At 43.0% G+C, this 72,089-nt stretch overlaps 1 long non-coding RNA gene across 1 annotated transcript; it reads left to right on the plus strand.

The window, feature by feature from the left end:
* The first annotated feature begins 27,900 nt into the window (after positions 1-27,900).
* Positions 27,901-60,290, plus strand: LOC149450061 (uncharacterized). Its single transcript, XR_016315320.1, has 4 exons — positions 27,901-28,193; positions 50,181-50,436; positions 56,246-56,344; positions 59,845-60,290. It is a non-coding gene; the product is annotated as an uncharacterized LOC149450061 (long non-coding RNA).
* The last annotated feature ends 11,799 nt before the right edge of the window (positions 60,291-72,089 follow it).

The raw sequence follows: 72,089 nt of genomic DNA on the forward strand, positions 1-72,089 counted from the left end.
TGAGAGGACAATCTTGGGTATATGTGGATGTTGGACAGTCTACTGCCTCACACCTGAATACCATGGGGCAAGTCTCATTGGCATCTAGTTACAGGAGCATAGCTGGGAGATATAACAGGAAGCAGCTGAACAATGACTTTCATGGAAGGATCATTCAGTGTTCTTTTAATGGAAGCTGCAGATTTAAAGCGGTATTAAACCCAAAACCAAAAATGTGATATATTGCAGTTTACCAATAATTAGATGTGGTGGTTGCATTCGTTTTCTTTTTTTTTTTTTTCCCAGTGTTCCGGCCAGTAAGGCTAGGTTCACACCTATGGAGTTTGCATTTTATCTGTTTCTGCAATGCGTTTTTATACATGCGTTTTTGACGCATTTTTTATGCGTTTTTCTTGTTGCTATGCAGATTTAAAATGCAAAACACATCAAACACTGCAAAAACGCACTACATGCTTTTCTGCAGCTTTTCCATTCAAGTCTATAGAACCAAAAACTTTTTGAATTTAAAAAAGTCCTTGACCTTTTCGTGGAGACGTGAAACTGTCCCATAGGAAATCATGTTAAGTGGACTGTAGTGCATTTCTGCAAAGAGGAAAATGCTTAGGTGTGAACCTAGGGTAACACCTTTCCTGTAATAGAGTCCACTCTGGATGAAGGAGCAACAGAGACAGCTTTGGACAGCAGCATTGTCATTCTAGGGGGAGGGGAGTGTTAGATGTACAGTACTAGCAGATTTAAATGAAGCCAAACCCCAGCTAATACTTTATAAGCAGTTACAGCAACAGTTTTTTCCTTTTAGGATAAAGATTTTATATATATAGTTATATGATCATTGTAAGCACCCCTGTCAGTGGTAAGTGGTTTGGCTCATCCTTGCTACATCTGCCAGATTTACAGGTGAAAATGAAGGAAAGCAGGCCTAAAAAATAAAACAAATGCAACCATCACATCTACGAATTGGTAAGCTGCAATATAATAAATGTTTGCTTTGGGGGTTAATACCACTTTCAGAAGACTGAAAAAAATTTTGAAATGACATTAAAATGTTTAACATTTATGTGACGTTTTAATGACTGTTTAGGTCTACTTTAAAGCCCAACACTGAACAAGTACAAAAATTATCCTTTGCAGAGGAACTATGCCTGCACTGCAAAGGGTTAATTGCTCATTTTGTTTAGGGAAGAGAAGAGTTTTACTTACCTGATCCTCCATTCCCCTGGCAAGCAGTGCTCCCCCTTCACGATCGCGCAGTGAGCTGTTCCACGTCATCCTCACATCTAGCGCATGGCTATGCACCCTGCTCTAGTCTTGGTGACATCAGAACCTTAGACCGGTGGAACATGGGGGTGCAGATGCTGTGGGGACCAGTCTAGCTGCGTGGAGAAGCAAAGGAGCAAGTAAGTAAATCCCCTTTTATTTTTCCCCTAGATATAAACAAGGAATTCACCCTTGCAGTGTCGGCACTGCAAGGGATCATTCTTTATAAGCCTGCAGTTGGGCCTAAATGTAATAGAATATTTCTAGCAATGTCCACTCATTTTTTTACCTACCATCCTTCACATTATTTCTTTTGTCTCTGTACTAGATCCGCCTGTGAAGAGAACAATAATTTTATAAGCCAAACTTTCTGTATTTCCTCCAGATCCGTGCAGTAATCCAGCATGAAACTTTGCCTCTGTACAGGAGATTCCTATAATAAAGACTGGTCACTGCTGCTCTCTTTCCTTGTGCAAAGTGACTGGTCTGGTCTCCACCCCTTCTGTAGTCTTCTGTACAGGAGATTCCTATAATAGAGACTGGTCACTGCTGCTCTCTTTCCTTGTGCAAAGTGACTGGTCTTGTCTCTGCCCCTTCTGTGGTCTTCTGTACAGGAAATTCCTATAATAGAGACTGGTCACTGCTGCTCTTTCCTTGTGCAAATTGACTGGTTTTGTCTCCGCCCCTTCTGTAGTCTTCTGTACAGGAGATTCCTATAATAGAGACTGGTCACTGCTGCTCTCTTTCCTTGTGCAAAGTGACTGGTCTTGTATCCGCCTCTTCTGTAGTCTTCTGTACAGGAGATTCCTATAATAAAGACTGGCCATTGCTGCTCTCTTTCCTTGTGCAAAGTGACTGGTCTGGTCTCCGCCCCTTCTGTAGTCTTCTGTACAGGAGATTCCTATAATAAAGACTGGTCACTGCTGCTCTCTTTTCTTGTGCAAAGTGACTGGTCTTGTATCCGCCTCTTCTGTAGTCTTCTGTACAGGATATTCCTATAATAAAGACTGGCCACTGCTGCTCTCTTTCCTTGTGCAAAATGACTGGTCTTGTCTCCGCCCCTTCTGTAGTCTTCTGTACAGGAGATTCCTATAATAGAGACTGGTCACTGCTGCTCTCTTTCCTTGTGCAAAGTGACTGGTTTTGTATCCGCCTTTTCTGTAGTCTTCTGTACAGGAGATTCCTATAATAAAGACTGGTCACTGCTGCTCTTTCCTTGTGCAAATTGACTGGTCTTGTCTCCGCCCCTTCTGTAGTCTTCTGTACAGGAGATTCCTATAATAAAGACTGGTCACTGCTGCTCTTTCCTTGTGCAAAGTGACTGGTCTTGTCTCCGCCTCTTCTGTAGTCTTCTGTACAGGAGATTCCTATAATAAAGACTGGCCACTGCTGCTCTCTTTCCTTGTGCAAAGTGACTGGTCTTGTCTCCCACCCTTCTGTAGTAGGTGGGGCTTGCTGGGTCCCTCTTAAAGCTCTGCTCTCTGCATAGGCTATGTGCTGCTCAGTGATGATGTCACTTCCACATTTACAAGGCAATAACTTGGTTTGCAAAGGCATTTGGTGCACAAAAATTGGGTTTATATCCTTTCATTACGAAATATATTGAAATCAAATGTTTTGTGTCCAGAGATTAGCTTTAATGTTAAAAAAAATAGGAAAAAGTGAGACATACATCCCCCCCCCTTTCAATTAGTTACCAATTAATTGACTCAGATCACAAATATTGCTAATTGTTCAATCTGTGTTTGCCTATACATGTATCTGTATTTGCTCTTCTTCAATATCATCTATTGGGATTGCAATCAGTTATGCGGCCCAAGCCAGCATTACAATTTGCTCATCGGTATTAACCTTTTCATTACATTAAAGTGGCGGGATTAAAGCAGGTGACATTTCTTCTCTGTTCTTTGCAATGTGCCATCCTAATATTCCAGCACATTCCTGGAAATGACTGTATCTGGTGCAGGCCAGCAGCCAGCTGAGAGCAGCATTTCCTGACCTTTGTGTCTTTGTCTCTAGTTATCTTCTATGCTGATGTCATCCAAACCTTTTACCTGTCATACAGCTCAGAATTGATGGTCCAGTATAGACAGAGCCATCTGCTGTAGCTAGAGGATAGTTAAAATGTTATCTGCTAACCACCAGAGACTCTCGTCTGTACGTCTTCCACCCACAAACGCCCTGCCGCTCCCAGGCACAAAGGAGTTAAATCCAGGGCGTTTCCATCCTGCTGATGCCTGTAGGACTGCAATGCAGAAGAAAAGGCAAATCAGAGCTGCTTACAGCATCCTGGCATCAGATACCAGCCAGGCAGAGGCACTCTGACCACTAGAGAGGGACTAATGGGTGGAGGAGGCGTAGGCGGTTCAAGCTACGGCAAAACTAAATAAATACATCCCGACTTCCAAAGTTTTCTCATTATGCTGTTCTTCTGCAATTACACTGGTGTGGGATCTGTCATCCAGAAAATAAGGCATCCACGGCTTTCTGCATAGCAGGATCTTCTGTCATTTTGAGCACTATTACTCTAATATGCTAAAGCTGAACTCCAGACCAACAGCTATGTGCGCAAATAAGGGTGCTCTTATATTTGTATTTGTATCACCATCCAACCAGTCCTGAGATTTACACAGCTCTGCCACACAGCACTGACTTGTCTGCAGTTCATTAACACCGTAGCCTAGTTTACACTTACAGTCAGGGAAGAGGGGGGGAGTAAAACTAGGCGGTTGAAACACATTGTAACGTCCCTCTCAATGGCCACCTCTTGAACTGCAAAGGCAGCTGTACAAGGTAGGGTTGCCACTTCATCCCTTTAAAACCAAACACATATTAATTACACAGGTTCTGAGGCTAATTTATTGCAGATAAGGCACTAAGTGAGTTTAATTACCACCTTAATTAGCCTCAGAACCTATGTAATTAATATGTGTTTGGTTTATATGATGTGGCAACCCTAGTACAAGGGTATACATGTGACATGGATGCAATGGGTTAAATCTGCCTTAGTATTTACATTGCTGTCCAACCTGTCCTGAGATTTACACATCTCTGCCACACAGAACATCCTTGCCTGCCAGTGCAAAAGAACAGTTTTTTTCTGAGCTGCAGTTCAGTAAGACTTTGGGCTAGTTTACACTTACAGTTGGGGGGCAGAAATCATAGGAGGTTGAGCCAAATTTTCTGGTACAATAATTGTTATTGAAATCAATGAGCAGAGCAAAGAAGCACAAAGACTTAGTTCCCATGAAGTTGAGATGTGCAAATACAATTGCAATAGTAAAGTTTATATTTTAACATATAATGCGATAAACTGGCCAGCCCAACCAACTGGGCCGGGCTAGAATGGAGGACCTAAAATGTCCAGACCAAAACTCAAGGGAGGGGTAAATATTGGGGGAGGGAGGTATAGGGGAAAGGCAGGGAAAGCCCTGAGAGGAGAGGAAAGCAGTGCAAAAGAAGGAAAAGGATTAGAGTCAGGAAAGATGAAAGAGAGCGAAGCCTGCATGTTAGCAAGCAGCAGAGGAACTAGAGGCACCCATGCTAGACAGGGGCAGGGTTGGAAGGGCATATGACCACCAGGGACCCCAGACTTTCAGGAATTTTGAATGGGTGTCATTGAGAATGCTAGCCATTTTTTCATGGACCATAAGGGTTGTCAAAATGCTCTTCACTTCTGCGAACCGGACTGAGGGTTTTTTCCAAGCTCTGGCTATAGCCGGTTGGCAGAAACAAAGAGGTACGTGGCTAATTCCTGCTGATAGGAGAAAAGTCCCGGGATTGGGAAGTGTAGGAGTACTTGTCTGACATCTTTGTGGAAAGGCACCCAGAAGAGGGTCGACAAAAGGCCAAAGACCCTGGACCAAAAGCCCACCAAACGGGGGGCAAGTCCACCAGGTGTGAAATTTATCTCCATGCTTGCCACAGCCCCGAAAGCACTTAGGTTGAGCCCCCCCCCCCCCCCCAATTACCCCCTATTAAGTCGCCATGGCTGCAATGCTTTGCATCACAGCGAGACAAAAATTATCCACAGTGTCGCCTTTGGGGAGCACACAACCATGAGCCAAACGCTAGGCTTGTGATTGTGGTGCATTATTCATTTTTTGACAGCCCATTTGGCTGTGAAAGAACAGGCACTGAGGCATTGCCTCCTGAATGCCTATCAGCTGCTTTAATGCCACGCTGTAGAAAAGTGATCTACCTTGGATTGCTTTTCACAGACATCACAACTGTGAATAAGCCCTTACAGATCTTGTCCCTCCTCCAATCTTTCAAAGGACCATGAAAGGTGAAGCAATACACTAATGAGCTCTTCTCTCAGTACTCTGCTCTTTCCTCCTATCAGCATGCATTGTACATCTCCCCCCAGTTTAAGCTCTGCTGTACAGGAACAGCAAGAAGCTGATACCAAGTCAAAGTCATGTATTTACACAGTTTTCATTAAAGAAAAAACTTATAATGTTGTAGTAATGTATAATGTGTGTCTTTTATATCTGCCCAGAGTTTGGCTTTTAACTGGTACTGAGAGAAACAGGAAGCTGTAATTGCTTGCCTCTCAAAAAGCATTAGTTATAATCTGAACCAATGGCTTCAATGATCTGAATGATCAGACAGATAAGCACATCTGGTATTTTAATTTTACTATGACTTTACTTGCTATGATCAGCATGACTGTTCTCATGTTCTTTCAGAAAGAGAGAGCAGAGAGGTGACCTTATCAGTCTGTTGCTGCATCTGAAGGCCTGGTTCACACCTTTGTGTTTTTTAGTGCTTTTTGCGTTTTGCAGAAACTTACTACAGTCCATTTATATGGTCTCCTATGGGACATGTTCACATCTAGGTGTTTTTAGCTTCTGCATTTTTTTGATAGGGTCAGGAACTTTCTCCTGCAGCAGACTGCAACACGCATAGGTGTGAACCAGGCCTTAGAGTACAATCACAGGCTGAGGGTAGGAAGTTGGCCTAACTGTCATTGCTTAACTGCAGCAGAGAAAAGCTAAGTCATGAGGCTGACTGCTTTCTAGCAGGGTTGTGTAAATTTCATGACTGGCTAAACAGAAATACTAATCCTTTGGCAGGTAAGAAAGTTTCATGTATACTCACTGGCCACTTTATTAGGTACACTTGTTCTGTTGCTTGGTAACACAAACTGCTAATCAGCCAATCACATGCCAGCAACTCAATGCATTCAGGCATCTAGATGTAGTGAAGACGACTTGCTATAGTTCAAAGCGAGCATCAGAATGTGGAAGAAAGGGGATTTAAGTGACTTTGAACATGGCATGGTTGTTGGTGCCTGATGGGCTGGTCTGAGTATTTAAAAAACTGCTGATCTACTGGGATTTTCACGCACAACCATATCTAGGGTTTACAGAGAATGGTCCAAAAAAGAGAAAATATCCAGTGAGTGGCAGTTGTGTGGACGAAAATACCTTGTTGATGTCAGTGGAGAAAGGACATATTGGTTCGAGATGATAGAAAGGCAACAGTAACTCAAATAACCACTTGGTACAACCAAGGTATGCAGATTACCATCTCTGAACACAACATGCCAAACCTTGAAGCAAATGGGCTACAGCAGTAGAAACCACAGTGGGTGCCAGTGTACTCATCGTCTGATGGCTACTTCCCGCAGGATGATGCACCATGTCACAAAGCTCAGATCATCTCAGTCTGGTTTTTTGAACATGACAATGAGTTCACTGTACTCCAATGGCCTCCACAGTCACCAGATCTCAATCCAATAGAACACCTTTGGGATGTGATGGAATGGGAAACTTGCATCACGGATGTGCAGCTGACAAATCAGCAGCAACTGCGTGATGCTATCATGTCAATATGGACCAAAATCTCTGAGAAATGTTTCCAACATCTTTTGTTAAATCTATGCGACAAAAAATGAAGACAGTTCTGAAAGCAAAAGAGGGTCCAACCCAGTAATAGCAAAGTGTATATACAGTATATTTCAACTGTGTATTTAGCGTTTTTTAGCTCTGTTGTTGCAGACCCTTGTCATTCTAAAATGGCTCCTAGCACCCCCCTTAGGAAGGTTTTTTTTTTTCACCAAAAGTTAGAGACCTGATTCAAGGTTCTCAGTTTGGGAAGATGTAGCAAGATGTATTTGCATATCATCTGAAAATTTATACATATCAGTTTACCTATACCCACCACTATGATTGGTTGAATGCTGTAGTGGGGCATCTCTCTCCAGCAGGGGAGGGCCGATGGGTAAACAGGAGAGGTGACCCCATTGGGAAATTCCACTGGAGGTGCTTAATGAACAGAACCTGCAATCTATACTGTTGGGGCAGGTTACACTTCATGAAGGGGTGGCGCTCTTTAACCTTGGGTGCTTATGGACCTTGTGCCAGCAATGCTCCTATTAATTCTGGAATGCCAGAGGGCATCCTACTAAATAGTAAAAGAGGGATAAGGATAAAAATGTCAGAGCCTATAACTTCAAGTAGTCAGACATGGCAGCTTCCATATTTCCATCCTGAGAGGTTCACTTTAGGGGTCTTTCACACTTAACGGGCACATAACGGTAATGCATGACAATGTGTGTGCAAGTTGCATGAGGGAGGCAATGATGTGTTCTTCACCCCCTTAGAGGTCGGACATTGCATGGAAGTGCATGAGGAAGCATTAAGGCAGCAGTCCTCGTCACCTTCTCATGGGCTTCTTTCTCTATAGCACTTTAGGCAAGCAACTTCCTCTTGATTTCTCTCTTTCTTTATAATATGTAGCATTTCTGAGCTGGTGATGCAGAGCATGCACCAGACTTCACCAGCCTCAGATCTAACACCTTCTCTGGTAATCTATATTCTGTTTTCATAGAATTCTGCCCTTCGATATCCTGGGAAGTGGATACTATACTTTTCCTCCTCAAGGCCTCACACCCATGAAACCAAGGCCAGGTCCCTGAGAAGGCGCCATACTGCATCTGGTCTTAGGATGGGGTCCATGCCGCTAGGGAGAAAACCAGAAGTACACTGGTCCCCTCGCTACCAGAGCCCTCCTTCACCCCCAGCAAGTCACCCGCTTCCCTACAGGCTGGCTGCAATTCTCTCTGTACTGATATTTCTGGGCGTCTTCAGCCATCACATCACTGTAGGAGTTAACTTCGCCACAGCTTTATGTACAGAGTTCTTTTGCCCTAACCTAAAGGGTTAATGTGGTCTTTCCCCAATAGTTGTTGTAGTGCACCTTGCATACTGCATACCACTTGTGTGCTCATCAAATAAATTCAGCCAAGCAAACACTTCTCTAAAGGAATTCTTTACTCAAAAAATCTCCTCAGCATACAGAATAATACGTCTCCACCGTTAACACAAGCTGGTGCTGCTCCTGTTGGTCCTGGCACCCTGCCCCATTTTCCATACCTTTGTAATTAGTAGGGTTGCTGTTACAACCCACAAGGCCCCATACAGCCAAACTGACAGGGCCCCCCTCCCAAAAAAAAAAACAGTTTAATATGCTTCATTTATGAATGAACGCAGTGATTGATCAGTACCAATCACTTATTGTGTTCATTCAGGAAAGAAAGAGGCTGGTGAATGTGACATATTTACTGGACCCTTACCCCATTCTCCATCCTGAAGGATCCTATTGTGTACTTGCAACTACCGGTGGGAAGGAGAAGATGGAAGCCGGCAGCATTGTGGGGGTGAGAGCAAACAGATGGGCCTGGGCAGGGCAGCAGGGGGAAATGTATGGTGCACAGAGAGTGCAGCTGGGGGAATTACTGTAACTAATCCCCATTATGGCTCTCTCTGCAGCAGCTGAAAGCCCGTGGTAGGGAGAGGAAAAGAAGACAGCTTTTCAGCTGCTGCAGAAAGAGCTACACTGGGGATCAGTTACAGTAATGCTCCCCCCCCCACCGGTGTGCCCACCACCCTCATGCCCACATCTAATTCATCCAGCTGTCTGGGGCCCCTGCTAGTCTGGGACCCATACAGTATGACTGGTGGTACTTCCTTATTGATGGGCCTTGTAATTAGGGTCAACATAAGAGCAAGTGCCTATGTCCTGGAAACTAAATGGATTCCCAGCAAGGGGCGCTTTCACATGCTAGCAGAGTTCCTCTTTACACTTCCCACAGAAGGACCAATCTCCCCTCTCCCTGAAGCAGACTTCCCCTCTCATTTATGGCCTCCACAGGGGGCAAAATCAACTCATGAACATCAATTAACTCCCTCCCAACCAGGGTGCACCAGCCCTTGCAGACAGTTACAGTACACAACATAAAAGGAAAACATAAAGACCAGGATACAGTGGCATAGCGGACTTTTGTAGGCAGCCACCTACAGACATACCTGCCCTATGTATGGTGCATTGCACTGCCCTTCATTGTGAATGGCACCCCCAACCCACTATACAGTAAAGGGCGATGATGTTGTAGTGTACTGTGTGTTTTGCACATGACCTTTTGCAGTGAAATGCATGGGCAACCTTAACGTAACACATGCTAACACGCAATTTAATGCCTGGTAGCACAAGGGATCAAAGAAGTTTGAATCCAGCTTAAATGTACTGGAAAAAAAACTACAATTGCTGGTCTCTTTTTGAAGTGCCTGTTACCTGGATGTTATCCTGATACAGTGGTTTCGTGGTTTTCCAAGTCACCAACTTGGAATAAGTATGAAGATCAAGAGTTCTGACTTTACTGTGATTTCACTTGCTGCATGCTTTTTCTAGTGTAGTAGCTCAGAAAGTATTAAATCCCTTGCATTACAGCCAAGCAACACACATTCGTACAAGGAAGCCAACAAGCCAACATGGTCTGAAGGTTTTTTTTTTTTACTCAGCACAGGTTTCCAATCATGGATTAATATTTTATATTGAATGTCATAACAGACATTTGCATTGCAGGAAATACATTCAAGCACAGAGCTGAGAAAATTGCCAAATGGTATTCCTCTTTTTACCGTGAAAGCTAATGTAACAAAATTACATAAATATTACATATCTCAGCTTCAGGTGTTGGTACATTTACAAACATGGCACTGTACCGCTTTGTCAAATCCTGTTAATATTGTAATGCTCTAAAAAGACATAAAAAGAAGACTAAATCTGCAAAGGTAGGTTTGCTAGAAAAAGATTGAAGATCTGACGCACGCACGCACGCATGCACACACACACATACACACACACTTGATTCCCTGCAGATTTTTGTATGTTTGCCCACTTACAAAGAAATGAAGGATCTATAATTTTTATCATAGGTGTATTTTAAACAATATAGTCAGAATATCAACTAAAGATCCAGAAAAAACACGATACAGATGTTATCAATTGAGTTGCAGTTCAGTGAGTAAAATAAGTATTTGATCCCCAAGAAAAACACAACTTCCTACTTGGTGGAGAAACCCTTGTTGGCAAACACAGAGGTACGATGTTTCTTGTAGCTGGTTACCAGGTTTGCATCCCAGGAGGGATTTTGGTCCACTCTTCTTTACAGATTTTCTCTAAATTCTTAAGGTTTCTTGACTGTCACTTGGCAACTTGAAGTTTCAGCTCCTGCCATAAATTTTCTATAGGATTAAGGTCTGGAGACTGTCTAGGCCACTTCATGACCTTAATGTTCTTCTTCTTGCCCTGGTGGTATGTTTTGGGTCATTGTTATGCTGGAAGACCCATCCACCACCCATCTTCAGTTTTCTGGCTGAGGGAAGAAGGTTGTCATCCAAGATTTTACAATACATGGCCCTGTCCATTGGCTCCTCAATGCAGCAAAGTCAGCCTGTACCTTTAGCAGAGAAACAGCCCTAAAGCATAATGTTTCCACCTTCATGCCTGACTGTAGGGATGGTGTTCTTAGGGTCATAGTCAGCATTTTTCTTCCTTCAAACACAGCGAGCCAAGTCAATGACAGAGAGTTCAATTTTGGTCTCCCAATCCTTCTCTGAATCATTTAGATGTTCATTGATAAAATTCAGACGGGCCTGTACATGTGCCTTCTTGAGGAGGAGGACCTTGCGGGCGCTGCAAGATTTCAATCCATGGCGGAGTATTGTGTTACCAATAGTTTGTTTGGTGAATGTGGTCCTAACTGCCTTGAGATCATTCACAAGCTCCAACCATGTAGTTCTAGGCTGATCTCTCACTTTTCTTATCATCATCCTTATCCCATGAAGCAAAATATTGCATGGAGCTCCAGACATAGGGCGATTGATGGTTATTTTGTATTTCTTCCATTTGTGAATAATCGCTCCAACAGTTGTCTCCTTCTCACCAAGCTTCTTACTAATGATCTTGTAGCTCATTCTAGCCTTGTGCAGGTCTACAATCTTGTCGCTGACGTCCTTTGACAGCTATTTGGTCTTGCCCATGGTGGTGCCCAAGAAAGAGATTCTGTGGACAAGTGTCTTTTATACACATAACGATTTGTCATTAGAAGCACCTTCTTAAATTGACAGGACTATTCCGTGTACCACATGAGCTCATAGCCAGTCTGTGGGAGCCAGAATTATTGTTGTTTGGTAGGGGATCAAATACTTATTTTACTCACTGAACTGCAACTCAATTTATAACATGTGTATCATGTGTTTTTTCTGGACGTTTGGTTGATATTCTGTCTCTAACATCTAAAATACACCTATGATAAAAATGACAGACCCTTCATTTCTTTGTAAGTGGGTAACCTTACATAATCTGTAGGGGGTCACATAATTATTTTCCCCACTGTGTGTGTGTGTGTATATATATATATATATATATATATATATACACACACACACAGTATCTCACAGAAGTGAGTACACCCCTCACATTTTTGTAAATATTTTATTATATCTTTTCATCTGAATAAATGATACTTTGCTACAATGTAAAGTAATGAGTGTACAGCTTGTATAACAGTGTAAAATATTTACAAAAATGTGAGGGGTGTACTCACTTCTGTAGTATACTGTATATACCTTTTTTTTTATCGCTCCATAAGACGCACCTGACCATAAGACACACCTAGGTTTTAGAGGAGGAAAACAAGAAAAAAAAATATTCTGAAGCAATGGACTGCAGACACAGTACAGAAAATGACCAGAGACTGCAGACATAGTACAGGAGATGACCAGAGACTGCAGACACAGTACAGGAGATGACCAGAGACTGCGGACACAGTACAGGAGATGACCAGAGACTGCGGACATAGTGCAGGAGATGACCAGAGACTGCGGACACAGTACAGGAGATGACCAGAGACTGCAGACATAGTACAGGAGATGACCAGAGACTGCAGACATAGTACAGGAGATGACCAGAGACTGCAGACATAGTGCAGGAGATGACCAGAGACTGTGGACACAGTACAGGAGATGACCAGAGACTGCGGACACAGTACAGGAGATGACCAGAGACTGCAGACATAGTACAGGAGATGACTAGAGACTGCGGATATAGTACAGGAGATGACCAGAGACTGCTGACACAGTACAGGAGATGACCAGAGACTGCTGACACAGTACAGGAGATGACCAGAGACTGTGGACATAGTACAGGAGATGACCAGAGACTGCGGACATAGCACAGGAGATGACCAGAGACTGCAGACATAGCGCAGGAGATGACCAGAGACTGCAGACATAGCGCAGGAGATGACCAGAGACTGCAGACATAGTACAGGAGATAACCAGAGACTGCAGACCTTTGGGGAGCGGGTACCCGAATTTGACAGGTACTCGCTCCCACTTCTGCTGCGATCGCCTAGGCATCGGAATCGGAAGTTGTCCTCCTCCCCTCCCTCACCGTAGTCTTCTGGGACATGTGACAGGTCCTAGAAGACTACGGGGCCATTCACAAAGCGCAGCGCTTCTTGCACATGCACAGTGGGCACCCGGCTGTGAAGCCGCAAGCTGTCACAGCTGGGTGCCCACACTAAAGATGCCAACGTCAGGGAGAGAAGATGGCCGGTGAAACCAGCGGTGGTGAGGACACCGATGGACAGAGGAACAGGTAAGTGGCTGTATTTTAAAAGTCAGCAGCTACAGTTTTTGTAGCTGCTGACTTTTTTTTTTCCAGCTGGAACTATGCTTTAAGGGGCAGCTGCTTTGGGCCCTGCCTGGTGCTGCTGCACTGCTGACTTGGACTCCTCCTCTCTTCTGCCACAGAAGAGCCGAGCGGCCGGCCTGGTATTCTAATAGGGCGGCGGGGAGGGGGGGATTCCTGGTCCATATTCGCTCCATAAGATGCACAAACATTTCCCATTTTTTGGGGGGGGAAAAAGTGCGTCTTATGGACCGAAAAATACGGTATATATATATATATATATATATTCACATACACACACTCACCAGCCTCTTTATTAGGTTCAATTGCTTGGTAACACATATTGCTAATGAGCCAATCACATGGCAGCAACTCAATGCATTTAGGCATCTAGGCATGGTGAAGACAACTTGCTGAAGTTCAAACTGAGCATCAGAATGGAAAAGAAAGGGGATTTAGGTGACCACGCCTAGGGAGAGTAACAACAGTGCTAAACTTTCTCCATTTGTAGACAGTCTGTCTTACCGTGGACACATGAACATCAAGGCTTTTGGAGATACTTTTGTAACCCTTTCCAGCTTCATGCAAGTCAACAATTCTTGATCGTAGGTCTTTTGAGAGCTCTTTTCTGCGAGGCATGGTTCACATCAGACAGTGCTTCTTGAAACCAGTAAACCCAAAACAGGTGTGTGTTTTTTAAGGGCAGGACAGCTGTCAGCAACACATCCAATATCATCACACTGATTGGAGTCAAGGTTGGCTCACTCATGGCTCCAATTGGCTCTGGGAGAAGTCATTAAGCTAGGGCCTCACATACTTTTTCCTCCCTGCACTGTGAATGTTTACATGTTATGTGTAATTAAACCATGGAACATCTAATGTTTGTGTAGTATTATGTTCAGCAGACTGTGTTCTTCTATTGTTGTGACTTAGATGACGTTCAGAGCACATTTTATGCCCAATTCATGCAAAACTCCACGTAATCCCAAGGGGTTCACATACTTTTTCTTGCAACTGTATATACATCTCAAACAAAAAACACAAAAGCAGCACAGGCTGCAATACTTAATATTTGAAGCTGTCCTCCCCCACCCGCAGTACTTCCTTATCACCCATAAGATGCCCTCAGTCTTCCAGTTTGAATGACACCCAGGGATGGATTTACTAAAACTGGAGTGCGCAAAATCAGCTACAGCTTTGCATAGAAACCAATCAACTTCCAGTTTTTTTTTTTTTTTGTCAAAGCGTAATTGAACAAGCTGAAGTTAGAAGCTGATTGGCTACCATCCACAGCAGCACCAGATTTTTCACTCTTCAGTTTTAGTAAATCAACCCCCAGTGTCATTAAATCCAACATAATAAGGACACACTGTGAATACAGAGCATCATAGGACTGTGCACTGGAGGGGGACACCAAAGGACCATTCATGCACAGCGTCAGCGCTGCTCTCATTATCAGAGGCCCACCAACTTCTGGAAGAACACCAAAGAGGAAGAAGACCCCTGTATCGTTCAGCAGGCACTAGCGCCCTCTGATCAAAACCAATTCAAATGAATGGGGTTGCGCTGCCCCACAATTGCAGTTGCATTTACAAAGTTAAAACAAGCAGTGATGAGGCGATATACAGTATTACTTCCTTGCCACTTCTTCAATCGCCTCTGAAAAGTGATCTAATCATGGAATCAGAGGTGTGGCAATCTTTGCCTCATGTGCCAACATACCCTTACAGGTTTGATTTTGTTCGATATTAAATAGATTTGACATTCTCAGATGCAAGAATTAATAGACTGCCAGTCCCCATGGCTGCTATTGTTACCTACATTTACAAATTTCTAATGAATGTTTGCAAGTGTGTCAGACTGACATAAAACACAAAAGCTCATATTTATTATCATCCCCAGACTCTGTCAGGCAAAGCCAAACAACTGGTTTTATATATATTGATATATTTTTTCTATATATCAGTGGGAATGCTAATGGAGTTTGTAGCACGTGAAGGGTCCAGACAATACTTGAGATGTAATTAAATATGGCTGACGAAGCTGGACAGCTCACTGGAGCCTACACAATCCACACACATTCCCTGACACAGCATCACTTTCTAGGCACAGGTCGGAGAGACCCAGCCAGGAATGGAATACGGTTATACTACAGGGAGCCTACACTGGCTGCTGAAGTGTTAATACAGATAGAGTTCCCGAACCTGTTTTGCTTTCCTAGTGATTTTCTCTCCTCTCTAGGAATCTTAATCAGCAGGAAACCATTTACATAATGAGCTGATTCCTCCAGATCAGATCTCCAGAGAGCAGGGACTGTGAGATTAATAATACCTACACAAATATTTATGACACCTCCAATAAAGCTTTGCTATGAGAAATACAGGGGTTGCCATTGAGGAACTCCTTCTAAAAAATGTTAGTTTCCTGGTTTGTATGTCCTTGCTGACCCATTGGCTTTTTAAAGTATTGACCTGGAATATGAACTGTCGGCAAGTCAAAGTTACTGTGCACATGTTCACATTATGAATATTAAAGTATTTGCATAATAGTAACAAGCAGGAAAAGAGCTTTACACCCCGGTCACATCAAACCTGACTTTGAAATCGGGGGACATGCCAATTTCAGGTGCGGTTTGCAAGACATCTGACACAGATGTCTATGCAAATCTCACCAAAAGTAGTACATGTACTACTTTAGAAATCGGTGTGGATCTGACCAAGTTGGAATCGCACTGATATGACCGTTCTAATTGGAGACAATATGGTGCTACTTGGCTTTCGATCTGCAAATTGCATGGCATGCAAATCGCATGCCGAGTCACACCCAGTGCGGCTGGGGTCTTAAGGCAAGGTTCACACCTATGCAGGTTGCGTTTGATGCATTTCTGCATTGCATTTTGCGTTGTGTTTTTGCACTTGCATTTTTGCTGTGTTTTGTGTTTTTTTTGTTGCTATGCAAATTTTTAAATGCAAAACTCATCAAAAATTTATAAAAAATGCTGCAAAAGTGCATAAAAATGCAACAAAAATGTGATACATGCTTTTCTGCAGCATTCCCATTGAAGTCTATAAAACCAAACACACAAACGTTTGCATTAAAAAAAAGCCCTTGACCCTTTCCAAAAAGCGCACCTGGTGAAAACTCGGAGATGTGAACCTGTCCCGTAGGAAATCATGTTAAATGGACTGTACTGCGTTTCTGCAAAATGCTGAAGAAACCGCTTAGGTGTGAACCTAGGGTAAAATAAGCCCTCACTAACCTCTCTAGCTGCTTGTATTGTGAAGTACTTCATTCTCACCTTTGCAGCTGTGTTCTGCATGTAGGCCAGCCCATTCATTTCAATAGTCTGCTTTACTCACAGAAAGGCAGAGAAAGAAGTCCCTGATTCTTTCCTTACAATCGCCCTGCACCGAACCTCATAGTGCTGCGGCACCATGCAGTTTGGCGTGTGTGAAAACGTGCTTTGGGTTCTGATGCGTGGGATGTCATAAATAATTAAGTGCAGAGTGTTTATCTGTGGGTCAAGAGCATGTGCAGTTTTTGGCACATTCCCCCGCCACAGAGATGTGAACCTTGTCTTAAGTTGGTTTCAGTCAGTTTCTAACAGCTTTTAAACACTTTCTGTGTTTTTACAATAGAGGTAAATTGAAAAAAAGCTTAGGTTTCAGTGCCTGTGTTGGGAACCTTTACAATGAATTGCTCCACAGTGCATATAGATACAGAAGTGATTGAGAATGATTCTAGGGAATATCCGATTGCCTCTCGGGGGATCAAGAAGGAATTTTTTTCCCAGCAGGAGCAAATTGGATCATGCTTTGCTGTGGTTTTTTGCCTTCCTCTAGATCAACTGTGGGTATAGGATTATAACTTTTTTTTTTAATGTTTGAACTTGATGGACTTTTGTCTTTTTTTAGCCAGACTAATAGGGGCAGACTGACAACTCATGGGGCAATAAAGGATCATGGGGCCCCTGTGTCCTTGCCCAAACTCAAAAAAGCCTATGAAAAAGGTACCAGGGGCATCTCATGGGGCTCCCTACTGACCCCAGGCCCTCGGTCAGTGCCTGAGTTTCCAAATGGTCAGTCCCCCCCTGCAGACTAACTATCTAACTATGTAACCATTGTTGATTATGCTCAGATTGCATAGAGAATGCATGCATGTATAATAATAATAATAATAATAATATTAATGTTTCCTGATTACTTTGTCCACATTTTTCTGAAATCAACTTTAGGCTGATACTTAGCAAATCATTGTTCATGGCAGTGTGGAAGGTTGTCCTAAAAAATAATGAAAAGTGTGTTAGTCTATTTATAACGTTGAATGACATCCATCTCTTCCTTATATTTTCCCAAAATGTCAAGTTACACTGACAGCCATAAAAAAGGAAAAAAGCCAAGTACATGTAATATTTGATGTGGGTTTATGGGCAGTGTTTGTTCTGACAGAAGCAGGAGCTCAGCTATGAAGAAAATTCTGCCTGTCGCCACCCAAGTCCCATTATTTGTGACTTGCAGCATGCTTGGGTTGGTTAATGTGCTGACATATGCTGAATTATTTTCTTATCTTGTCAGGGGTCCAGCGGAGGGGACTGCTGGGAACTAATCCATCTCACAGTTCCAGCAATGCACTCTGCGTTGATGTATATTAGGAAGGGGCAGCTAACACGATTAACCTTCCGACAGATTAGATTGTGTTGTTTATGTAATATATAGGTAACAGTACCCACATCTCAGCATGTAGAATGATCAGGCAGAGCATACTGTATACTGCTTCTTATCTATGTAATCTATCTAAGGGACTGACGAGATCCATATCGTCTGTCTCTTCATTATTTCTGACACTTCTCTGTGGGAATTATGCTCAGCACAAGGTGATAAATATTTATTGGTTATTTATAAGCGCTTTCTGCTAAGGATGCGCAAATGGCAAGAAAATGTCATGCCACGAAAGTCAAAGGTCAGACAGCCATCTTTTCCAGGGTGGTTACAATGCTGAGTATAGTGACCAATCCTGCCAGTATTGTCACCGCATTCCTATAAAGGCTATATTTCACTGTCTGTAATGCCTTGTACTGAAAGACAGGATATTAGACTGCTAATGTGGTCCAAACAGTGATTATAGTGTCATATTGCATGCCGGAAGCTAGCACACACACTGGCATCTAGTTGTACAAGGTTTTAGGCACATCACACATATTACATATTCGGGAGCTTTTCATATTTCATAATTTTATAAATAGAAAGAAGATTGTACAAAAATTGTAATGTGTATGATGAAATTATATAGAGTTATCAACAATGACAGTGTGAAAGCCCACCTGATTTATTATATATTTTATTTATTTATTACAGGTACTTATATGTCAATGTATGCAGCGCTTTACATACATACACTATATTGCCAAAAGTATTGGGACACCCTTCCAAATCACTGGATTCAGGTGTTCCAAAAACTTCCATGGCTCTGGTGTTGTCAGGGACCCCAGAGCTGGCCGCGATCACGCACAGGTTTGCGCATGCGAGGTGTGCCCGGCCGCACTAGCGTGCGAGCATTGGGACCTGGGCACCCGCGATTGCAGCGTACCAAGCCCTGAGCGGTTCAATGGGGATTGAGGGAAGTTCAGGGCTTTCCACAACTCCTGCCAGCTGTACTTTGACCTGCAACCCCGGACCTTCTCTTCTGAATCGGTGAAGGTGGGATTTATTATATCCCTGTTGCAGGGTGAACCCCAAGGATGGGCTCTTCGCCTGATGGAGGCCCACCACCCACATTTTAACACTGTAGCCACCTTCTTTAAGGCAATGGCACAGCTTTACGATGATCCGAATCGAGCTGCCTCGGCTGAGGCAGCCCTCTATTCCCTACAACAGGGACGCCGGGCTGTGGAGGATTATGCTGCTGAGTTCAGGTGTTGGAGTGGAGACACGCAATGGAACAACGCAGCCTTATGCCATCAATTCCGGTTGGGATTGTCGGAACCGCTAAAGGACGAGTTAGCAAGAATAGGAGTCCCTGGCTCCTTGGAAGGCCTAATAGACCGGGCCTTCCAAATCCATTGCAGATTGCGGGAAAGGAGACAGGAGAGGTCCAGCCAGGGGCAAAGAACCTCATGGATGCTGCCAAGGGTACCAGTCATGCCAAGGATCAGTGTCGGCAATCAGATTCCAGAACCGTCAGAGGGGGCTGAGCCCATGCAGCTCAGTCTGATGCGGTCTTCCCTTTCTACAGAGGAACGACAAAGGCGTTGAGCGAACAATCTGTGTCTGTACTGCGGAGCAGCGGGTCACATGGTGCGCTCCTGTCCTGAGAAATACAGTAAGTCCTCTTCCATTTCTTCTGCTATATCTACTGTGTGCACAGGCAACCCCACTCACTTGGCTGTGCCTGTGTCTTTTCAGCTTCCCGGAAGAAGCATACAGGTGACGGCTATTATTGACTCCGGGGCATGTAGCTGCTTTGTCGATCTCGGTTTTGCAGCCCAGCAACAGATACCGTTACTTGCCAAAGAGTATGGCCTGAATATTTTCTTGGCCGATGGGTCTCAAATAAAATCGGGGATGGTAGATTGGGAGACCCCTCCTATACACACCACAGTGGCAGGTTTTCATCAGGAGCTTCTCCGTTTGGACGCCATTGCGTCCCCCCTATTTCCAGTTATTTTGGGGCTCCCCTGGCTACGAGCTCACGACCCCCAAATTGACTGGAAGGCCGGGTCAATTCAGTTTCCCTCACTGTACTGCCAGGAACATTGCTTACCTAGGTTGTCACTAGAAACACCGACCCTATTAGCTGTGAGCCGAGTTGGCCCAAATTGTGCCTGTGGTCTATCATCAATTCCTTGATGTGTTTAGCCCACGGGGGGCAGAGATTCTTCCCCCGCATCGGGCATATGACTGTCCCCATGATCTGCTCCCGGGTTCTGAAATACCTTTCAGCCGTATTTTCCCACTGTCAGGACGTGAGCTAGGGGCCCTGAAGGAATACATTGATGAGAGCCTCTGGAAGGGATTTATCCGCCCTTCCACATCACCGGCCGGGGCAGGGATTTTTTTTGCCGAAAAAAAGGACCGATCCCTGAGACCTTGTGTCAACTATAGGGATCTCAATAAAATTACAGTCAAGAACCGCTACCCCCTTCCTTTGGTCCCGGAGTTGTTTCAGAGGTTGAAGACAGCATCCATTTTTTCTAAGCTGGATCTCAGGAGTGCCTATAACCTGGTGCGTATTCGTGAGGGGGACGAGTGGAAAACTGCTTTTCGCACTCGGTGTGGGCATTTTGAATGTCTAGTTATGCCTTTTGGGTTATGTAATGCGCCAGCCACCTTCCAGCACTTCGTCAATGACATTTTTAGAGATTTTCTTGACATTTTTGTGATCGCCTACCTAGACGACATTTTGATATTTTCCTCGTCTCTGGAGGCGCATCGGGGACATGTCAGGAGCGTGCTGGAACAACTCCGTCAGCATGGGCTCTACGCTAAAGCCGAGAAATGCTGTTTTGAGCAAGAAAGTATATCATTTTTAGGTCTAATTATCTCCACCACGGGGATCGCTATGGACCCTCAGAAAATCTCGGCCATTTTGGAATGGCCTGCCCCCACAGATAAGAAGGGAGTTCAGAGGTTTATTGGGTTCGCCAATTTTTATAGAAAGTTTATAAAGAACTTTTCAGGCCTGGTAGCACCCATTACGCAGCTCACCAAGGTGGGGGTACGTTTCCAATGGACCCCAGTAGCACAGGCTACTTTTGAGGCATTAAAGAAGCTGTTCACAACGGCTCCCATTCTGAGCCACCCTGATGCATCATTGCCATATATACTAGAGGTAGACGCATCAGAAGTGGCTGTAGGAGCAGTGTTGTCACAGAGAGTAGGGGCCAAGGAGCTAATGTAGCCGGTGGCTTTCTTTTCTAGGAAGCTCTCCCCTACGGAAAGAAACTATGATATCGGAGATCGGGAATTGTTGGCCATTAAGGCAGCTCTGGAGGAATGGCGATATCTGTTAGAAGGAGCCCTACATCCCATTCTGGTCTATACCGACCATAAAAAACCTGAATACCTGAAGACAGCTAAACGCCTCCATCCACGCCAGGCCAGATGGGCACTATTCTTTGCGAGGTTTAGCCTCCTTATCACCTACCATCCTGGGTCTAAAAATACTAAGCCAGATGCTCTTTCCCGGATGTTTGAGGACCCTAGAGAGACACCCCAACCATTTTGCCAGCAGGTAGCGTCCTATTGCTCCAGTCTGAGCTGTTGTCCAAACTGCAGGCCGCCTCCACCCAGGTTCCTGATTTACCTGGGACCTCACTACAGAGCAAGGAAGGTCTTTTCTGGAGGGGGGAACAGATCCTGGTACCCAAGGATGCCCAGTCCCTGGTTTTAGGCTATTGCCACGACCATCCACTGACGGGTCACTTTGGGATACATAAGACATTAGAATTGGCACGACGCACATTTTGGTGGCCAAATATGGCCAAGGATTGTGGTGAAGCGTACGTGAGATCTTGCCATATCTGCAACCAGAATAAACCCACCAGAGACAGGGCTTGGGGCCTGTTGAGACCTTTGCCAATACCTGACTGACACTGGAGTATTTTCTCCTTTGACCTTATTGTAGAATTGCCACATTCGCAAGATCACACCGTGATCTTTGTAGTGGTAGATCGCCTTTCTAAAATGGCCCACTAGCAAGGACACCATCTGCTTCCGAAACGGCTGAAGTTTTCATTAAAGAGATTGTGAGGCTTCACGGAGAGTGCCAAAAAATATTGTCTCGGACCGGGGAGTGAAATTCACGTCCAAATTCTGGACGGCGCTACATGAGGGGTTGGAGATCAAGTTATCTTTTTCTTCTGCATACCACCCACAGACTAACGGGCAGATAGAGCGAACTAATCAGACGCTCAAGCAATATCTGAGATGTTATACATCATTCCTACAGGATGACTGGCTGACACTTCTACCAATAATGCGAATCATTCCGCCACCAACCAATCCCCATTCTTGGCCAACTATGGGTTCCACCCTACCTTCCTGCCAGACCTGGTTCCAGAAAACTCAGTCCCTGCAGCCCAGGACACCTTAAAATTCTTTACTACCAATAAAAAGTTATTACAGGAAACAATGGCTAGAGCCCAGGAAGATAGTAAAAGGTTCTGTGACAGGAGGATAAAGGGGGAATTGATCCTACACCCCAGGGATCGGGTTTGGTTGTCAACAGCCAACCTAAAACTGTCAAGGTCCTACCTTTCCTCAGAGGTTGTGCTGCTCCATGTGCTGGCATCCATCTTAGGTTTCTGCAAAGCATGGTCGGAGCCTTTTATGCTTTCAGTCCGCTGCGGTCCCTCCCCCAGAGGGGTGTGGTTGATCACATTTAAGCCTGTTGTCTGCACTTGCTCTTTGCATTCGTGTCCTGTATGTTCCCTTGCAGCAAGCTTTTGTTCTGTTCTCATTGCTCTCCTGGTAACCGACTCGGCTTGGACAAGACTATTCTCTGCTTTAACCCTTTACCTGACCTCCCGTTGCTGAACCTGGCCCGTGACCTGAGTATTCTTTGCCTACCGTCTTGTACTGTCTGCTCCGTTGTTATAGACCCGGCCTGTCTGACCACACTACACGTTTTCCCATCTAGCTCCCACCAGCTGTACACCATTGGCGGCAGTCATTACCGCAGCTGGGGTTACTCGGGGGCCGTGACCTGGTCTCAGGCTACGACAAGTCCATCCCCACCATCAGGGGCCCTGGTGAAGGGTAGCCTGGGGCTTAGACTCCGCGCCCTGAGGGACTCTGGTCTGTGGGTAGTGGCTGTCGTCAGTCGCTGCGTGACCTTACCATAGGCCTGCCTGCCCATTCCATTGCTCCTGCCCTGACAAAAACTGACATGTCCATCAAGGAAATTGCCACCCAAATTTGTGGGACCCTTCCAAGTAGAACGTAAGGTTAATGAAGTGGCATTTAAACTGGCTCTCCCCGAATCCCTCAAGATACATCCGGTTTTCCACATGTCATTGCTAAAACCTGCAGTTCCAGACCCCTTTTTAGACCGCAGATCTAGACCTCCAGAGGCCATAGATATCAATGGGGAGGAAGAATTCGAGGTAGTGGCAATTTTGGATTGCAGGAAAAGGGGTGGTCAAGTGCAATACCGATCAAGTGGAAAGGCTATGGGCCAGAGGAAAATTCATGGGAAACTGCTCAGAATGTCCATGCTCCCAGATTGATGCAGGAATTCCTTCGTAACCAGCCTCAAAGAAGGAATCGGGTGGGCATACAGAGGCTGCCCGTAAGGGGGGGCAATGTCAGGGACCCCAGAACTGTCCGCGATCGTGCACGAGTTTGCGCATGCGCAGTGTGCCCGGCCGCACTAGCATGCAAGCATTGGGACTTGGGTATTCGCGATTGCAGCGGCACGCACGCATGCGAACTCGCGATTGCGGAAGCGCGCCTGGCACCAATCAGGGCACAGGGCGCCCTATTTAAAACAGGTCAGGGCTGTGTCTAGTTGCCGTATGGTCTTACCTGTATCCTGAGTTCCTGTATTGTAGATTGTCTTGTTGCCGACCCTGCCTGACCCTGATTTTCTGTCTGTCTCCTGTTCTGATCCCTGGCTTGTCTGACCATTCTCCTGCTTAACCCTGCACGTTCTGATCTCCCGTTACCAAACCCGGCTTGTGACCTGTTTATCCTTCTGCCTACTGATTTTGTACCACTCTGCCTCCACCGTTACCGACCCGGCCTGCCCGACGCTGCTCTTCTTACCTCCTCACATCAGGCTCTCACCTGCTATACACCTCCAGTGGTGCTTCTACCGCAGCTGGGTGAACCCAGGGGCCGCGACCTGGTCTCGGCCTGCTCCAAGTCCATCCCCACCATCAGGGGCCCTGGTGAACAAGCAGGTTGGGACTTAGATTCTGCGCCTTCGGGGATTCCGGTCTGTGGAACGCTAGAGGCTGCCACCGGTAGGTACCTAACAGGTGTATAAAACTGACTCAGCCTGCCTAGGTATGCAGACTGCTTCTACAAACATCTGTGAAAGAATTGCTCGCTCTCAGAAGCTCACAAAATTTAAGCATGCTACCATGATAGGTTGCCACCTGAGCAATTCCATCCTTCCAAATTTCTTTGCTACTAAATATTCCATGGTCAACTGTTAATGGTATTATAACAAAGTGGAAGCAACTGGGAAGAACAGTAACTCAGCCACGAAGCGGCTGATAAAATGACAGAGTGGGGTCAGCACAGTGTGCAAAAATTGCCTACTGTCTGCAGAGTCAATAGCTAAAGACATAGAGAGCTTCATGGAATATGGGTTTCCATGGTTGAGCAGCTGCATCCAAGCCTTACATCGCCAAGTGCAATGAAAAGTGTCAGATGCAGTGGTGTAAAGCACACCGCCACTGGACTTCAGAGATTTACCATATAGAAGTACTCTTCAAAGAGGCAGGAATTCTTTAAATTGATACTAAAGGCTTATTTAACAAACATGTTATACTTACCTGCTCTGTGCAGTGGTTTTGCACAGAGCAGCCCGGGTCCCACGCTGGCAATCCTGGCCCCTCCCTCCTGTTGGGTGCCCCCCCAGCAAGCAATTTGCTTCACACATAGAGCTGCAGCTTAGCCCCACCCCTCCCCTTCTCATTGGCTCACTGGCTGTGATTGACAATGGCTTCCGCTGCTGTCTCAGCCAATAAGGAGAGGGAGTCCCGGGATAGCCAAGACCCCAGTGCACATCGCTGGATCGAGAGTGGGTCTACTTGAGTATTAGAGGGGGCGATGCTGCACAGAAAAAGTTTTTTACCTTCATTTATAGGTAATATTTTTTACTGTGTATTTTAAGTTGTGTTGAAAGAGGTGAGCCATTTACTTGACGAGGTGAAGGACACTGGGTGCTTTGACAGCACACCTTTAGGGTCCTTTCACATGGGCAAACCCATTTAACGGATCTGCTTGCTCAGCGGGGGCGATCTCTCTGCTGATCTCCGCTGAGCAAGCGGATGACAGGTCCGTGTCCGCTCTGCTGCTGCAGAGCAGACATGAAGCAGCTAGCTCTCTTCAATGGGCGGTTGGATGAAAATGAACTGCCTGTCCGTTTCCATCCGACCTGATCCGTTGAACAGAAGGGGAATTAGATCCCCATCCATCCCTTTTTTCGGGTCGGATTGGATTAGATGTCGGTAGGTGTATATGCTCCATAAAGGAAAATGTAGGTTCCGATCCGGTCCACCGGAAAAATGGGTAGGCAGACTCGATTGGAACATCCATGTGAAAGAGGCCTAATGCAAAGAGAAATTTATATATATATATATATATATATATATATTTATTTATTTTTTATTTTTTTTTTGGATCATTGGACATTAAGGACTTTGTTTTTGTTTATTTGGATTTAGGACTAATGATTATGGACACATTGGGGTTGATGCACTTGCTCTAGATCTGAGAGGAACATGCAAGGAGAATAAAAAAAAACTGCGATTTTGCTTGCAGATGATTTGATGAAAGAAAGCAGAAGAACTTTTCAGAGCTTCCCCTCAGATCTAAAGCAGTGCACAGTATATTTATATATACCTTTAGTAAATCCACCCTTTGTTTGTGAATTGAGCTGCACAATATTTTGAAATGTAATATTTTGTTAATACATTTTATATAGTATTATTTTAACACTTTTTCTTGTTTTAATGAGTTAAACACTTGAGATTTTGAGCGCGGTCATACACATTTGTTTATTAGAGGTAATGTTAACAATTTAAAAATATTGTTTAATAAGAAAACAGGCAAAATGGTGAAAGCAAAATATTTACAGAAAAAAAAAGGGCATTACAAAAGAAAAAGAGACAATAATGTAACAGAATCACATTAAGGTTGAAGAGTAAAAATACTTCTGAGCATAGGATAAATCAATGTTGGCTTCCATAAAATAAATCTTGGCTAATGTTCCTTGTTTGATGATAAAGGAGAGCTCCGCACTGCTGAGGCAGTCTCTGTTTTTTCTGGTACCTAAGGAGGGTGTTGATAGAAATGTTCTGACCAATCAGGGGTCTGATAAGTTGCCTATGGGATGTCATGGTGTTTATGACCATGCAGCTGCCACTCCCTCACTTACAGTTTTCTACATGTATTTTTTTTATTAATATTTTAAGTTTTACATTTCATCTATTCCATCTATAAAAACAACATCTATTATTCAACTATTTTCACCCAGAATACAAAAATACAAAACTCCCCCCTTCCCCCCACCCTATCTCAATCCATACCTCCCCTTCCCACCCCTCGCCCCCTCCTCCCACCCTCCCCTCCCCTCCACTCAGCATCACCCCCCTCTCTTTTGCAATCCTAGGGTTTTCTTCCATTCCTGTTTCCTATATGCTTTCAATTAATTTAACCTTCTTAAACTCTTCCCATTTTTCACGAAACCACTCCATTTTATCCTCATCTGTATGGTATAGTTCCTCCATTCTATATATCTGATCTACCTTCTTATCCAATCCGTTGTTTTTGGTACTTCTTGTTCCCTTCAAAATTTAGGATTTAAACTTTTTGCTGCATTAATATATTGCAATAACCCAGAATTTTTGTATTTTTAAACCGTTAGCTCTGTTCCATGTAAAAGACATATCCCTGGTTCCTTTGGTATTTTTTTCCCAGTTATTTCCTGTATCTGGTGGATTATTTCTTCCCAATATTTCTGGATTTTACAACACTCCCACCAAATGTGACCTACTGTGCCCTGTTCCCCACATCCCCTCCAAAATAAAGGTGATTTATCCTTATTTTGTTTGTGTACTATATTTGGTGTCATATACCACCTCGCCAAACATTTATAATTCATCTCTACATCTTTCATACTTATATTACCATGTGTTAACTTCTAAATCTTTTTTTGTTTCTCTTCCTCTATCCTTAATCCTAATTCTCTTTCCCATCTCTCCATATATGCAGGGATCGTGTTTGTTGTTAATTTAGTAAAAATCTTATATATTTTTGAAGTTCCATGCTTCCCATCCCCTTCTACATGTACATCTACATGTATTGATATCTTTGAATATATACAGGTTACATTCTGTTAACCAGCATGGGATTACCTTTTAAATGAATACAGATATGATGGGTATCCCATGTCTATTTCACATGTCTCATTGCCCACCCTTCATTCAGTGTCTCCTACCATAGTGGTGTTCAGGCTTAAAATGCTGCAAATTGGTTGTTACAGATAAATATGTCCTTATTCTGGCTGTACTGTGATCATCTCAGGAGTTATAAGAAAACAATTATGATTAGATGCTGCAGGTAAGGATAGCCAGCTAGGAATGTGTATTCTGCTAAACCATTTCAGCTTACCAGTTCTTAGATGTGGTGGCTGTACTAGTTTTCTTTTTTTTGGTTTTTACTCCTTAAAGTGTTACTAAACCCAGGACTCTGCATTCACTATATCTGACAGGGATGTTTAATTCCTATCGCCCGACGCCTGGGAAATGCAGTTCCGGGAGCTGGGAAAGAAGTTTTGTTCTACATTTAGCCCTGCTGCGGGCTACTCCGGCGCTGGCAGAAGACAGAGAAGCCTGGCTTCTAATCCGGAAGCACAAAACCCTCATTGCTCTGCACATGACAGCAGAGGAGAGGGAGGGGGGGGGGGGTGGTTCAGTGCAGCTGCAGTTCTGAGCGAGTACACTGTACACTGACTCCAATCTCCTAGCAAACATCCTTTATTACAGCCTGTCCTCGCCCCACACTCTACTGCAGCTAGTAATCTTCTGCAATGAAAAGCCAGTACTGTGAGTTTTGCATATATACTTCCTATTGGCTGTCAGTCCCAGGACACTGAGCCACCTCCAGTCCCTGCAGCTACTGCTCAGAGCTCTGCCCCTCTGCTGTTCCAGGAATGGGTGTGCTGCTGTACCCCACCTGTAATGGACATCTCCAGGAATCTTCCTGACCAAGTGCACTGTGGTATGTGACACTCACACACAGCATCACCCCACTTATCCCCAATGTCACCCCCCTCACACGTATCCCCAATGTCCCCCTCTCCTCCACTTATCCCCAATGTCCCCCTCTCCTCCACTTATCCCCAATGTTCCTCCTCTCCCTCCACTTATCCCCAATGTCCCCCCTCTTCTCCCACTTATCCCAAATGCCCTCCCTCTCCACCTCACTTATCCCCAATGTTCCTCCTCTCCCTCCACTTATCCCCAATGTTCCTCCTCTCCCTCCACTTATCCCCAGTGTCCCCCCTCTTCTCCTGCTTATCCCAAATGTCCTCCCTCTCCCCCTCACTTATCCCCAAAGTTCCTCCTCTCCCACTTATCCCCAGTGTCCCACCTCTTCTCCCACTTGTCCCAAATGTCCTCCCTCTCCCCCTCACTTATCTCCAATGTTCCTCCTCTCCCTCCACTTATCCCCAGTGCCCCCCCCTCTTCTCCCACTTATCCCAAATGTCCTCCCTCTCCCCCTCACTTATCCCAAATGTTCCTCCTCTCCCTCCACTTATCCCCAGTGTCCCACCTCTTCTCCCGCTTATCCCAAATGTCCTCCCTCTCCTCCTCACTTATCTCCAATGTTCCTCCTCTCCCTCCACTTATCCCCAGTGTCCCCACCTCTTCTCCCACTTATCCCCAATGTCCTCCCTCTCTCCCTCACTTATCCCCAATGTCCTCCCTTCTCTCCCACATATCCCCAATGTCCCCCCCCCCCCGTTATCCCAAATGTCCCCCTCTCCCCCACTTATCCTCAATGTTCCTCCTCTCCCTCCACTAATCCCCAGTGTCCCCACTCCTCTCCCACTTATCCCCTTCTTCCTCCCCCCACCTTTCCCAAATGTCCCTTCTCCCCCACTTCTCTCCCATTTTCCTCCTCTCCCCCCCACTAAACCCCCCCCCCACACTTATCCCCAGTGTCTTCTCTCTTCTCCCACTTATCCCAAATGTTCGACCTCTCCCTCCACTAATTCCTAATGTCCCTTCTCTCCCCCCACTTATCCCTAATGCCCTCCCTCTTCCCCACTTATCAGCAATGTCCACCTCTTCTCCCACATGTTCCCCTCTTCACCCACTTATCCCTGATGTTCCTCCTCTCCCTCCCCTAATCCTCAATGTCCCCCCTCTACCCCACATTAGAAATTAGCACACTGCCCCCTCCCCCCATTTAGCACTAATGCCTCATTAACTTGGCATCAATATCATCTCCTATCACCCCTTAGCACTAATGCCCCATCTCCCAACTTAACATTGCACTCCTACTGTAAGTTGTAGCTGCTCTTCTGCAGCAGCCCCTCTCTCTGATACTCTGTAAGTGGGCGAGAGAGCATTTGGGGGTGGATGGAGGGCTCTGTACTAGAAGGGGGAGTTTTTGCTTTCTGCCTGGTCCCTATGTATCTGGATCCAGTATATTATGTTCCTTTTGTTATATTGTGAAAAGAAAAATGTAAAATGAAAAATGTAAAATCTCTAAATGGGTTTGCCCAAAAAAAAGAAGGTGGGGTTGTAAACTGTTCTATGAGATATGCACTCCTAAGCCCTGCACTCTGAACACACTCATGAACTCTGCATGTAGCACACTCAGGAACTCTGTATGTAGCGCACTCATGAACTCTGCACTCTGTACATAGCACACTCATGAAACCTGCACTCTGTACATAGCACACTCATGAACTCGGCACTCTGTACATAGCACACTCATGAACTCGGCACTCTGTACATAGCACACTCATGAACTCTGCACTCTGTACAGTGCTCTCCTGAACTCTGTACGCAGTGCACTCCTGAACCCTGCCCTGTGCAGTATGCACTACTGGTATTTAACAATTCTCCATTAGAACCCTCCCACTGTTAGGCAGTGGTGCGGTGAGGGCGCGGTTGAGTTCCTGCACCTATTCTCTGAGAAATAAACCCTGGCAAGCTGTTCTGTCCCATCCCATGGGACACCCGATCAACCAACCTGCTCACAACCAGAACCACTCTGTCCACCTCTATGATATAGAAAAAAGGAAGCAATGAGCATACATCTCCACCGGTTTCCTCAGCACCATTTTTAAAAATGGATAGCATTTGATCACCTGATTTTGGTGTGATCAAATGCATTTTAGGGCAGAGGAGGGATCTGGGGTCTTATTGACCCCAGATCTCTCCAAAAAGAGTACGTGTCATTGCTTATTGCTGTCAGAATTGTTGTTTAAAAAAATATATAGCATTTGGGGGTTCTAAGAAATTTTCTGCCAAAACGAAAAAACATTAAAAGTTTAAGTCTCCATAAAGCCTGTTTTCATTTTTAAAAGCCCCAGGCATTCCTAAAAGCACCTCTGCCTAATAAGAAACATCAGCCCTTCATATTTTCCATTCTAGGGAAAAAAAATAATTATTTTTAAATCAGAACAAGTAGATTGTCATGAAGTACAAGTAAATTGGGACCCCGATTAAGTTCCTTGGACAAGTAGTTTTTTTTAAATCTCCACACCCTTGATCTGATCTCCCACAGTACACACAACATGGAAATGCAATTATGTTAGTAAATATAAACTGCTTAATACCTTTTCTCATCAGCAATTAGAGCAGTCTTGTGACTTCTTCAGTGTCCAGCCTAGCACTAGTTACAGCCTGTAGGAAGAGTTTTCATTTTGCTCTAGGAGGATGCAGAACCCATGACCTCTGTCTGGACAGTGCTGATTGGCCCTGTGCTGATCACATGAACTCTCCAAAGAAAAAAAAATAACCTCACTAGCAACACACACCAAACTGAGCATGTGCAGAGTGACTCCACACGATATCAGGAGATAAGAGGGGGACACTGGAAGAAGGGGAGGATCAGAGAAGTCAAGATCAAACTGCATTTGTACACAATGCAGAGGATTAACCCCTTAGGTTCCACAGTGAGTATGACAAGCATGCTTTACTGTATATACAGACTGATGTAACTGTTGTGTGTTTAGTAACACTTTAATTTTCACTTGGTAATCCTTCCAGTAACACACTTCCTGTCCTAGGGGGACAACATTCATTCACTGTCACTATATCTATGTAGGATCAGCATTGTTCACTTAGGACAGACAGTGTGCAAAGACTACAGAACACCTCTCCTTATCTCAAAAACATAGATGTAAGATGTACTGCAGTTCTCATTCTGAACATTCAATGTCGTGGCTTCTGTACTTTCTAAGGCATAGCCTTTTAATAAGGTGTGTAGTTTAGAAGTTCAGACCTTAGTCTGACTTTTCTGACCTTAGTGCTTGTTTCAGATTAGTGTGTCAATTTACTGACGCCAATGACAGCCTGGCTACTAATATTTTTAGGCTGATATCAGAAAAGTTATTTCACCCAGTGCAGGTTTCCTATACTATCAGAATGGACTACAAAGCCTCAGAATTTTAAAACTGACACTGCATAGCTTGTGGTATTCCTTGCAGTTAGACTTATACCACCTGCAGTGAGGTTAAAATGGTGAAATCCTAGAACCACACCCTTCTGGGATGTCTAGCTTGGTGTTCCCAAATAATGACTCCACACTGCTGCAATATTCTCTCCATAATGGGGGCAGTGTGCATTCTTTTGCTGCATGGTTCTTTTATGCAAACTCCCTGAACGGCAATGCATCTGCAGATATCTGTGTTACTTACTGCAACATCTGAAAAGGTGAAATGAGATACTCTGCTAAAGTCATTACCAATGCTGTGCAATGCTCTGTTTATTAACGCTCTGCCGTTGATGCTATTTTGTGACTTCCCTGCAGTGCCTTTAATGTATACATCGCATATCATCAGAAATTTTATTACCCAGCTATTGATTAAGATATTCATTTCCAGAACAATATCTCTGGAAGGAAAGAGGGTGAATAGAACAACCAATGTAAGTTAATACGATTACAGCCAACTACAAATATTTTTTTCCCTTTTTAAGAAAAAGTTATTTTAAACACCATAATGGATATTTTGCTGGGAACAGAAAAGAGGAATGAAAATCAGTTTGGAAATGTAATGTTTGCATATACCATTTGCCTTTTTAACGCAGAAGGTATTTACAAGGCATCACTTCCAATATAACTACACGAAACTGGGAACAAAATACTCTGTATAATGAGGCTGTATCTATTGTGCTATCGAAATGTTGAACTTTTAAAATATAATAAAACTAGTGTACTGTGCTGCATGCTGTGCCGCACATTCTACAAACCTGTGCTGTATTGTCGTACCTGACCTCATAAACAAATATGCAGCACTCCCATGCCTCATATTATATTGTACTGTGCTGTAGTGTTGTGCCTGAGAGCATATATTGTGCTGCAATATTATGCCTGACATGTTGGGTCTGACATCATACAATACTGTGCTGCACTGCTGTACCTGACATCATACAATAGTGTACTGCAATGTTGGGCCTGACATCATACAATACTGTACTGCAATGTTGGCCCTGACATCATACAATACTGTGCTGCACCTGACATCATACAATACTGTGCTGCACTGCTGTACCTGACATTATACAATAGTGTACTGCACTGCTGTACCTGACATTATACAATAGTGTACTGCAATGTTGGGCCTGACATCATACAATACTGTACTGCAATGTTGGGCCTGACATCATACAATAGTGTACTGCAATGATGGGCCTGACATCATACAATACTGTACTGCAATGTTGACTCTGACATCATACAATAGTGTACTGCAATGTTGGGCCTGACATCATACAATACTGTACTGCAATGTTGACTCTGACATCATACAATACTGTACTGCAATGTTGGGCCTGACATCATACAATACTGTACTGCAATGTTGGGCCTGACATCATACAATACTGTGCTGCACTGCTGTACCTGACATCATACAATAGTGTACTGCAATGTTGGGCCTGACATCATACAATACTGTACTGCAATGTTGACTCTGACATCATACAATACTGTACTGCAATGTTGATTCTGACATCATACAATACTGTACTGCAATGTTGACTCTGACATCATACAATACTGTACTGCAATGTTGACTCTGACATCATGAAGTACTGTGTTGCACAGCTGTACCTTATTTCATACAATACTGTGCTGCACTGTTGCACCTGACATTATACAATAATGTGCTGCACAGCTGTATCTTATTTCATACAATACTGTGCTGCACTGTTGTGCCTGACATTATACAATATTTTTCTACATTGCTGTACCTGACATCACACAATACTGTACTCCACTGCTTCTGCTTGACATCACACAATACTGTGCTGCACTGTTGTGCTTGACATCATACAATACTGTGCTGCACTATTTTACACAACATCCTACAATACTGTGCTGCACTGCATTTACCTGACATCACACAATACTGTACTGCACCACTGTGCCTGATATCATAGAATCTTGCGTTGTACTGCTATACCTGAAATCAGACAGCATTGTGATGTACTGCTGTGCATGGCAGCAAATAGTACTGTTTTGCACTGCTTTACTAGACAGCATAAAATAATGGGCTGCACTGCTGTGCCTGATATTGTATAGTATTATACTGCATTACTGTGCCTGACATCATACAATACTGGACTGCAATGTTGAGTCTGACATCATACAATACTGTACTGCAATGTTGGGTCTGATATCATGCAGTGCTGTGTTGCACAGCTGTACCTTATTTCATACAATACTGTGCTGCACTTTTGCACCTGACATTATACAATACTGTGCTGCGCTACTGTACCTGACATCATACAATAGTGTACTGCAATTTTGAGCCTGACATCATACAATACTGTACTGCAATATTGGGTCTGACATCATGAAGTACTGTGTTGCACATCTGCACCTTATTTCATACAATACTGTGCTGCACTGTTGTGCCTGACATTATACAATACTGTATTGTATTTTTTAACACAATCTTGTCCTTCACTTCTTTTTACTGACATCATACAATACTGTGCTGCAAAGCTGTACATTATTTCATACAATACTGTGCTGCACTGTTGTGCCTGACATTATACAATGCTGTGCTGCATTTTTTAACACAATCTTGTGCTTCACTTCTTTTTACTGACATCATACAATACTGTGCTGCATTTTTTAACACAATCATGTGCTTCACTTCTTTTTACTGACATCATACAATACTGTGCTGCAAAGATGTACCATATTTCATACAATACTGTGCTGCACTGTTGTGTCTGACATTATACAATATTGTGCTGCATTGCTATACCTGACATCACAGAATACTGTACTCCACTGCTTCTGCTTGACATCACACATTACTGTGCTGCATTGTTGTGCCTGGCATCATACAATATTGTATTGCACTATTTTAAACAACACTGTGCTGCACTGTTGTGCTTGACATCATACAATACTGTATTTACCTGACATCACACAATACTGTACTACACCACTGTACCTGATATCATAGAATTTTGTGCTGTGTTGCTATACCTGAAATCAGACAGCATTGTGATGTACTGCTGTGCATGGTAGCAAACAGTACTGTGTTGCCCTACTTTACAAGACAGCATAAAATGATGGGCTGCATTGCTGTGCCTGATATTGTATAGTATTATACTGCATTACTGTGCCTGACATCATACAACACTGTGCTGCACCACCATGCCTTATGTAGTGCTACCCTCCCAGGAGTCGCTTGTATGATGTCCCGGTTTCCCCTTACTTCGCTCAGAAGCCAGGCACAGTGTATTTCCGCAGCCAAATAAACTCAAACACACGTCAGCTCGTTGTCTTCAATGATCAGTCTAGGGGATGTGTTTTTGGAGTTTATTGTAGAACTAGGGATAGGGATGGGAAATGTAGTAGGATACTCCAAATCAGAACTATTCACACTGAGGACATCTAGCTGATCTCTTAGTTGAACACTTATGAAGTTTTGGCTGGCAGTAGATAGCAGACTTGTATCATATAGCAGTAAGTAGTTTTAGGAGTGAGCAAAGTCCCTTTAGCAGTAGTAGTAGTGACAGGACTGAGCTCCTCAGATATAAGCCAGTTACGACAGACTGCAACAGCCCAAAGGTAACGTAGCTGAGCAAAGTCCCTTTGCAGTAGCAACACTCGAACAAACTCTTCAGAACACTAGCCAATGTTCCCTTTTTCAAGCCCCACACTGACTATCAAACACCAGGGGAGGTAGCAAACACACAGAGTCCCAAAATTCCTCAAGGTCAGTACTCACAAGGTTCACAGACAGGATGGTTGCTTCCTTCCAATTGTCCAAGCAAAAACCTCCAGTGATACCAGACAGATCTTTGGCAGACAGCTCCTCTCAGTCAGCTTACTATGGAACCAGGGTCACTTTCTCTAACTTCAGACTCTCAGGTCGACCCACCTGAGGCCACATGGCAGCAAGTGCCAGGTGAGGCAGCCTGCCTCCAACCTGGCTGGTGCAATCCACCTCTAGGAAAGGCACTGAGCCCATGTGCTCTCGGAATATAAATACCACTCCCAGCATTCAATGGGGCAACCCTAGATACTCCTCTATCCAGCTGTTCTGGGTGAATCCCAGAGACAGCCCCTGGTAGCAGTTAATCCAGTTTCCCTCTAGAGTGCTTCTTCCCCTTACTGACCCAGGGGGTGCAGGTCTACTCACTCAGTCCTCCTTTTATGAGCTGCTGGGTTGGTGGCTGCTCTCAAGCCTTCTGCTGGGTCGCTCCTTCCCTGCTGCATAGGTGGTCCTCACTGGGGGGGGGGCAATGAGGTCCTGAGATGTCCTTCCTTTCAACTCCTCTGCCTGTAGGTGGGCCTCTTCCCATCTGGACCCCCTCCCAGGATCCTGCTCTCCAGCCTCTCACATATCCATCTTCCACCCGAAATCTACTACCCATGGTGAGTAAGCTTAAGAGAGGCAAGGGATCTGTACTGGAGGGGTGCCTCTGTATTATGGAGTGGGGAGTCTTTACTGGAGGGAAAAAGTCTTTACTGAAGGGGGGAGTTTTGTAGGGAAGAGGTCTTTACTGGAGGGGGGAGCTTGGTATTGGGGCAAGATATTGATCTGTAATGGGAGCTCTATTATGAGAATGGGCTGCGAGGGGGTTATGTGCTGTGGGTGTGAATCTGAGGGTGGTCTAGGCTGAGGGGGGTTTAAGGCTATGGGGAAAATCCATACTGAGAGGTATATGGGCTTGATGGGAATTTGTACTGGGAGGAGGGAGTCATTTTTGGTTGTACTCTGTATACTGTCTTGTGCATTATACACTCCTAACCCCTGAACTCTGCATTACACACTCCTGGGGTTTTCACGATAAACACTATACACTATGCTGTACATATGTTGGTGTTTCTCACTGTATTTTCTGAAAGCAGAGCAGATAAATAGACTGTACTAAAAGTTGTACATAAACATGTTATTAATGAGCAAATCCTTTTTGAAGGTACAGTCATGGCCGAAATTGTTGGCACCCTTGATATTTCTCCAGGAAATCATGTATTTCTCACGAAACGTATTGCATTAACACATGTTTTGCTATACACATGTTTATTCCCTTTGTGTGTATTGGGACAAAACAAAAAAAGGGAGGAAAGAAAGCAAATTCGACATAATGTCACACAAACCTCCAAAAATGGGCTGGACAAAAGTATTGGCACCCTTTCACAACTGCGGATAAATAAGAATGTTACAAGCATGTGATGCTCCTGTAAACTCACCTGGGGCAAGTAACAGGTGTGGGCAATATAGAAATCACACCTGAAAGCAGATAAAAAGGAGAGACGTTCACTTAACCTTTGCATTGTGTGTCTGTCTGTGCCACACTAAGCATGGACAACAGAAAGAGGAGACGAGAACTGTCTGAGGACCTGAGAACCAAAATTGTGGCAAAATATCAACAATCTCAAGGTTACAAGTCCATCTCCAGAGAACTAGATTTGCCTTTGTCCACAGTGCGCAACATTATCAAGAAGTTTGCAACCCATGGCACTGTAGCTAATCTCCCTGGTCGTGGACGGATGAGGAAAATTGATGAAAGATTGCAACGCAGAATAGTCCGGATGGTGGATAAGCAGCCCCAAACATGTTCCAAAGACATTCAAGCTGTCCTGCAGGCTCAGGGAGCATCAGTGTCAGCGCGAACTATCCGTCGACATTTAAATGAAATGAAACGCTATGGCAGGAGACCCAGGAGGACCCCACTGCTGACACAGAGACATAAAAAAGCAAGACTACAGTTTGCCAAAATGTACTTGAGTAAGCCAAAAGCCTTCTGGGAAAACGTCTTGTGGACAGATGAGACCAAGATAGAGCTTTTCGGTAAAGCACATCATTCTACTGTTTACCGAAAACGGAATGAGGCCTACAAAGAACAAAACACAGTACCTACAGTAAAATATGGTGGAGGTTCAATGATGTTTTGGGGTTGTTTTGCTGCCTCTGGCACTGGGTGCCTTGACTGTGTGCAAGGCATCATGAAATCTGAGGATTACCAAAGGATTTTGGGTCGCACTGTAGGGCCCAGTGTCAGAAAGCTGGGTTTGCGTCCAAGATCCTGGGTCTTCCAGCAGGACAATGACCCCAAACATACGTCAAAAAGCACTCAGAAATGGATGGCAAAGAAGCGCTGGAGAGTTCTGAAGTGGCCAGCAATGAGCCCAGATCTAAATCCCATTGAACACCTGTGGAGAGATCTTAAAATTGCTGTTGGGAAAAGGTGTCCTTCCAATAAGAGAGACCTGGAGCTGTTTGCAAAGGAAGAGTGGTCCAAAATTCCGGGTGAGAGGTGTCAGAAGCTTATTGATGGTTATAGGAAGCGACTGATTTCAGTTATGTTTTCCAAAGGGTGTGCAACCAAATATTAAGTTAAGGGTGCCAATACTTTTGTCCAGCCCATTTTTGGGGTTTTGTGTGACATTATGTCATATTTGCTTTTCTGCCTCTGTTTTATATTTGTTCCAATACATACAAAGGGAATAAACATGTGTATAGCAAAACATGTGTTAATGCAATACCTTTTTTGTGTGAAATACTTGATTTTCAGGAAAAATATCAAGGGTGCCAACAATTTCGGCCATGACTGTAATTCTGTGCTTTATTATGATAAATCTTCGAGAACCAGGTGGGAGTCTTATCAAAGCTGCTGCAGGAATATCTGTGAACAACACCCATATCACCACATCCACTTTTGTTGGCCAAGCATGTCTTGCTACTGTACTCTACGCTCACCATCAGGGCTGAAACTAGGGGGATGTGTTCCTGAGAAGTGAGAGCAACATCATTACTGCTGTCATCCCAGTGCTGGGATGGAGGAGGAGAGAGCTGGGAGAAGGTGCAGGGGGTCTTTATGCCAGCAGGTGCTCAGAGAGGGAGCAGTGGGGAGAATACAGAATATGCAGAAGAACATGTGCGCACCCCCCTCCCCATACGCACCTCAAGTGAAGTTGCACAATATCAAAGTCGTATTCAGTGTGAACCCAGGCTTAAACTCTGCACCCCCCCCAGTCCTTGGCTGCTAGGACAGCCGGTGTCCTAATAACCAATGACATCAATTGTTTGGTCCACACCCCCCCCCCCCAGCTCCAGGAAGAGGACAGAACTTCACCATGCACACTTGCTCTGTCTCGGAGCTCCCCCTGTGCTGCTACAACCATGCTGGTTAAAGTAGGGGGGCACATTGATATAAAGGGGATGGGGGTACACTGATGTAAGGGGGGTACATTGATGTAAAGGGGGATACTCTGATGTAAGGGGGGCACATTGATGTAAAGGAGAAGCTCTAATGCAAGATAGGCACTATTGTAAGTGGGGACACTGATATAAAGGGGGGAACTGATGTAAGGGGGGGCACTGATATAAAGGGGGGAACTGATGTAAGGGGGGACACTGATATAAAAGGGGGAACTGATGTAAGGGGGGACACTGATATAAAAGGGGGAACTGATGTAAGGGGGGACACTGATATAAATGGAGGAACTGATGTAAGGGGGGACACTGATATAAAAGGAGGAACTGATATAAGGGGGGACACTGATGTAAGATGGGGAATTGATATGAGGGGACACTGATATAAAGGGGGCAATTGATGTTAGGGGAATACTGATGTAAAAGGGGATACTAATGTAAGGTTGGCCATTAAAATAAGGGGGGGACACTGATGTAAGGCGGGATTCCAAAGTAATGGGGGAAACTGATGTAAGGGGACACTAATGTAAGGGGGGCAGTGATGTAAGGGGGACACTGATGTAAAAGGGACTTCTGATGTTAAGAGGGACTCTGATGTTAGGGGGGATTCTAAAGTAATGTGGGAAACTGATGTAAGGGGACACTAATGTAAGGGGGAATTGATATAAGGGGGCATCAATGTAAGGAGGGGCATTGATGTAAGGGGGACACTGATGCAAGAACCCCTTCTTGTTGATGCAACACAATAATGTTGTACAAATAACATGGTAAAAAAGAATACAATTTGTGACAAATAATTGCAAATGTTATAAAACAAACTACTGACTCTGTCCTCTGTCAGGGAAGGGGGTGGCAGGGGCACTGAATTGAGTCTTTGCCCCAAGTGAATGAATGTCTAGCTTCACCACTGCTCACCACTTTCTGCTCCTTTAACCCTTTTGCTGCCAGGTCTAACCTATAGAACTGCCTCCATCAGGCCAGGTCTGTACGCCGTACTGATGAGGCATTCCTCCTTTTGTTATAAGCTCATGGTTACTCCAGTGACCATTAACCCATTGCTAAACTGTTCAGCAGACTCTGCTGAACAAACCAATAGCTGTGATCAGTGGCTGAAAATCCAATGATTGCAGATACTTACCTAAAATGTGACCCCCCCCCCCCCCCCAACACTGTCGCTGCTGCTCTGCCCTGTGTCTCCCATGCAGCTTCCAGCTTCTTCTCCTCTCCTCTCCCCTCCCTCCAGATTTGGGTGCTGTAGGAGAGCCACAGGGGATTTAACTCTGTAAACAGATGTGCTGACCCCCCCCCCCATATGGCCCCACCCTAACCCATCCCCTAGTGCCCCTTCTCTGCAGTGCTGCTGACTGGCTTCCCTCTTCCCCCTCCTGCTGGCTTCAGCTTAAGGTTATGTGGTTTCAGAAAATGTATGGTTTAGGGGGGTCTTTTACAAAGTCTGCTGTAAATGAAAAATTTTAACCTCCAGATGTTTACAATAAATTGCTTATTTGCAGTTTTGAGTAACTTTGATTTTCACCATTTTGCAAAAAAAGATTTACAAATAATTATTTATTAACTCAATACAGTTTTAGATTTTATGTCTAGTAGGGATTTAGGTAGAATTGTGTATTTTTTTTATTGTGTTTCTGTCCATTAATAATGATTTTAATGTATTTTTAGCAAAAGTATTGTTTGATTAACATTTGCGCAAATATCACGGGGCCTAAAAAAATCAGTAACACCTTCTATTTATCAAAAATAGACGTGGATAGGACCTAGGTTCTATAAACAGGCACCATCCCCATAAACAATGGCAAATGTAATAATACTACCAAACCTCCATAAACAGGGAGGCTGGGGTATAGAGAAGGGGATTTTTTGTGTGCCATTGAAATACAACCATATAACAATTTTTTTTTAAATTATGAAATTTTATTACAAGACATAGTATCACAAAAACATTAAAACATAATCTGCAGAGCCATATCCAAATGATAGCAGGTGATAGACGTTTGTGCATATAAAATAGATCGCTATGTCACTGTGTTGAAAATATGCATGCAGGATCAAAGTGTTTTGCTCACATTGCTTTGTCAGGATCCATGCCAACGCAGGGACATTCACAAACTGTACAGATCAAGACAAAAATTACTTATAATACACAAGATAATACAAAACATAGATACATACCCTTCAAATTTAATTTATATCCTAAAACCATAACTACCACAGAACCAACTTAAATTCATACGATTGGTGGTCAAGAAGATGCAAAAAAAAAACAAAAAAGGGGGGGAAACCCTAAACATACCCACCCAATGTACTAACTAACTGGGTGTAAGTAGGCCTCATGGAGAAAGTCAAGGGAGGACCTGGCAAAAATCACATATGCTCCATTCATACAGTGCCCTTACCTTCTATTAACTTCAATGGAACTTCTAAAATATTGTCAATGGTGCCCAAAAGAAACTGGGAGGCACCCGCCCAGGGTCATATGAAATGGAGTGGCTAACTATGATGAAGCCAAACATTTCATAATTATACACATAGTAATATACACATAGGGCGGCACAGTGGCTTAGTGGTTAGCACTTCTGCCTTGCAGTAATTGGGTCATGGGTTCAATTCCCAACCATGGCGCCTCCTGCATGGAGTTTGCATGTACTCCCTGAGTTCACGTCGGTTTCCTCCGGGTACTCCGGTTTCCTTCCACACTCCAAAGACATGCTGGTAGGTTAATTGGCTCCTGTCTAAATTGTCCTAGTTTCATCCCTGACCACGCAGGATCTCCTGCATGGTAGGGGTTGGGGAAAGACCTGGCAACCTACCCTGTAAAATAAGTGCTAAGAGAATTCATGGAACAAGTCGCCTATGAGTGACGGTCCATGCAATCGCCAAGGGTCGGATATAACTGAATGGATAGAAAGAGATAGAGAGAATATACACATAAATACAGTATACACCACTAGTAAAACAACTCATTGGGGGAGATTGGTATGGTCTCTCCCAAACCTACCTCAGAACCGGGTGACTAAAGTACCCTCAGTCGGTAGACTTCAGAATAAAGCTTATACCTAAAGGTCTTGAAAAACAACCAAAAAGGACTAAAATCAATCAAAAAAGAGAAAAATTACACAACCAAACTCTCAATCTCCAAATAGTTACAACTCAATAGATATTCATTGAATCCTCTACTGAAAAGACTAATGTGTCTCATACCCTCAGGTCTCGATAATTCTAGTCTCCCACCATCATGCAGGATGTAATCTAGCAAGACCCACACAATGCACCTGTATCTATATATAAGGGAGTCAAACTGGATAATAAATCCCAGCTGGGTATGCCATCCCCCACGTCCCATCCATCTAAGATCACGTCTAATCAGAAATTCTGGAAGCAAGGAAAGTTTGGTTGCCCCCAACTAGTAGCATAAGTGCAGCTCTATTTACGTCCCCTTAAAGTGGTTGCAAATAGAGCTGCTTTACAGGCCATATGCTATTATATATAAAGATCAGATGGCCGCACATCCAGTAAAATCACCTTTATTTTTCTTGGTCATTGAGCTATGACTAAGTGCTAGTGGAGCATGAAACGCGTTAGCTGGAGTCCTGTATCCCTGTGATGTTTGTGGAATATGCTTTAAGAAGAAATAAAGGTGATTTTACTGGATGTGCGGCCATCGGATGTTTGTTTGTATATTGGAGTCTGCTGCAGACAAGGCCAGCACCTGGGATTTAGTTTGTGTATGGTAGTGGAAGAGGGAGCTGGCCTGGAATGGTGTTTTTTGTTGTTTTGCCTTATGCTCCTAGTGGAGATCCACCAAATTATCCTATGGGGTCTTGTAATTTCTAATTACACCTCTGCATATGACTTAACATTATGATTTCAGATGGAATTTAACTGAGCATCCAAAAATCCACTCTGTGTTAGATTCACAAGTATAGAAACTATACCATATTTATTATACAGTCCTGAATGACAACACTTTCTAGTACAAGTTCCGCAATTTATGTCATGTGGTTATTTTAGTAATATAACTATTTCTAGAATACACACTGAATACACCATATGATCGGATTTATATGCAATTCTACTTTTTAGACCACCAAACAAGGAAAATGAAAGATGGTTTCATTTTGGTTTCAATTTGTTTAGCTGCGGATGCTTTTTTACATTGGAGAATTTAATTTCGTCATATTCGTTATGTTGAGCCAATTTGTTTTCTGAATTCTTATCATATCTTTGGTATTTATTTTTTATATTCGTTGTTCCAGGTGGATTTTAAATATTTTGCATATATTATTGAATCAGACGGATTCAAATCAGAAAGATTCAATATTTTTGGACGCTAGTCCAACCCACCAAGAGAAAGGGCATGAGTTGATTGGAAAATATTGACTAACGTCATGTTCATTCGAATTAGCAAATGGAAAAAAATTCAGATCACTTCGTTATGGAATCCGAATTATCCAACAGATTAAAAAATTTAATTAATTCCCCCATGGGCCCAAACTACTATCGCATCATGTAATAACATGAAATGAAAGAAGTGAAACTAATGCAGTATTAATTTTGTTATAAATTTTTTTCCTGATTTGTTTACATTCGTTACTACGTCCATTCAGAGATTTGTATACATCCAAATCTCTGAAAATCACATTTTTGTCAGAAAAATTATTATTATAATACAGGATTTATATAGCACCAACAGTTTTCTCAGCGCTTTACAAAATGAAGGTAGACCAGGGACGGACTGCCAACTCATGGGGCCCCCGGGCAATAGGGGATCACGGGGCCCCTGTGTCCTTGCCCAAACTCAAAAAAGCCTATGAAAAAGGTACCAGGGGCATCTCATGGGGCCCCCTACTGACCCCGGGCAGTGCCCCTTGTTTCCAAATGGTCAGTTGGTCAATCCGCCCCTGAGGTAGACATTACAGTTACAATACAATTTGGTACAAGAGGAAACAGAGGACCCTGCTTGTTAGAGCTTACAATCTAGGAGCATGACTCGTAACGAAATGTCTAATTAGAAAGGGTCTTATGACTCTTCCCAACCTTCCATGGGCCCACTACAGTTCTTTAGCCAAATGTAACCAAGAATATCCAGAGCTGTCCAAAAGAGGGAAGCAAAATAAAGAAATAAGTATCACAACTTGGAAATATTGGGGCTTGGTGCTACCTACTCTAACCCTGCTGAACTAGCCACAAGTACTATTATGGAAAATCCAGCTGTGATTAGAAACCCCGGTGGCATCAGTCTGAGGTGTCAAGTTAATATGAATCCTACCACTGTATTTATTGCAAGGAATAAAAGCAAACTGCATTTTTTTAATAAGTTAAATACTATGTACTGATCATAAATATTTTTGCTGCCTCATAAAGGAATTGGGATTTTGCTCTTCCAGCAAAGCATGGAAAAATATTCTAAATGTCTAATATGTGCTCTATAACACCATGTTCTCCCCCGTTTCACTTTCAATCAAGAAAATGAAATGAACTTTCATGAGAAGAACTTGTACAGTGGCAGGCGATCACACCAGTGCCCCTCCCTTGCAGCAGGATATAAATTGCCTCCAGAGGAAGGTTTTGCTGTTTTTTTTATCTTGGCTCCATTTAATCAGACCCATTTGTGTCCCGCAAACCACTCTTTGAGAATATCAATATGATTATAACAGAGCACAGTTTATTCTATAACCTTGTCAGCAAGGAGATATTGTGTAGCTAGAATGCAGAGTCCGTCCACTCTCCAGCGCTCAGATCATACTAAACACCTTTCATATTTTTATAAAACGCCTGTTATTTAAATATCACATTTGTCCTTAATTTGCTTCTGTCCTCAAATCAACTGACCTATATAGAACATCTGCTCCCAGCAAATATGGGAATTAGTAGGAGTGTGACCTTACTATGCAAAGCAGTGAAGGCCTTACTTAAAGTGGAACTTCTAAAAGCCGATTTTTTTTTTTTTTACCTTAATGCATTTTCTGCATTAACCACTTCCTGTCCGGACACTTTTACCCCCTTCCTGTCCAGGGCAATTTTCAGCTTTCAGCGCTATCACACTTTGAATGACAATTGCGCGGTCATGCAATACTGTACCCATATGAATTTTTTACCATTTTTTTGAGACAGATAAAGCTTTATTTTGGTGGTATTTATTCACCGCTGGGATTTTTATTTTTTTTACTATGTAAATGAAAAAGTCCAAAAATTTTGAAAAAAAGTGTTTTTTTTTATAAAATTTTGCAAATAAATAATATTTCATCCTAAATCTTGGCCAAAATTTATTCCGTTATTTTTTTAGTAAAAAAAAAAAATCCAAATTAGTTTATAACCAAACATTATAATTTTTAAACATTTTTTTTTACATTTTTATTTTATTTTTTTTTATATTATTTTTTATTTTTATTTTTTATTTTTACATACTGTCACCCTAGCAGTACAGTGTCACCATGGTGACACTGTACTACTTGTGGGGGGTGATGAAGATTTTTTTTTTTTTTTTTTACACTGATTGCTTTTACACCCATATAGGATGTAAAAGCAATCATTTCTCTTTCTCTCTGTCTGCATTCTTGCAGTCATTGAGAAATACTGAGTGAGCTGTGATTGGTCACAGCTTGTCACATGGTACAAGGCTGTTGTGAATAGCCTTGTACCATGTGACCTCTGTGATCATTCACAGATTTCACACGTAGTAAGCAATGATGTCACAAGTGACATCTTGCTTACTACTTTGCATGTGATCACTGATTCGCCAATCAGTGATCACATGACCGGGACCTCGTACAGAGGTCCCGTCCGACGATCGGTGTTTCACTGTGTCCGGAGGACACAGCGGACACCGGATCGCGGTGGTGCGCGCTCCTAGGGAGCGCGCACAGCTAGAAAAGGCGGGTGCCGTTTAGGAACGGCAACCCGACCTTGGACTGCCACCGCCCTGCCGTTTATAAACAGCAGGCGGACGGCAAGAGGTTAAGGTAAAAAAAACCTTCTGTGTTCAGTTTCCCCCCAGCCGCTCCTAAATGCTTACCTGAGCCTGAACTCATTCCAGTTCTGTAGCTCAAAGCAGCTCCTCTCTCTCCTCACTGGACATTGATGCAGCAGCGGAAACCATTAGCTCCTGCTGCTGTCAATCACAGTCTGTGAGGAGAGAGTGGGGGGTGGGGCCGAGGCTGCACTGTGTGTGTCAATGGACACACAGACCCTGGCTGAAGATCAAGCCTGCATGAGTGCCCCAATACCAAGGGTGTACTCGGAAGGGAGGAGGAGCCAGGATCACCAGAGGGGGACTCCAGAAGTGAAGGATCAGGACTGCTCTGTGCAAAACCATTGCAGAGAGCATGTAATTATGATTGTTATGAACAAAAAATACCTTTACGCTCACTTTAACTGTATCAGAGCACCGGACACCACAAGCCAAAAGCACTAGTTAAATAATTTTTATTATTCAAAGCAAACTCACCCATCCATCCATGTCCCCATGCTTTAATTTGCTGAGAAATCACTTTTAAAAACATCCCTCTAGCATTTCTAGCTGTGGCCATCCTCAGTAAGGGCAGATGATTCATGTAGCATTTACTTCCTGGAATCCATCTGCCCTTAGCTAAGTCATGCAGGCAAGAGGGTGTGCTTAGTTGATAAAATCCCTCCTCCTCACCTCCCAGATGAAAAAAAAAAGACTCCTGGGATGTATGACATCATTTTGGCCTAGCTCAGAAACCAGGAAGCAACTGGAGTAATGTAAAAAAATGTTTAAAACAAGTAAAATTTACTAAGGTAGCAGCATAAGGATTAAAAATAGTTAATGCTGATTAAGAGAGTTCTGCCTTAAAGGAAACCTGTGCTGAAAGAAATATGTATGCTGACGCTACTATCTTCCATCTGGAAAATGCTATCATGGTTTACATGGTGATCATGCATCAAAATTCCTTTTGAATTCCTGATGTGCATACTAGTTCTGGGTCTTTGATTCAAAAGGTATTAAAGCAGTTGGATTAGCTTGATAGGTAATTAGCACTTTCAAGAGAAGAAAGGAAAAAAGCAAAAAAAAAAAACTTTGTGCAGTAAGTAAAATACCTCCTTACAGAAGAGCTTGCTAGTAATAATAAAAGGCAATTTCCAACAACACGTTAAATTCAGTCTCATATAATGAGAACAGTGTAAGAACTGCAAGTGCTTAGATTCCAGAGGTCATTTCGGTAAAGCAGATTATTAAATTACTGCCCTTCTGGGTAAAGGAACTGGTTGAATATAATACTACCCACCCCTCCCCCTTTCTCAGCAGCACCTACAGTACTCACCTATCACCTTCTCCCCTTTTGTTGCTGAGAGCAGGAGAAGGAACCCCATGATTTACTGAAGAGTTACACAGGGCAATGGATTCTTCCCATGTGACAACACTGCTGCTTGGTGATTGGCCCAGTTCTGTCACATGAAATTAGTCACATACTCGGCTATACTTAGAAGTACCAGGTATTATCATTGCTCCTGGCAGCTGAGTGGAGCAGTGGAGGGCCAAAGGCAAGGTTGCTGGTAATGAAGGATTGCGGGGAAAAGCACAGGTTGGGAGAATCACAAGTTTGCCTGAAAAATATAACATTGTACTTCAAGGTAATTTAGTAGAGGGAATTAGGCTTGCCATACTGGGATTGAAATTCAGCCAGTTCAGCCGGGACTGGCCAAAGTTTTTTTCAGGTATGGGCAGGGCAGTTGTACAGAAGTCAATCTACTCATCAACTTCTGTATAACCACCCTGTTGGAAAATTTCAGCTTGATCAACTGGCTATACCCGGCAGCACTGTTCAGTGTATTCGGACAGCAGGGAGGTCTCACCACTGTCAGAAAAGAAAGGCTCAGTGGGGACAATTCCCCCATCTACTTCAAATGTGTGGATGGGGGAATCAAGTCATTTTTTTTCATCTATGAGCTGCTTTAAGCTTCATTTTGATGGTAACCAGACTGGCTACCCTGTTTAGTGCAGGTTAGATCACGATAACAAATATTTTTTTCCACCTTTCTGATTCTTACAATCAACACCATTATTGGGTAGAAACTGTTGCATTAATAAAGGAAAGTACACCAAAATCAACTGAGATACAGATCTGACTGATTCATGGGCAACTGGATATCTAAGAATTGGCTTGAGCACCAAAATTGATCCACCGTTTCTGTTATTTCTTTTTTATAATATGGAGAAATAATGACCCCCTGTGACAGACCCACACCTCCCAAAGATTAGAGAACACTCATATGCCAGGGTCCATAGTAAGTAGGCAAGAGGCTAGCCTGTATTCTCCTCCAAAAGCCCCTGTCCTGGTTGGGTCTGTCACACCCCCTCTCTCAGCAGTGTAGTTATATGGAATGTTATTGCTTTTGCTAATGTGTAGACTTGTGCTAGATAAGGTAGGTACCAGCTGATATGCCTTTTCCTGATCATCCTCATAATAACTCCAGTAAGCGTGCAGATCAGGAAAATTTTATTGCTGGAGTCGTAGAGAGATGCAGCGTACAGAGCTGATGGGTGCGTTCTCTTGCTAGTATCTACACAATCTGAAAAACTGGTTTACTCTTTATATAAGAAAAATGGAAACTGAAACACCATACTACTGCTAGGTGGTCCAGACAGAGCCATGGATAAGGGAGTACCACCAGTCCTCCTGTATGCAGCCCAGCAGGGGGGCCCAGATAGCTGGGTGAATCAGATGTGAGCAGGGAGGGTGATCGGCACGGCTGGGGGGCAATTACTGGAACCAATCCCCTGTATGGCTCTCTGCAGCAGCTGAAAGTTGGCTTCTTCTCCTATCCCTTCCACTGGCTTTCAGCTGCTGCAGAGAGAGCTGTACAGGGGATCGGTTCCAGTAACTGCCCCCCCCACTGAACCCATCACCCTTCGTGTACATCATACATTTCCCCCTGCTGCCCATGCCCCCTTGTGTGCCCCCACCCCTGCAATGCTGCTGGCTTCCCTCTTGTCCTTCTCACCGGCAGCTGCAAGCACACAATAGGATCCCACAGGATGGAGAGTAGAGGAAGGGTCTGATAAAATATGTCACATTTATCAGCCCTTTCCTTCCCTGAATGAACACAGTTAATTATTGATACCTATCACTCACTGTGTTCATTCATAACTGAAGCATAGCAAATTGTGTACTTTTTTTTAGGGGGGAGGGCTGTCAGGTTGGCTGTATGGGGCCCTGTGGTTTCTAACAGCAGCCCTGGGTCCAGATACAACTTTATTCCCATAAAAGTCAGGGGACAATCCTTTTTTGGATTGTCTTCCTAATTTTTATTAGAATACAGTCGTATTTGTGTTATATTACACTACAAGGCAAGAGGACAACGGCGGTGTAGAAGCCACCTGACCAGGAACCAGGTCATTTACATCAACATCAATACTTTGATATAGAAATACAAGTGAGATAATCTATAAATCCAGAGCTATTTTTTTTATTTTACTCAACCCTTTGTATAATTCAGAGAATGTTTTAAGGAAATTGATCATGAAGCTTTCTGACTGAGACCCTCATAATTTGATTTATAACAGTTGTGTTATCTATCACAGAATGAGACAGCATTGGTCTCAGACATCTGACAGAATCCTAGCTGTTGACAAATTCAAGTAGACCCCTAGAACCCTAACTGGATGACGCTTAGTTTGCTAAAACCTTGTGTATCATAAGCACTTGATTTTTTTTTTCCAATGTAGGCCAGTTCTTACATGCAATAGCACCAGCACCAGCTGAACATCATTTCTGTGGTCCACCTTTTTTTTATGACGTTGGTGGACCATATTTGTGCAATTGTTGTTGGAATGGCCACTTGTAGTCTCAACCAGGAGCACATGTTACAGGGTGACAAAGCAGGAGAACAATTGTTACGCTATAACAGAAGCCTTCATGGCAGAATCACCAGGTATTATTTTAATAAAAACTGCAGTTCTAAGATGGTTAAAAATAACTTATTAATATAACTAACAAATTTACACTATCATGCTAAACCATATGAGATTCTAGTGACTTGGTTTACTACTACTCTAACTAAAAAAAAAAACTTATCTACACTGTTTTTTTTTAATTTTCATACAATAGGAGATTTTGAGTCTCCCTCCCTGGCTAACAGGGGCTTGCACCTCGGCTACTGATGCATTGCAGATAAAATGCAGATAAGGCTGCAGTCTGGCAGATGGCCAGCTCACGCCCTGTGCTATATATTACTGTATACCACTCTACTAGATGCTGATGCACATAAGCTAGCTTCATTTCACCCTCTCCCCAGCAATAAAAGAAAAAGCTGATTCCCATTGGCTTAACCTGACCCCTCTGTTTACTGTGCATTTACAGGAAACGGTCATAAAGATAAAAAGAGTTAATTCAGCAACACAGATGCTGAAGAGCTCCTGCGGAATCTTGATGCGCTGCAACCTTCTCTCTACATGGGATCCAGAAGATGGGGCTATTGAGCCAGAAGCTGACACTTCAGCCTGGGGACAGGCATATTTTCTCTGTGCATTTAAACAAGGTTGTTCATCTCATTGCTCTAGAGCAACAGACAGTCCAGGCTTTGGAACAACACACTGCAAATCACAGTCTCCCTATGGTAATTAGGTCTCTGTTAATTGATTCATTTTGTGTTAACTAGAAAGACATTTAAAAACGGTTTGTGCTGGTTACTCCTGAGAATTGGATTTGGGGACAGGATCATTAAATGAATTTAGGAGAAGATGCAGGCGGCCCCAGGTTTATGAGATAGAGCAGCCAGAATTAGACACATGCAAATTAGAAATCAGACTGTCTGTCAGAGCCGTCCTCCCATTCACATGGATTTTTTAATGTGCATTTTGTAGATTGCCTTACAATACTGAGCTATAGGCAAAATACAGGCGTTCCTCGGTTTACGAACGCCTCAGTCAATGGAATTTTTGGTTTTATGAATGAAAATCCATTGAAAATAATGCCTCGGTTTACAATTTTTTTTTGCAATACGAATACTCTGTGCATGCTGGAGTCTGTGGGTAGCACGTGGCATCGAGTGTGGAGGTATTGGAGGTGATGGAGCAGTTTTTGCATTGAGTTTTGGAGCCATTCTGTAATTTTTTTAATAATGTCCCTGTACAGTATTTATGCCTTTAAAGTGCACTTTATAAACAGTTTTGAACAGATGAAATACTTTTTTTTATTTTTTTCTAACCTCCGGAATGGATTAATTGGTTTTCAATCCATTCCTATGGGAAACCACGTTTTGGTTTACGAATTTTTCGCAATACGAAACGTCCCGGAGAACGCATTAAATTTGTAAACCGAGGTACAACTGTATTGGAGAATCACATCAACGTAAACTATTTTTTTGTTTGCTATATGCATAGATGATTAATAAAGTGTACGTGTAACGCTTCTAGGCATTTATTACCTCTTACAGAGATCACAGCACCCTGAAAATGTCTTTATAAACATTTTGTTGTCCAGAAAGATGGGGAAAATGTTGTTTAAGCATCACCAGGGTTAAACCTGTTACCCCAACATGTTATATTTCTGATATATATCTGGGTTTCCATGTACTTGTATGTTCATACACAGTGTGCCTGTACTCCAGTGGTCAGGCTTCTGCTGACATGCTCCCTGCCTAAGTCTTCATTAGGAAGATCAGTGTACTTCTCTCCCTATGCCTGCTGCTAGCACAACCCCCCATGCGGCACTTCTCAGAAGATCAGTGTACTGCTAGTTATCTGTCTCCTGCTAACACGCCCCCTGCCCAGCTCTTCACTAAGAAGATCAGTGTGCTGTTGTTTCTCTGCCCTGGTTAACACACCCCCTGCAGAGCTCAAGAGCTCAGCAATATATTTCTATCTATATTTTACACAAGCCTGTGTTCTGGCTGGATATCTGCAGCCACGATCCCCCCCCCTCCCCCATCATCACAAGAAGTCTCCATCTCTATCTCTCTTATGCAGCTGAGAACAGTGGTCACATGGTTAGTTATTAAAAAACTGCCTTCCATTTCTATTTCTAACTGAATAGATTGTTTTGCAAGATAGGGGATCACATTTACATAAGTATGTACAGGCAGTCCCTGAGCTACAAACAATATAGGTTCTGTAAGTTTGTTCTTAAGTTGAATTTGAGTCAGAGTTGCATCTCTGAGTTGAGTGTAACTCCAGCCAAAAAACTTATTTTAAGTATTGGATAGCAAAGGGAAGTGTTAACTGGCCATGCTGTGGTGTGGGATTGCTGACAGGTCTGCCGGACAGTAGGTGGCACCATGCAGTGAGCAGGAAGATGGCCACCCGGTGGTTTCTGGGACCAGGGTGACATCATGTTGCCTCCATTCTTAAGTATGAGTCATATGTAAGTTGGATGTTTGTAACTCGGGAAAGGCCTGTACGTCCTGGATTGTTTTGCTGGCCTACAGATGACACACTTATGTTAACCTCAGCACCTACCTAATGTAGTCTCTTTCCTTGTTGCAATGAACAGTCTGAATGAGTGATGACAAGGAAGAGGGTAATGAGGAGAGGCTCCTGCCTGCAGTAGATCAATATAATTGTAGCTCTACTCCCGTAGGAACCACTGGAATACTGTCCAGGTCTTCCCCACAAGCTTCATCCCACAGACAGACACATAAGCTCATACACACATTTCTTCAATGACCAGTCTAGGGGTGTTGTTTTGTTGTTTTTATTTTTGGAGAACTTGGATAGGGTTGAGGGAATTAGGTGATATACTCCAGAAATAGGAACTATGTAAAACGTAAAGACTTAGGTAGTGTTCAGAGCAAGTTATATTAAATACTGTGCTTGTAGCAAACAGTAGACTTCAGCTTTATGGTAGTAGTAGTAGTAGTAGTCAACCGGTAATCTCTTGTTTAGAGCCACAAGAGCAGAGTCCCTTGAAGTAGAAGATTAGATGGACAAAGCTGTTCAGGACACCAGCTGGTGTCCCCTTTAACTAGACCCACAGCTGACTCTCTAACACCAGAGGTGTATTAGCAGCACAAAAGTCTCTAAGATCTATCAGGAGTGTTTGTACTCACAAGGCCCAAAATTAAGCTGATTGCCTTCTTCTGTGATACCAGATCGGATCTTCAGTACATAGCCCCTCAGTCAGCTTTTAGCAGTACCCAGGTCTCAGCATTCAGGCCCTCAGGTCGCCCACCTCAGGCCTCACAAAAGAAGACGTGGCAGCAAGCCCCCCTTCCCCCCAGGTTGAACTGGTCCTCTTCCGAAAAGACCCAGAACTCAGTGTGCTCACTGAGTATATATAGTCTCACAGCATGCCATTAGAGCCTGCCCCTCTGGGATAGGCCAGGGCTGTATCAGTATTCATGCTGCCATCTACATAGCTCTGCACCTATCATCCAGAATCTTGTCAAGCTCTCTGGATGCAGAGGGAGCTATCAGACTGGCAGTAGGTGAACACACTGAGCAGACCTGACTAGCAGAATGCAGCTTCACCGAATACAGTGAGTAAACTATGCTTTTACCTAACAAACAATCACAGCCACACTGACTATAGTGTGGCAACTAAATTTACCTATCAAAACACACACTGAATCTATCTAAACCTAGCACCTATCTAGGAGGGTGCTGTATAGTTTTCCCAGAGTGCACCTCTCAAGTTTAGAAAAAAATCATCTGACTGAGGCTGAATTATTAGGTTTTAATGGTAAGAATGTGTTAGATGCAGAGATAAGCCTGCTTTAAGTAATCAGAATTAAACTCTCTCAAGCGACATGAACTATTTTTAATCGTCATGCTGCTAGCCTTAGTAAATCAAAAGGTGTAAAGTATTATATTTAGTAATTTTAAGCTTTCTTTTTTTTTTTTTACATTTCTTCAGTTGCTTCCTGGTTTCTGGCCTAGGGCAAAAAGAGATCACATATCCCAGGAGTCTTCATTAGCATTTGTTTCATCTGGGTTTTTTTTTCAGCTAAGCACGACCATCTGCTTGCATGCCTGAACTAAGGGCAGATGCATTCTAGGAAGCAAATGTTCCATAAATCAGATGCCCATACTTAAGATGGCTGTGGCTAGAAATGTTAGGGGGTGTTTTTCAAAGTGATTACCCAACTAAATAAAGCATGGAGACATGGATGGATAGGTGAGTTTGCTTTGAATATTAAAAATGGTTTAAATGGTGTATAGCCAGGTACTGGACTACAGAAACATTTAGAAGGAGACATTGTCCTCTTTACAGTCAGTTTAACTTTAAATTTCTGCTGTTATGCCGAATGTTGTGTTGGACTATCCCCTCCAGTCAGCAGAGGGAGAACTATAGACAGAAAAGCCTATGGATTCCTATGTAGAATGCTGAGGATCATGGGATTTGAAGTGCAGGAAGTAAGCCATATTGTAGAGCTTGTGAACCCTTAGTATTGTAATGCCCTAGAGACATTTGGGCAAAGAGGAGTAGTGGAGCTGCTTTTTGTAGACTGTTCAGTTAGGCTCTTTCTTTTGGCGCCAAGGGAAGAGATGAGAGCACATCTGCTACATACTGACCAGACTGCTGAGAGGCCAGAGCTATGGAGACACTTGAGTCAGTGCAGCATAAACCACAGTGACCGCCGCAGGGAGACCAAAACATCTTCCTACCCTCTACCTCCCACCTCTAAATCTCCAAAGGCAACCTGTGAAGAGAATGAGGGGGCCCCCTTTCTACAACAGGAGTTCATAGGCACACCACAGGGACTGGTGAGAAAACACTGCCCATTGTTCACACTGCTAGCAAGGTATGAGTTACTGGAGGCAAGACATTACCATCATCTTCACCGCACCAATACTGTACCTCTACTGCATACTGGTTTACTAAAATTGTCGTTAAGTGGACCAACACTTCTTAAAAGGGCCCCAACGATAGCCAGAAGAAGAACAACATAAGAACTGCCCCTCCTGTAAAACCAAGTCCCCTTTGGTCCCTTCTCCCCATTCCTTCACTTCTATGGACAGTGCACATCCAGTCAGTCTAGTCCTAGCATAGTTGTCAGTAATGCACTTTGGCAGTATAATTCCTGTGTTTGATAAATCAAGCTTTATTGCTGCCTATTGCTGCACTTTAGGTGACCTTGCATGCTGATCTGGACATCAAGGGAGCTATTTAATAAAACTGAAGAGTGCAAAATCTGGTGCAGCTCTGCATAGAAACCAATCAGGGGAGCTTAGGTCCTGGCTGGAGTTGACCTGTGGTCTTGATATTAGGTTTCTTTATTTCTTGATGGTTGTGTCCATCAGTATGGTCCTGCCTATGGGCACTGCTGGCTGATCCGAGTGCTATTGGTGGTTGGGCCTTGAAGATGGGGTGCGGGTTTTCATCAGTGACATTCAACAACTCGACCAAGTACAGCAGCTGCCACTTATATATATATATTTACATTATACACACATACATTTTCTTTTCCTTCCCCTTTTTCTCATTCACTTCTGCTTTATAATTACAGTAGATTCCTTAGGTTTTTGAGCACAGATGCTGGTTTTGCTGACATTGGGGCTCTTAATGTTTAACTGTGAATGATGATGCTACTGCCTTCTGTGGGTGCATTTGAACTTATTTTCAACTGTTTATTTTTTCCATGATTCTGAGGTGGTCTCTGGTATTACCTTGCACGTTGTTAGGTAATTTTGGCTTAGTGCAGTACAACTGGGTTTCTGTACAGGTTTGGACCCCTCTACAATCAATGCCTGGACTTGGTGGGCTGAGGATGGCCCATTGGCAATCCTGAGGAACTAATCAGTTTCCAGGTTTTATTGTTAAAACTTAATTGTACAAGCTGAAGTTAGAAGCGGATTGGCTACCATGCACAGCTGCACCAGATTCTGAGTTTTAGTAAATCTCCCCCCAAGTGTCATCTTATGCCTAGTCCTTATTACTAATCACTTTGTATGCTAAATTGTGTTATTATCATTGTTAATCCATTTGTATGCTTACTTCGTTACCAGCCATACCAGGTGACAATACATTAGGTTTGCCTTTACGCCTGTTTTCTACTACTACTGGCTACTGAGTATTACTTTCAGTAATTTTCTGTGATGCTTTGAACATTCAACTTAGTGTGTCAGAGGGCTGACATTCTTAGAGGTTGAGACAAAGAACAGAGGACCCATCATAACCAGCAGCTCCTAGGGGGGTAGTGCTATGAGCATTTTCAGTTTGTGGTGGTCAGATACAGTTAAGTTCTGCTTTAAAGAATCAGTCCATTCAGTTATGTGCAGATGCTAGTGGCAAAAATTGTCATTGTCATGCAGTGCTACCTACTGACCAGAAGAGGGAGAAATACATGGTAGAAGCTGAAAGCTAACAGTATGTTTTCTAATTGTAAGGTTTCACCTTTCACTTTAAGGAAAAATTTAAGCAAGAATATTGATTGGCCACTATGGGCACTAAACTTTTGATTTTTTTCCTAATTTTCTCTAATAAAGTTGTATTACAGGGCTGTATTTACCATAAGGCTCTCCTGGGTCAGTGTCTAAGGCAGCAGGCTACGGGCGCATCGCCAAGCCTCACATTTACCAATTGTGGTACGTATAATTTTTTAGTTTCCCTTTACTGGCTATTCATATTTACATAGTAGCTGGACATTTGTCTAAATTCAGTAAAAAAAACTGTAGGAGAAGGGGTTGCGAGGGCTGTTGAGAGGAGTCCATGGTTTGCTATTTGTTTTAAAGAGCATTAGAAAAAAATGGTAAGGGGCTTTAAAGTGGAATTTAATTACTTACCAAATTTGGGACCCCGAGGGGCTTGTGTATAATGTGCAAGTATGCTCAGTATATTTGCACATTATGGCAGACTTGCCTTGTATAGTGCCCTTCTCAATAATGTAATAGCCACAATATCCCTCGATGCTTTGTCGCTAGTCCTTCCATTTTTAGCCAAGTTTCTTTTGGGTTTGGAGTCTCCACCTGTCTTGATTGGCCAAGTCAGGATGATGTAATTTCCATGCATGTGCACATATGCGTGGCTCAGTGTACATGTAGAAAAAAACATGCTGACAGGGAGAAGCATTTATGGCAGAAGAGACATAGAAGGCTATTTACTATAACTGCAGAGTGCACAATCTGATGTAACTCTGCATAGAAACCAGTCAGCTTCCAGCAATTGCCAAAGCTCAATAGAACAAGCTGAATTTAAAAGCTGATTAGCTACCATGCACAGCTGCACCAGATTTTGAGTGCACCAGTTCTAGTCAATCAACCTCATAGAGTCAATTCTGTGAGTAAAAATCCTACCTGTCAGCATTTATTTAAATATATATGTTAGTTTTGCTTTCATTCAAATTATATGGTGGGCTTTTATAAAGTATTTGAAGGATCATAGTGTGTTGTATGGCATGTGGAAGGGAGTTCAAGAAAAGGGAAGGGACATATATTATATTGCCAAAAGTATTGGGACACCCCTCCAAATAATGGGATTCAGGTTCCAATCACCTCCATGGCCACAGGTGTACAAAATCAAGCACCTAGGCATGCAGACTGCTTCTACAAACATTTGTGAAAGAATGGGTCACTCTCAGGAGCTCAGTGAATTCAAGCATGGTACCATGATAGGTTGCCACCTGTGCAATAAGACCAGCCATGAAATTTCCTTGCTATTAAATATTCCACGGTCAACTCTTAGTGGTATTATAACAAAGTGGAAGCAACTGGGAACAACAGCAACTCAGCCAGAAAGTGGTAGGCCACATAATAAGACAAAGCAGGGTCTGTGCATGCTGAAGCACACAGTGCACAGAAGTCACCAATTGTCTGCAGAGTCAATAGCTAAAAACCTCCAAACTTTGTGCAGTCTTCAGATTAACACAACAGTGCATAGAGAGCTTCATGGAATGGGTTTCCATGGCCGAGCAGCTGCATCCAAGCCTTTCATCAAAAAGTGCAATGAAAAGCATCGGATGCAGTTGTGTAAAGCAAGCCGCCACTGGACTCTAGAGCAGTGGAGACGTGTTCTCTGGAGTGATGAATCATGCAGGGTCAGCACATGATGAAGTGCACAGAGCGTAGAAGTCGCCAGATGTCTGCAGACTCAATAGCTAAAGACCTCCAAACTTTGTTGGTCTTCAGATTAGCACAACAACAGTGCGCAGAGAGCTTCATGGAATGGATTTCCATGGCCAAGCAGCTGCATCCAAGCCTTACATCACCAAGTGCAATGCAAAGCATCAGATGTAGTGATGTAAAGCCCACCGCCACTGGACTCTAGAGCAGCAGAGACGTGTTCTCTGGAGTGATGAATCATGCTTCTCTGTCTGGCAATCTGATGGATGTTCTGGGTTTGGCAGTTGCCAGAAGAACGGTACTTGCCTGACTGCATTGTGCCAAGTGTAAAGTTTGGTGGAGGGGGGATTATGATGAGGGGTTGCTTTTCAGGGCTTGGCCTTGGCCCCTTAGTTCCAGTGAAGGGAACTCTTAAGTCATCAGCATATCAAGACATTTTGGACAATTGCATGCTCCCAACTTTGTTTGGTATTGGATCCTTCCTGTTCCAACATGACTGCGCACCAGTGCACAAAGCAAGATCCATAAAGACATGGATGAGCACGTTTGGGGTGGAGAAACTTGACTGGCCTACACAGAGTCCTGACCTCAACCTGATAAAACACCTCTGTGATGAATTAAAGTGGAGACTGCAAGGTCTTCTTGTCTGACATTAGTGCCTGACCTCACAAATGCGCTTCTCGAAGAATGGTCAAACATTCCCATAGACATACTCCTAAACCTTGCATACAGCCTTCCATGAAGAGTTGAAATTGTTATAGCTGCAAAGAGTGGGCCAACTCAATATTGAACCCTATTGACTAAGACTGGGATGTCATTTAATTTATTGTGCGTGTAAAGGCAGGCGTCCCAATACTTTTGGCAATATAGTGCATTACTTATTATTAATATTACATTAGTAATCAGTCATGGAGAGGTAGAAGAAGGGAATAAGGGGATCTGAATGTTGAAGTTTGTTTTGGAGATCTTGAAGTTCATTTTTCCACTGACAAATTTGCAGTAATATCATAATATCTTGGGAATAGGAGTGTAAAGAGGTGTCCAAAGTGAGTAGAAGGGATATTTACAAATGATAGGCAGAGATGGATTTCCATCATTGAAGTCTGTAGGCACACAAGGTTAGGTGCTCTAAGAAGTTCCTCTCTGCTAGGCTCACCTCCTTTACACAGGATCTTCATTTGTTTTTTGGTTGTAACCTGGCTTAGAACATTGTGAAAATGTGTAAACAAGCTCGTATTAAATGGCCAATTGTACTTATTATAGATGCCTCTTTTGCTTATCAGTGTAGCACACTCCTAGAGTAGGTTGATAGAGAGGTTCAGGTAAATTTAGTTCTTTAGCTCCTCTGTAATCCATGGAGCAATGTGTGATTATTTTTGATTCTTCTGGGTTTCACTGGCTGCAGGCTCGACTTTTTCCCCCTGCCTACAATGTAGTGGGCTGGAAGAGCGGAAGCCTTGGCCTGAATATTTATGTGGTATCAGTCAATCCCTGGGGGGAGGATGCCCAGTAGGTGAGCAAGAAGTGCATAGATAGTCAGGGACCTGGTGCAACCGGGTTCTTCTCAAGGAGAAGTTCCCACCCTGTAGGGTTGCGGTCCTGCTGTGCAGTGTAGCAAAATCCTGCTTCATTGAGTTCATTGAGGTCCCAGCTCTGTGCAAGCTGGGGGGGCTATTTGCTGGAACTAGTTGGAGTCAAAGCAAGGGCTCTCGCTGTTATATAAAAAAAAATACCCTTGTACACACCCTTATAATAAACTCAACGTGCTTTTGCAATATAACAAATGGGCTGCTTCTAAAATCTGTAAGCATACCACACACTTAAATAATCAGAAATATGAATAAAAAGTAATTTAGCACTGCACTTTATCCAACCTCTTGGTGTTTTCTTCTGACCTTCTGTTTAGAGATAGACATTGTGAGTATAGGCCTGGATGTGGGATCCTAGTGAAAGTTTGCTGTTTAAACCCTTGAGTATCTTCTCTAGTGCTACTAAATTGGAATCTTACCTTTTGCTTGGTTCCCTAGGGTTGCTGTTCTGTTCTGACAAGAGTTACCCTGAAGAAAGTCGACAGGGCAAATAGTGTCCTACAGCACTAAAATTCCAAGTATTCCAAAGCCTATCTCGCAAACCCAAGCACAACGAGTATTAAAGCCTAAAAAGACATTTTGTGCCTGGTCATTGAGTTGTGAGACTATCCAAATTGCTGTATGCCTGCCTGCTTGTGCACCCATTTGGGAAGAGAACCTGGGGCAAACCAGTGGGGCCCGTCAGAGGTCTGTGCTACATAAGCATGTGCCTACTGTGCCAAATGGTGAATTGTGTTTATATGTGCATGTAATGCATACAGCACTTAAGTTGTCATGTGAATGTCTTTTTTTCCATTCTGTCTTTTTTCCACCCTGTCTACAGACTACCATTTTCAGTCTCTATCTCTTATCTTCCTTATTAAAGACCTTGCTGAGCAACCACATATTAACAAGCTCTTCCATGAAACTGCTGTAATCTGATGGATGCATTATCTGACAAAATGTGCCACAATTTATCTTGACCTTGACAAGGTCGGTACTGGAGGGTATATGTAGGATAAAGAGAACTGGTGGGAAGAGCAGAACAGAAGGCAGCCTTGCAGAGTGGTCTCTGGAGAGATGGACTTGATAAGTGCATACATGCTGCAGAATGTATAGATTCCTCTGCAGCAATGCTCTGTATATTTCAACTGGTTCCTAAGCTGACATAGAAATGTATTTTCATTCAAGAAAGGTCAGACTCAGGGACCGTTTGACTCGTGCACACTATTGCAAGCACTCATTTCATTTCATCATTTCATTTATTTCTATATGATAGCTGAGTCAGGGAGCAGAAGCAAGAGAAAAAAAGGGCATTAAGCTTTAGTTATCAGATTAAGATGGAACTGTTACTAAATGAGACTTTACATTAAAAAACATATTAGTAAGAAGTCCTGGAGAGGGAAGAGGAGGGATAAAGGGGATTTGAATGCTGAAGTTAATCATTTTTTCCACTAAAAACTTTGCAGTAATATCCACTGGTTGCAAATTTACAACCCCACTAAGAAGGAGTTATCAAAAATATTTATGAGTCTCAGTTATTCATACCCTGGTTATTTCCCGCCTTCCCGACTACTGTGACTATCTTCTCAATGGCCTACCTCTACACAGACTATCCACTCTGCAGTCTATCATTAATGCTGTTGCTAGTCTCATCTACCTTTATAACCAATCCGTGGCTGCTACCTCTCTCTGAGAATCCCTCCACTGGCTTCCACTAACCGAAAGTATAAAATTCAATATACTAACTACAAGGTACAAAGCCATCTAAAAAGCTGTCCTTTTCCCATATCTGAACTGCTGGGCCCCACCCACAGATGAATCAACATCAACAAAGGAGGGGTTTTCAAATAAAGGGTGCTACACCTGACCAGACCAACCTCTAAGCTGAGGTCTCGTCAATGTGGTTGCAGCAGGTAAGCAAAACTAGGAGTGAAGAATTCTCCCCCTGATCCAAAGGCAATCTGTATATAAAAAGTGGATTAAAAAACCCTCAAGCATCTACGTAAAAGTGAACTGAAGAAATGCCAAAAAATAATCTGAAAATTCTTTCTCCTTTCTTTCCTTCTCTTTCTTTCTGTCTTTCTTTCTTTCTTTCTTTCTTTCTTTCTTTCTTTCTTTCTTGTTGACCATATACAGTAGGTAGGCCAGGCATGTATGGTCACACTGATGATGGATCATAGTAATTCAGCAATTCAGATAACTGTTTAATGTCCGCAGGTTTTGCCGTGTTCATACTTTCACAGGACAGAAAGTCACCTTTTAAAAGGAAAAAAAAAATCAGCAGTTCTCTCAAGATTTTTGAATTGTGTGGATGGGAAAGGGGGAAAGAGCATACAGTTCAAATAGGTTTTGGTTTGTATGATGAGTAAAGATGGAATGAGATGTGACTAGTAAGGGTAGAAGATTTTTGAGGTGATAACTACAAGGAGAAATGGATGTTAAAGAAGGTAGTGCCAGGGTACACTGTTGCTGAGACTGTCCATGAATACCATAACACCACATACAACTTTAGGACATCATCTCCCATGCATGCTATATAAAATGATTCTAAAGTTTTAATTTTTTTTTTTTAATAACAAACAGGTTTATACTTACCTGCTCTGTGCAATGGAATTGCAGAGAGAGGCCAGAACCTCCTCTTGTCCCCCACCGGCGTTCCTGGCTCCTCCTCTTCTTTTCATGACACACACGTGTGCTCGCAAGTCCATTGACACAGACAGCTAGGCTCAGCCCCATTCCTCCGCTCCCTCAGCCAAGCCTGTGGGAGAAGGGAAAAGAGAAGAGAGCAGCTGCAGACAAGCACATCGCTGGATCAAGTGGGGGCTCAGGTAAATATAAGTAGGGGTAAGGGGATGATATTTTAACCTAAACATTTTTAACTTAATGCAAGGAATGCATTAAGGTAAAACATGTTTAGGCTTTACAACCACTTTAAAGGATTTGTATATTTTCAATGTTGCTCTAGAAGCCCCATGAAAAGACCCACCCACTGCTGTATGGTTTGTTTTTTTTAATTGTTTGTATTGGTAACTGTGCCTCATGGCAGTTCCCAGTTTCCCTTGGCTTTTAATTTACAGTAATTTGCCTGCTAGCCTTAAAAATGGCCAGAATGTAGCAAGATTCAACCCCTATAGACCATTGGTTTGCCCCTAAGTTCAAGTTTGCTGAAATTTGAACTTATCTTGTTCAAAACAAGATTCGCCAAAGCAAACCTGGGCAGATTCACCCTTCACTAATATAAAATGGGAAGCTTGGATGTTAGAGAGGGTACAGAGTGAAAGTGATGGATATTAGATTGGGTACAGAGTGGAAAGGATGGATGTTTGGGTAAAAAGTGGAAGGGATGAATGTTAAAAGAAGGTACAGGGTGGAAAGTATGCATGTTAGAGAATGTACAGAGTTGAATGAGTGGATGTTAGAGATGTACGTAGTGGAAGGATGGGATTTTGGAGAGAGTACAGAGTGGGATGGGTGGATGTTAGAGAGGGTTCATCGTGGAAGAGGTGGATGTTAGAAAGAGTATAGATAGAGTACAGAATGGAAGGTGTGGATGTTAGAGAGGTTACAGAGTGGACAGAATGGATGTTACAGAGGGTTTAGAGTTGAAGGGATGGATGTTACAGAGGGTACTAAGTGGAAGGTGTGGATGATTGTCAGAGAGGTCCAGTAAATCACCATGGATGGAGGCTGCTGCAGGAAGATACATATTACAGTATAGTTACAGTTGTGCATACATGCCCAGCAAAGTTGTTTGTGCCTAGCAGACTATTTGAAGCACAGCCTTGTCTAAGGAGGTTGTTAAATGCTCTTCATGTAATCCATGTGACCTGCAACCTGACAAGCACTTCTGCTTGCCTCTTGTCTGCTGAATCAGTATCTTTGCTGTCCTCTCGATCCTGACTTCACTCTGAACTACTAAGTATGTTTCTTACTGTCACCTTGGTACTGCTGACCATTTACTACCAACATTGGCTTGTTTCCTGACCTCACTCCTGCCCGCTGTTCCAGTGTCTAACTTTACCTGACTCCATACTGTGTTCCTGCTCAGTTCCAGTCTGTCAGGTTACAGTGTCTTCCATCAGTACTTGTGCCACTGCTTGTCCTCACTCTTCCAAGAGAAGCCCCTTTTCATCAACCTGGTCTCCACCATGTAGTGACAATGTTACAGAAAATGCAGAGTGGAATGAATCGATATTACGAAGGAATTAAAGTGGATGGTAGTAAAAGATCTTAGTAAAAATGATGAATCTTATTGATCGTAAAAAATGAAGGTAATACAGATTTATACAGAGTGGAAAAGACAGTGTATGGAGTAAAACAGGTTGGGGTTGGACAGAATATAAAGAGAATAGGGAGGCTGATGGAGATTGTAAAAAGAGTGAAGGGGTGGTAAAGTTCTAAGTGCAAGGGGGAGATATAGGAAAACATAGTGGTGTAGACTGTATGAAGTAAAGGGTGGATATAGGAATGGATACAGCCTTGATGGGAAGATGGGGGAGATCGCAATAGTTAAAGTATTGAATGCTACAGAGAGTGCTAGGTGTACGTGGTTAGTGTTAACAAGGATACAGAACAGATGGGAGGGCTGGCAGAGATTGTGAGCAGTGAATGTATGAATATTAAATAGATTGTAAGGTGTAGATGCAAGAGTGGGTTCAGAGCAGATGGGAGGGCTGGTAGATAGTGTAGGCACGGAAGGGGTAGATGCCTTCAACTGCCATTGTGCTCTTCATCTGTGCTTTTGTTGGACATCCAGTATGTCCCTGTGCTTTTAAGGAGGAGTGGGCTCCCTCCAGGCAAACCTGCCCTTAATTTATCAACAGCTTTACATTCTCCAACATGGAGCCTCGCAAAAATAGAGTTAGGACCACAGTATCCAGAGGAACCTTGACGTGGGCACTGCAGCTTCCACATATATTTGCAAATGTGTGCAACAAAATTTTCCATTTGTTACATGATTTGTGAGACAGGGTCAGTTTGGTTTGTTTGTGGACTAGTTGGAAAGTGTGTTGGGAAATTTTTGTTTGTTAGGGAAATGGTAGATGTCTGAGATGGTAGAGTGAACGAGAGAGAAGGTGGATAGAGTATGAAGTGCATATAGACTTAGGCTGATGAAGGGATAATAAGAAGATACCACTTTGAAGGGAAGAATGTATTTAGGATGGAAGCAGTGATGAAATAATGAGAACAGAGGAGACATTACCTCATAAAGCTAATATATGTTATTTGAATAGAGAATGAACTCAGGATTTAGCAACAAAAATCTGCTGAATTCTTACTCATGAGAATAAATAGAAGAGCGAGAACTAATACATTATTCTTACCTACAGGGGTACACGGAGGGTTCTCGGAGCAATCATGCAAAGATAGCTAAATCAACACTGTACAGTACTCTGTTTAATTATTCATAATATTAATCATACAGCTTGATTTCGAAATAGGTTCTGTCCATATTCTATATTAACACACACGCATTCTAGATAGATAGATGGATTAGATAAGCTTTTCTCCCCTAATCTTGCTTCTTTGATATGTTTTGCTCCTTGTTGCCTTGGATCACGTGTTCCAAGGCAACAGGCAATGTTTTGCTAGTGGTCAAAAATCTGACTTGTACAATTGCAGGTCTGTTTGCCACCAACACAAGTTGCACTTTTCCACACACAGTGTTGCAGCGCATAATATACATACTGTATATGTAGTCTCTACGTATATTGGCAAAAATAAGGAATCACTAACAGAATCCAAGAATAGATTTAATCTTGAAGATTGGTCGCACAACATTGCAAAATCAATATGTCAATTGTGTGAATCAACACCCTACAAATTATCTACAATAGCCTCACATTTCACACACTGCTACACAAAGGACCTGACTGACAAAAAATATGATCTTCACTAAGCATTTCTTTTACTGTTTTATGGGCTACAATGTTACGCAATTCCTTTTATTGTTAGATTTCTTGTTAGAGGAGAAGATTGGGAGAACATGGAACTGCACTATTTAATGGGATTTAGTGTGCTTTTATACATGTTGTATTGGTGGTTCTAAGGAGCGCAGACAGTGGCAGAATTTTTAATCTGTCTTCTCAGTTGCTGACTTTATAGTGTGTATACAGCCAAAGTTACTGGAACAAGAATCGAGGAAAATCTTCTAATGGGGACACTTGCTGTGACAACTGTTTAAGAGGAGAATACAGTCATTTTGGAGAGATATCCTTCATCACGTGAATCTATGGGGGAGAAGGTAAAAGGAGATCTTCCCAATGGGACAGAAAAGGCAAAAGCATAAACTGCCTACTCGAACCACAAAATATACTAACTTCAGATATACAAAGATATTACAATTCAAGCAGGAGATAGAAGACAAAACTTTACGTGAAGACTGAGGTCGGGTTCTGCAGTCACTTTATCAGCAGTTGTTTTCTTTTTCCGGGTCACAATCTTTCACAATGTCCTTTTGTCTCTTTTGATCATTTGACCATGTCAGCGGTTTCCCAGAAACTGTATATGCTGTCATAACCTTTGATTCCGTACTTCGTGACACCACAAATAAACTGGCAACTTCAGTCACAGAGGCACCAGCTAACAAGCACTAACAATTTGCCCTCTGAAGCTCAGTAAGCTCTGACAGGACTCCGCATTACTAGCAGCGCATGCAGTGAATGAAGAAAGTGAGGCTTCCCACCTGTTAGCTAGGTGTCTCATCACACAGCAGAAGCAAACAAATGTTACTTCACTTCTGCTTTCAATGCAAAACATGTCATCACATTCACACCTACAAATCATGTAGTATTTCTATTTTTTTGTCCAACCCCTGTGTGGCTTCTCAATACTACTAGCTTCCTGTGCCAATTCTGACAATTCTATCATACATGTCAAAATTTGCATTTTTTTTTTTTTTTTTGCTAGAAATTTACTTAGAGCCCCCAAACATTATATATTTTTTAAGCACAATCCATAGAGAATAACATGGTGAGTGTTGCAATTTTTTATGTCGCACAGTAGTTCCGCAACGGTTTTTCAGATTTTATGGAAAAAAATACAATTTAATTAATTTTAGTGAACACAAACAGAATATAATACCCAATTTTTTGGTAAAATATAAAAGATGATGTTATGCCAAATAGATACCAAACATGTCATGCTTTAACTGCTTCCGTCCGCCCATTGCACATTGCACATAGACAGCGGCTTGGAAGCTTTGCCGATGCGGGCTAACGAACCTGTACATCAGCCTGCATCGGCGGCTCCTGTACGGCTCACAGAGCATGCGATCGGGAGTCTGGCGATCGATATATATTGCCTGGATTCAGCGGATCACATTACCTCTGTGTCCAGGCGATCACATGGTGTTATACCATGTGACTGCTGTGGCCAATCACAGCAGTCACATTGTAAACACTGCAAAGTGAAAGTAAAGATTGCTTCTCACTGTTCTCAGTGTGAGAGCAAGGTGAAGTGGTCCTGCAGCCTGTGAATGTACAGAAGCCTGTCAGGCTGCTTGTACACTCACAAACTGCAGTGCCGGCTACCCCTGTGTCCCTGATCACTGCCCCAGAGTATCTATTACAAATAATGCAGCCATCCCCTGTCACCTGTCCCACTGAGCACAAAAACACCTCCATACACCATACCAATGTTTTGATCGCTGCCATACCAGTGTTCTGATCACGCCATACCCCATACCAGCATCCTGATCACCGCCATACCCCATACCAGCATCCTGATCACCGCCATGTCCCATACGAGCATCCTGATCACCGCCATGTCCCATATGAGCATCCTGGTCACCGCCATGCCCCATAACAGCATCCTGATCACTGACATGCCCCATACCAGCATCTTGATCACCACATATGTCATACCAGCGTTCTGATCACTGCCATACCCCATACCAGCATCCTGATCACCACCATACCCCATGCCAGCACTCTGATCACCACCATACTCCATACCAGCATTCTGATCATCGCCATACCCCATACCAGCATCCTGATCACTGCCATACCCCATACCAGCATCCTGATCACTGCCATACCCCATACCAGCATCCTGATCACCCCTATACCCCATACCAGCATCCAGACTACCGCCATACCTGTGTCCTGTTCACCACCATACCTCATGCTAATGTCAAGATCACTGCCATACCCCATACCAGCATCCTGGTTTCTTTTGGTGGTATTTGATAACCATTGGGTTTTTATTCTTTGTTATATAAATGAAAAAATACCGAAAATGTTGAAAAATAACATTTTTCAAATAAATAATTTTTCTTCATAAATTAGTATAAGGTCAAAATGTATTCTGCTACAATGTATATTCTGTTCGAAACCTTTTACACAGACTAAATAATATACACTGTTTTGGGTTATTTTTACCCAAAAAATTTAGCAGAATATACATTGTAGCAGAATACATTTTGACCTTATACTAATTTATGAAGAAAAATGATTTATTTGAAAAATGTTATTTTTCAACATTTTCGGTATTTTTTCATTTATATAACAAAGAATAAAAACCCAATGGTTATCAAATACCACCAAAAGAAAGCTCTATCTGTCTCAAAAAGAGGATACAATTTTCATATGGGTACAGTGTTGCATGACTGAGTAAATGTCACTCAAAGTGTGACAGTGCTGAAAGCTGAAAATTGGCCTGGACTGGAAGGGGGTGAAAGTGTCCGGACTTGAAGTGGATAAAATTGCACACACCCATGGAGTGGAGACAATCTACAGTACTTTAAATTATCCATAGGCAACACTTTAAAAGCCTTTACAGTTTACCAGTTTAGAATTACACAGGAGGTTTTGCCCTAGAATTACTGCACTCATTTTGACATTTGTGGTGGTTCCTCACATATGCCTTGCAATCACTGTTTACATATGCATGTTGGACTGATGAGTGCATTCGCCTTAGCACATGAGCATGAGAGGACAAGGCTCTTAGAATTTTTTTCTACATTATTATTTATTTTATTTCATTTTTTTATTCTTACACTGTACCTTTAATTTTTTTTCATCACTTTTATTGCTATCACAAGGGATAAACAACATCATTTGTGATAGCATGGATCATGACAGGTCCTCTCTGGAGAGATCTGGGGTCTATACGATCAGTATGATATGATGATTCACAAGCCAGCAACGGCTTGTAAACAAACTGAAACCGAAAGGGACAAAATCCGATTTCTGACATCACACAGTGAGAAAAATAACATAATTTCCTCTCACTGTGTCCAAGGAAGCCAATGCCACTGGTTGCATCCTTACTGGGCTCCCTGAAAGCCCCGTAAAGGTGTCGGTAGCTGGAGGGAGGGGGGCTTTCTGTCGCCTGTAAAAGTAATCCAGAGGCTATATAGCTGCTAGGATTACTTTTGCCATGTAGGGAATCGCTCACTGTAAAAAATTATACAGGAATCATGATTGTAGGCTCAACCATGATCTAGGTATAACCGCTTCAACACGAGGTAGTATACATGCGTATGGTGATATTGAAGTGGTTAAGTTACCTTATTGAAAACAATATAGATCAATGCTTTTAATTATGACATGGCAATCAATAGAATATAGGCAAAATTCAATACAACTCTACAATTTTTTTGAAGATCCAGTAAAGACACATTCAGAGCTCAGGCTGACTACAGCCTAGCTACAACACTACATTTAAGGACACTCCTGCTTAGGGCAGGGTCCCTACACATTCATCCATCTGCTAAAGTCAGTGTTCGCTGCTAGCTGATTTTGAGATGCTCTGACCATTTAGCAGCTGAGACTGGGACTTCCTGTACCCATAACTTTTGCTGGGCATTTGCTCTGCTTTAAGAAGTAGAACAATAATAAATCTACAGTGGTGCCCGTAGCGAAAAAAGAAAGAAAGAGAAAAAATAGCAGAAGGCAGACATGACTAGGTGAAGAGGGTAGGAAACACAGGAAAGACTTAAGTAAAGGTGGGAGGTAATAAAATGTGTAGGTTACCTGATTGATGATGGGTGTGCGGGGAGGGGTTTTCGACACTTTTGGAAGTGGTGGAGGGGTGAACAAACCAGTGCAGGAATGGCAGCGGAAGAGCAGACTTCCCTCCCACCCTCCCTTGGGGTTTGTTTGTGTTTTTCAGTTCCCGGTTTGTTCTGGCTCTGGGGGCAGTTGTTGGTCTTTGGAAGCGGCAAATAATTTTAAGCTAAAGTGAATGGTTGGGACCTATCGGCGGTATGGTGTGCCCGGGTGCATTCCAGTTAACCGAGGTTTAACTGGAAGGTGGAGGTTCTGCACTGCAGAAGGTGTGTTTTGTCTCCGAGCCGGTGCGTTGCGGCTGGAGGCCTAGTATTAATAATATTGTTAAGGTTCCACAGGAGGATATTGGTTTTCTTTGGTGTCTTCGAAGACCAACAACTTCTTCTGTATGTTTCTGATTTAAGGAATGTTTTTGTGTTATTGAAGTTGAATTGTTAATAAAAGGCCGTGATGGCCATTTTACTCCAACGGTGTTTTGGTCTTCTTTATTGGTATATTTAAGGGGGTATATCGAGAAAGACAGAGAGAGAGTGGTGTAGGGGTCTTAACTAGCACATCTCTTCTACACTAGTCATGGCAGGATAAACAGGTACTAAAACTATGTTACAGGGGAGAACCAGATCAATTGTGCAGTGCCTTTTTCTCCTTATCCCTTCTTTGACAAATACTATTTATCCTAAAAGCACAGGTCATTTACATGTTTCAGCTACAGCACAACCTGTGCATCACAGATCTCATTGATCAATGCTGAAGGATCTAATTTGTTAAGCAGATCATGGAAAATTTTAAATGCTGTGGGTGATGGGAGTCTGGTGATTTATCTTTGAAAAGCATTTATGCTCCTCTATTAAAGCTTGCCTTTGGAGGGAGGTGGGGAAGAATGATCTCATCAACTGAGGATCATGTATATTCTACTGCATCCTGAAAATTAGAAGCAATAAAAAGTTTTTGATCGTGCCGCAATTTGAGCCCAGAAAATTAAAGTGAACATTTAGTAAGGGGATGTTACATCATAAAATTTTATACAGTATTATATAATACATATAGGATCAAAACCCTATGTGTTAAGGCAGTGCAGAATACAGTAACCATTAGCAACCAATCATTTTATTTTTTACTATCTAACACTTCCTATAAGACATCCACTGCTATAGTATACAGTAGAGTGCAAACATTTACTCCAAATTAATCTTTTAATATTCTCAACTAATAAAAAGTCCCTCCGAAGGGGTTTAAAACAAAAAAATAGCTCTTACTGCAATGCTCATCTAATCTCTGGTGCTAAACCCACCTCTCAGTAATTCTTTTCCTCAACTTTTGTCTTCAGTCTTTTGGGTTAATTGATGCTCATAATGTTATGTCAATGCCACTTTCTGCATCAAGGACCACCCACCAATGAATAAGGGCCAATAAGGACACTATGTACCACATGATCAGCCAGATGACATCTGGAAAAGGTTATATATATATATATATATATATATATATATATATATACAGTTGCAAGAAAAAGTATGTGAACCCCTTGGGATTACATGGAGTTTTGCATGAATTGAGCATAAAATGTGCTCTGAACGTCATCTAAGTCACAACAATAGAAGAACACAGTCTGCTGAACATAATACTACACAAACATTAGATGTTGCCATGGTTTAATTGCACATAACATGTAAACATTCACAGTGCAGGGAGGAAAAAGTATGTGAACCTTTGGACTTAATAACTGGTTGACCCTCCTTTGGCAGCAATAACCTCAACCAAACGTTTCCTGTAGTTGCAGATCAGACCTGCACAACGATATGGACTAATTTTGGACCACTCCTCTTCACAAAACTGTTTCAGTGTAGCAATATTCTTGGGATGTCTGGTGTGAATCGCTCTCTTAAGGTCATTGTCCTGTTGCATCACCCATCCTCTGCGGAGCTTCAGTTGGTGGACAGATGGTCGTACGTTTTCCTGCAAAATGTCTTGATAAACTCTGGAATTAATTTTCCCATCAATGACAACAATCTGTCCAGGCCCTGAGGCAGCAAAGCAGCCCCAAACCATGATGCTCCCTCCGCCATGTTTTACAGTGGGGATGAGGTTTTGATGTTGGTGTGCTGTGCCTTTTTTTCTCCACACATAGTGTTGTGTGTTCTTCCCAAACAACTCAATCTTGGTTTCATCTGTCCACAGTATATTTTGCCAGTAGTGCTGTGGAACATCCAGGTGCTCTTTTGCAAACTTCAAACGTGCTGCAATATTCTTTTTGGACAGCAATGGCTTCCTCCGTGGTGTCCTCCCATGTACTCCATTCTTGTTTAATGTTTTCCTTATTGTAGATGTGTCAACAAAAATGTTAGCATGTGCCAGAGATTTCTGTAGGTCTTTAGCTGACACTCTGGGATTCTTCTTTACCTCATGCAGCATTCTGCGCTGTGCTCTTGCAGTCATTTTTACAGGACGACCACGCCTAGGGAGTGTAGCAACAGTGCAAAACTTTCTCCATTTGTAGACAGTCTGCCCTACCGTGGACACATGAACAACAAGGCTTTTGGAGATACTTTTGAAACCCTTTCCAGCTTCATGCAAGTCAACAATTCTTGATCGTAGGTCTTCTGAGAGCTCTTTTCTGCGAGGCATGGTTCACATCAGACAGTGCTTCTTGAAACCAGTAAACCCAAAACAGGTGTGTGTTTTTTAAGG

This window comes from Staurois parvus, unplaced genomic scaffold (genome assembly GCF_062004578.1).
Source record: "Staurois parvus isolate SC_StPar_1 unplaced genomic scaffold, SC_StPar_1.0 ptg000586l, whole genome shotgun sequence".
NCBI classification, from domain to species: Eukaryota; Metazoa; Chordata; class Amphibia; order Anura; family Ranidae; genus Staurois; species Staurois parvus.